The sequence below is a fragment of the Beta vulgaris genome, chromosome 2 (genome assembly GCF_026745355.1).
Source record: "Beta vulgaris subsp. vulgaris cultivar EL10 chromosome 2, EL10.2, whole genome shotgun sequence".
NCBI lineage: Eukaryota > Viridiplantae > Streptophyta > Magnoliopsida > Caryophyllales > Amaranthaceae > Beta > Beta vulgaris.
This window is the reverse complement of record NC_079203.1, coordinates 43,043,981-43,116,069: the sequence shown is the minus strand read 5'-3', so window position 1 is coordinate 43,116,069 and position 72,089 is coordinate 43,043,981. Positions and strand designations below refer to the sequence as shown.

The following is a 72,089-nucleotide window of genomic DNA, read 5'->3' as shown; positions in this document are numbered from 1 at the left end:
TATAATTGTGAAAAAAAAGGGAAAGTACATATATCATATTGATACCAACATAAGCCAAAACCAAAATAAGATAGGAAATATGTATCATTTAAAAATAAACATATACTCCATTCGTTCAGTAAAATTTTACTTATTTAGGGTATGTTCTCTCCGACATAAAACAACTGAACTAAATTGAATTGAATTGAACTGATTGCAATTGAACTGAACTAAACTTAATTGAAATGAATTAAATTACAACTAATAGAAATGATAATTGGAACTGAATTGAACTTAATTGAATTGAAATGAACTGAACTGAAATGAATTAAATTATAACTAATAAAAGTGATAATTGAAGCTAAATTGAATTGAATTGAATTGAACTGAACTGATTGCAACTGAGCTGAATTGAAATGAAATAACTGATTCCAACTAAACTGAATTGAACTGAAAATAAGTTGGAGGAGAACAGACCCTTACTGTAGTACACACTTTAAGGAAAATAGAAGAGAAAGTGTAAAAAGTGGGTCCTTAATTCTTTTTTCTAGTGAGGAGAGAGAGTGTGGATTTATTATATTTTAGGAAAATTGAGAATCTCAAAGAGAGAGAGTATGGACCAAAGAGGCAAAGATGATCATATTATTATGAAGTATTTTTTGCTTTGGCGGAAAATAGAAGAGAAAGTGTAAAAAGGACCGGAAATACTGTAGCCCATTTGGTGGCAAGATGGGATACACATGGTGTCTCTGAACTTATTTGTATGGATCCCCTTCCGCAAAGTATTATTACTTTGGCGGAATATGATTTGCAATAAATTTCCGGTCTAATTTTCCCCTCAAAAAAAAAAAAAAAGTATTTTTTGCTAAATGAGAAATAAATAGAACTTTACAAAATAGAGTTAATATGCTTTTAAAAAAAGTCAGAATTGTATTTTTGCCAACTATAATCCTCCAAATATTACCAATCCAACCACCAATATTCGGACCAATGCGAACATATCGCGGCTATCAATATACAGTAGGATTGTGCTTCAAGGGAAAGATTCTTCAGTGTAATTTCAAACTTAATCTTAAAAGGAGGTAGAAGACTACAAAGCCGAATATGCATGATGCAGCAGAAAGTATAAACAAAAAATTTGAAACTACAAATATTAAGTTTGGTGGTATTTTTCCAAGTTTGATTCATCTATAGCTAATTTCTTATGGAGGTCCTTATATTGGCACCAAAAATTAATATGACTAGAGTTGATCTCTCTTATTTAACTAGTTTTTTATGCACGCTATGCGTGCATCGACATTTTGGAACGAAACAATTATTCAATAGTAAAACAAATCAAAAAACGAAAGTTTGTATCTAAGTTCACCTCCATTTTGTGAATAAGAAAGAATGCAATACTTACAAATAATATTTAAAAACATTGTAATAAATAAGTATAGGTAATGAAATTGCATCTTTAACTAATATTTTGTTGTCAAAGCTCTAAACAATTCATGGACCATGACAAAAAGAGACAAAGATAATGCAGTCCTTTCTCTCTCTCTGATCTCTCTCTAATTCTGAGCTACTCCTTTTCACCCATTTCTCTCAGTTTCACACAATTATTTTTCTCGCTCAATTCAACTGAAACAATGCATTCCTCACTTTCTCTCTCCTTTTCATCATCTTCTTCAATATCCCCCAAATCAAACCACACACACTCGAGTCCTCCGCATTCTTAGCTAAACGTCTCAATCTCTACTTTTGTGGACTTCAAAGAGAAGCATTGAGTTTCTCAGTGAGTTCTCGCGCGAGTTCAACTCTAAATTAAAGTCGTCGAGTTCACTCTCTTGAAACCTTGGATTATGATATCATCATCATTGGAGATGGCTTTGACGGTCATGGCATCGCTTTCCATGTCGTCGATAAGGTATTTTTGAATATCTGATGGGCTGAAATTCGATTATGCGCACAAATTTAATTTTTTTTAATTTATAGGCACCATTTCTGATGTAATTTTAATTTTAATTTTAACTATATATGAATGAAATTTTACATAAATTGTAATTTGATTTTTTTTTATAAAAAATTCTAACACAATATATGTTCGTAAGATTTACTGTAATTTGCGTTTAAATTTACTCGAGTGCAGTACATATTCTTAATATTTACTAAACATAAAGCATTATACATACTTTTATTTTCAATAACGAACTACGTACCTGATTAATAATAAAGTATACGCAAATTTGAGAATGTCGTGAAACTCTAATCTATGAGGAGAACTGATTTTTTTTGGAGTTTGTGTTATGAAAAATTTTATTTGAGTTTGAATTTGAGTTATCTCTGTGTTGAAAATAACATGTACATTTGTTTTTTGTTATTGTTTGTTGTAGTAATGTTTGGTAAATTCTTGATGATTAATCTTTTTTATTGGCAAGTTTATGCGACTGATATTTATTTTATTAGTTGATTGGGTTTAATGGAGATTTGATTGATTTGTTTTGGCAAGTTTATGTATGAAATTGGTTTATAACTATTAAAGGTTGTATTTGTAATGTAATATTTTTGTTCTGGAAGGACAATTAAGTAAATTTATAGAGGGACACCGTTGCTCCCCCCTTGGCTTATATAATAAAGATAAACTACTAATTGACATATGCATCATAATATCACCTGACTAAACACGATTATAAGTCAAAAGGCTTTTCATTTGAATACGACCTAAATCATCTTAATTTTTTTTTGAAGGAGAAATTTCATTAATTGAAGGCCAAACGACATCTAAATAGATTTAAAAAAAAACAAGATACAATAAAACAAGGTTAAATCAAATTCGCCTTCGAATAAACTACAATGAACCAGATCGAGCAATACAGCGCAACCCCCTTGTATTTGCTGAATCATAGTTTGGGAAGAACATTCTTGATCAAGCCATGTTTACCGCATCAGAGATTCCAATACCTTTATGTTGAGTCTCGAACTTCAACCAATGAGAACAATTTCTCATACCTAAAAACAAAAACCATACTCACAACTCCCATATGTGAGAAGGAGATCTTCACAACAGAGAGTAAAAGAATCCTATAAAGAGATACTAATTTATTCAACAAAAATAATAAAAAGAAATAAAAGGAGAAAATGGGCTTACCATGGATGAAAACATCCATGGCTACCCCTAACTGATGAAGAAGCGGTAGGGGAGCTAGGATTTTAAAGAGACAAAAAAAAAAAGAGAGGGGGGCGTCCTTTCTTAACATACGAGTACCTAAATCAACTTAATTAACCTTACTCTGAACGGCTAAACCATCAAATTTCTCCTTATATTATAATTATACTAGTAGAGGGAGTATCAATTAAAGTCAAAATGGAGCATCTATTTTAAAAAAAAGAGAATATATGATACTAAACATGTCCATGAGAACTCGATGTTAATGACTATAAAATTTAAAAGACTTGTCGAAATGTATGCTCCTATGTACGTGATCACAATGATCTTCTTTAATTTGTTAGTATACTTCACATGTCGAGCAAGAGGAGAAGCATAGAATCACCAAATCTCTTTTGTGTAAGAGAAAGTCAAAAAAGAAGATGTATCAACTCAATTTTAAAAGAAAAAAAAAATTCACAAGGTAAGATGAAGATCCTTAATTTACAAGTTAATTGGACAAGGGGAGATCGCACCTGTGTCACTAGATAAATGTTAAAAGTAGTTTGAGTGATTAAGATTGGTTCATTGTCTTATATAGACTTGTTTACAGGATTATTTCGTAAATGGAGTCCTTACTAAAATGTTTGTCTTTCTCTCATTTTATTTCTTTAGAGAATTAGATTGTAAATAAGATTTGCAATACACACTCCCTAATTTACTAGCGGGAAAAAAGAAAAAAGAAAATCACTAATGGTACAATTGAGAATATTCTTTGCCTAAAAATGAAAAATTGTCATAAACTCAAAAGAAAATAGGAAAAATAAAATAAGAATTGATCAAGGGCACAAATTTCTCAACAATGGAAAAGTAAAATGGAAGAAATCCTTATTTTGTTACATTTATATTTAAAATGTTCTTTTTAAAACTATTGGAAAAAGGGGGATAAATCCAAATTGCAATTGTAATTTTAGATATAACTTCAATAGCTTCCCTTGTACAATTTCCCCACTTATTACTAAAGTTGCTAAATTAACCTTGACTTGAAAAAAAAAAAAAAAGTTGCTAAACTAACCAAGTAACCATATGATAAGGTTGTACTAGAAAAAGGAGGTGCATATATAACTGTCATTTCTACATGACTAGGATTAGTGGACAAAAGAGAAGAGAATGAGAGACATATTTGCAAAACAAGAGAGTCTTCATTTCTTTTTTTAATAATTTTTTTTGGGAATTACCAAATGGGAGGAATGAACCATCCAACCATCAAAAATCCATACAAAAGTTCAAAGAAAAAAGGAAAAAAAAAAGAAGACCAATACTAACTACATAATGTTTTTAGGGGTGTTTAAAAATAAGTAGAGATCATTGGCCAGAATAATCAACATACCCATGCCAAATTATATGGATAAACAGAAAAAGGAGGGAAAAAATAAAAACTGTTATCAGACCTATGGTATCCTCCAAATTTTGAGAGCTATACCATATACTTTTGCAAGAAATACAAAATTTGTTGCCATATACTATATATAGAATATAGATCATTCATTTCCGTGCATTGCAAGAACCCCAAGTTTTTGTAGATTAAGCTTGACAACAGTATCAACAAACATCTTAGTATCTTCAGCAGAATTACCTTCAGGAATATCAACAATATAAGACTCCAACACTATTGTATAAACTTGTTCATCGTTGGTGTAGAACTCATTGAGCGATGTGACAGACTTGTAGTTGCGTAGGCGATGTTGTCCACCAACAACACGGAAGCTAATGACGCGGTGTTGATCGTCGAGAAGTTCAAGGCGTTCGGTGCTAGTCGAAGCAGGTAGACCGGACACGACGCTGACCTCGCGGACACTGCCGACAGATGAGCCATTACCCGAGGTCATACGGCAGCTCTTTATGAAGTGTTTGTACCGCTGTGGGTTGTCAAAACTGCGTACATACGGCCAGATGGTATCGGCCGGGGCGTCGATGCGTTGGGTGATAAGGGAGGAGGTTGTGTTGGGTGGATTTGGGTGGAAAGTGTGGTAGGTTTGGATGAGGGGTTGTAGGGTGGTGTACTCCTCTTTGGTTAGGCCTTGAGGTGGTGATGATGGTGGTGATGGTGGTGGGGGTGGTGCTTGGGTGTTCATGAAGCTAGCTATGCAATTGTTGAGAGCTAGCACACGTGTGGGAGGAGGGAAATTGGAGAGGAAGGAAGGAAGATTGGAGAGTTTGGAAAATGAAAGTGAGAAAGGGGAACTTGTGAGCTTTTTAATAAGGGTTTATGTTCTTTGAAATTGAATGAGTCTTAGATGGTGACATGATAGCTCTCTTGGTAGATAATATAGGTACTTATAATATTTAATTATTGAATTGATAGATAGGCACTATCTACTTGAAAATGTTATGTAGGAGACAAATTATTTACTTATATATCTTATATTAGCGCTTTAGTTGTATGGGTGATTATATTACCTCCGTACTTTTTTAGTTGTGCCATTTGATTTTGTGACAGTATTTATCAACCAATTTTGTTAAGGTATCTCGCATTGTTATATAAGAAATTAAAAACATAGTCAAGTGGGGTGTTGTTAGATTCGTCTCAATACGAGGATTCCAAATATCAAATTTTTATGATTTTTAATTACACCCAACAAGAGATATTAACGTTCAAATAATCGTCTCGTCAAATGTGAAAAAGCAAATGGTGCAACTAACAAAATACATAGGTAGTATAAGTTTATGGAGTAGTGGATAAGAGCAACTTCTATAGTGTCATTAGTGTGTAAAAAAAGGACTTGCTTGCTAGCAATTTTGTAAAATACTTACCAAGTTGCTAAACCATTGGAGTACAAAATCGAGTTTCGGTTTGCTAAGCAAATTGGCTTAGCAAAACATTGGGTCCCACAACAAATAACTTTTTAATAAGTACTCTATCCGTCCCATTAATTTATCTCTCTTAAGGCCAAACTTTAAAATATTTGACCAAATATTCTTATTTATATATGTGAAAAAACGTATTCATGTGAGATCTTGTTACATTAGCATCAATGTAGTTTCATAATATCAATTTTTTATATTTTTTATTAATAAAGAATTGAAGATATTGAAAGTCAAATGTTTATCTTGGAGGCCGTGTAAAAAATAAAGAAGTTAAGCATTATATTATAGGACGGATGGAGTAATAATTTATATATGTAGTTTAACTAAACCACTAAAGAGAAGTTGACTGAAGATAGAATTAGCTAAAGAAAATGATGTGACATCTTTAGCCAATCATCATTTTAACTAACCATTGAAGTTGCTCAAAGGGATGTGTCTCTACTTTATTTAATATATTTGAATTTACATTTTATCGAAGATTGTGCTCCGAAAACTTGCATTACTAACATCTGTTTATAAGTAAGTGATACACTTCTCCCCTTTTATGTGAGGCTTTTTGGGAGAAGTGTGTCGCTTATTTAAAAATGGAGGAAGTATGTGGTACAGATTAGGTGAAAATTCCAAAATTCTAAATCACTAGATGTGGAAGATAATCATATACTCTCTCTATATTCTTATATCTTTCTCACTTGGAATCTTGATACTATTCATAAGTAGAGATAATATTCTAGATTCTCCTCGATAAAAAAAAAATCATGTGCACTCGATTCGTCTCATTGAGTATTTTATTAATATTCAATTGCTATGATTTTTTATTTATATGTAATGAAAGAAATTAGGAGTACATCGATAAATGAGCACAGTAAAATAGGAAAGATGAATAAATACAAGGTGAGTATATACAATCTGACTTGTGTAGACCCGATTCATGTTAATATTAGTGCGCACCTAGCCAAAATCATGTACCATCTATGAAGAATCCATTATATCATTCAGAAACTCGCTATATCATACAAAAATCCACTATATCATGCATAAGCCCATTATATATATCGCGTGGAAACTCACTATATCATTCAGAAACATACTATATCATGTATAAACTACGTCATTTCTAAACAATTTGCTATATCATTCATAAACCCACTATATCACAAGGAAACTCACTATATCATTCAAAAACATATATTATATGAAAACAACATCGATGTTAAAGCACGTGTCAAACCCCCAATGCTTACTACACAACTTACATTTTCATGCATGTTAAAAAACTAAAATTAAATTCCCCATTATATTGCATATAATTTTATTATATGTTTTCCGTTAATAAATCCACTATATTGTATATAAGTTCACTATATCTCAGTAAAAACTCATTGTATGAAATTAATATTAATTACCAACCCGATGCACACTAAGTTAGTGTACACCAGGTTCATTTAAGTTTTTTTTGAGTATATAATACTAATGTCGAAATTAATTAGTTAGTTTTAATCTCACTAAATGAATCTTTCCCACTTTACCGTTAAACTCTTAGCTTGTCACGTCGTAATTAGTTTTTTACAGATGTTCCAAATAGGCAAATAGTCCGGGTTAATGATTTGCAAATATTTGTGATTTATGATCGAAGCTCACTAAATTTCTCCAATAATGTTAATAATTTATAAATCTAATTAGAGATGTCTTGGCATGTTAATATGCCTAATGGCCAGTAGGAGACAAGACCATGTTACTATTTTAGGTTTTCTAATTTAGGTATAGATATCTTGATTAGCGAGCTTACAATGGACCACACAAGACCAATGAGGAAAGTGTCAATCTAGCTTGATAATAATGAGGAATTCTCTTCTAAAATATTAGTATGTTAAGTTCTTGGTCTATGCCGCAAGAAAAGGTTTATTATATTGTTTGATTGCTTTTGGGACTTCACTATTTATTTTTTTGAAAGTCACAATCATTAGTACGTGATGCTTACTAGTTACTCCAAGTTGAAACAAACGCTTAGGCATTCTCTTTTATTTTTGATGCTCTCATCTAAAGTATAATATTATGTAGATTCTTACCAATATGAAATAGAATACTGTATTATGTAATCTTTCCATTTTTTAATTGATGGACATAATCATATTATTGGATAATGTGAATTATAATATTAAGAATATAAACTGTCACTATATTACTAGGACATGATTAAAAATATATATTTTCAAGATATGCATTAAAAACTATTAGGAATCAATTAAAGCATCACAATAAAATGGAAGAGTACAAGATAGCAACCCCCAAGGAGAAATAAATACATAGTTACAATGTTACATGATGATGATAAGAAACGCATATACAAACCTTCTTTTTGTTTGAGGTAAAGCATATACCAACCTAGATCCTGCTAGTTGTATTTTTCTTCATTTGGATAGGTTATCAAGTAATATTAATATATATTAGGTATCCTAGGGAAGTAGGGATATAATTGCCTAATAGTAGTAAGATATTGTATATATTAATAGTATATTGTTTTAAACCGTATAATAATGAATAGAATATTAGTCATGTAATTAGATTAAAATGATATATATTTTTTTAATAAGGTAAGAAGAAAAAAAAGTTAGGAGACCCTCTGCACGAGGAGAGCTCCTACCTTATTAGTTACAAGGATATTATGGAGAGCAGAAGAAGTACAATCTACTGTAGAGAAATGATCATCAACTAAATGACCAACATTAGCTATCCAATCCCGCTGCCTTGTTTGCTTCCCGGAAGACATGACGTATATCCCATGACTAAAGAACTGTTAGAAGGTAGTGGGTGATGTCTCAGATGATGTTGGAGATCTGTCGGGGGGTGACCATATGCCTTTGACTGCGTTGATGACCATAAGATTGTCGCCCTCGATGAAGATGTGGTGAAGATGATTTTGGAGGGTAAAATACCCTAATGAAGAGATGTAGCTTTGGCAATGAAGACCAAGGAGGAACCGAGATTAATTGCTAAGGCTGTGAGGAGGTATCCAGCTGAATCCCGGATAATAATGCATGTTGCTGCAGAGTTGCCACAAACCGAACCGTCGAAGTTGAGTTGGAAAGATTATGGAGGTGGAGGCTCCCATGCAAAGAGTATGGTGTTGTCATGTCGTGATGATGGGGGTGGTAGAGTGATTTGGGTGAGGTGCTGAGAACGGAGACCCAGTGGAGAAACAATTGTCAACTGTCTTCCTTAAGGCCCATTCTTTGTGGAGGAATTTGGCCGTGTGGAGATTAAAATGATATATGGTAATATGAATTTAAGCATCATTTTGATATCGATATAAAATAAATTAGATAAGATATTTTAGCACATATTTACAGGGGACGAGATATGTCTTACGAATTATAAGCATGTTATATTTTTCGTTTTTTTACTTGCAACATTGAAGTAGGACACAAGAATATAAGAGAGGATCCTTCAAAAAACAAAAAAGAATATAGGAGAGGAGAGAGACATAGATATAGATATTAAAAGACCCCCATGTGCTAGAATCTATTCTATTTAACTTTACTTATCCGAACTTATTTGACCTTACATGAAATTATCTGAAATTTTAAACTTATATGAAGTCATTTGATTTTATTGGAACTTATTAAATGTCAATTTATAAGGGGTTAAAATTTATCTAAACTTATTAGAAGATATTGAAAGTTATTTTGTAAGGAATTAGAATTCATCTACATATATTTATTCGAACTTATCTTAGCTTATTTGTACTTATTTTAATTTTTTTAATAAGTTATAATAAGTTGAACTAGAAATAGAATCTAATTTAGGAGGTTGAAAAAAATGGTTCCACCTAATTTGAGAGACGTGTTGTAATTTTCCCAATTTAGATATTGATAACTGATAAGTACGGTTCTATCTAGAACAAAAAGGACGGCCAAACAAATAAGTTGCATCACCGAAAGCCATACAAAAGTGTAGCCATATGATATCACATAGAAGTACTTACTACTCCTACGGTAAGAAGAGGAAGAGCCTATGCATAATACATGGAGCAAAAGAGAGGAAAAAGTGTTTGCTAGCTACTTGCTTAGATACGTGCATCTTGTGAGAAGTTTTATTAACAAACTCAACTTTGCTGTTATGCCTCCCATACAGCCATACTCCTCGCCACACTTTGCTGTTATATTTCCCATCTTTTTCTTGGCTATCACTTAGATTTCGTTCACTTTACCATGTGACTAATTGCATGGTTTTGTTATGTTTCCCCCACTGCCCCCCCAAAAAAAACCCTGGCCCTTCAAAAAATTCAAGAGTTATTCTCCCATTTTCTTCTTTTTTTTTCTTTTAAAATTTTTTTTGTAGTGGAGGTCAATGTGTTGAGAGTGTAATCCACATGTGTCCCACATTGGAAGAATTGAAAGTATATGACTAATATATAAGTTAATGGGTTACTCCACCTAATACCATATGGTTTTAGGATGGAACCCCATTGGGCTTGTATGTGGTCATACTCTTCTCTTGTGTGGGCTTGTGCTGAGCCCACCGAGATCTGTCATGGTATCAGAGCGGACGATCCCGGCCCAGGGTATGTGGCCCATTGAATGCAAGATGGAAGGTTTGATCTGTTTGGACATGTTGCCCAACAGAATTGTGTCCCAAGTAGGGGCTTATTGACCTCATGTTGGAAGTCCAAGTAGGGCCAACGAGGTGTATGTGACCTATCCAATTGCAAGTTTAAAGGTGGCACACATGTGAGGGGGAGTGTTGAGAGTGTAATCCACATGTGTCCCACATTGGAAGAATTGAAAGTATATGACTAATATATAAGTTAATGGGTTACTCCACCTAATACCATATGATTTTAGGATGGAACCCCATTGGGCTTGTATGTGGTCATACTCTTCTCTTGTGTGGGCTTGTGCTGAGCCCACCGAGATCTGTCACAATGCATTGGGGGAATGGAGTTATGAAGATTGATCCTGCGATAACAAGAAATGATGGAGTTGAATTTTTTACTTCCTTCGTCTTTTATGTATGTTACTGTAAAACTTTTAGTATATATATCTTTAATTTTGTATTTGTAAAAATTAAAAAAAATTAAGACGAAACTAACAAGATTTTACATGACTATATTTTTATTCACGTATAAATCACAAATGATAGTTAAAGTGAATTTTGTAAATAGTGTAAAATGTCAAAGTGTAACATGTAAAAAGAAAATGAACAAAGTATATAAAAAGAAAATATTTATTAAACCAACCCATTTAAAGACAGTATCAGATGCAGGCCAATTCTCCTTTGAGAGAAGGGTGTCTTAACATTCCTCATGTATCGTACCCAAAAAAATAAAAGATCCAGGCAAAGTGGAAATTAAGTTGTAAATATTTTAGTTGGATCAAATATCAATTATTAAAAGATATACTAGATATTTTCATTTTTTTTTCTTAATGAAGAAATTTGAAAATAAAAATATAAGTGGGGTCAAAATGACAACGAATTTACCCTTGCTTAAAGATGTCCTTATTTAATTTGACCATATCTCCTTTGATTAAGTCAAGATAGTCTCAACTTTAGATTGTCTTCTCAAAGAAGTCATGTGAATAAATATGAGTTCATTTATCTTATACTTAGTTGTATCATGTACCTAGTCAAGCTTGATTTAGTGGTAACGACATAATTCTCCAACCTCAAGATTTGGGGATTCAATCTCCACTAAGGGCATTTGGGAGAGGGTTTCCCCTTACCATCTCCCCCACTCTTAAAGCGTCTACTCGCAAACCCATGTCGAGCTTGATAACCGGTGAGAGGTTCCGGTTTGGCAGGGGCCTTCATCTTACCATGGGATCTCCACTGGAGGCCAAAAAAAAAAAAAAACTCAAGTATACTCTATGCATGCACCTAAGATTAATATTAACTCTTCTTCTTTAGTACGTTTTGCTCATTTGGATATTTTAAGATTAACAATGAATAAAGAAATAGCCTCGGTGATACCATGATCACGGTACACCCCGATGTATAATAACATTTTTAGTTTAAACACGTAGAACAATTTCTTATCTCCTTTTGTAAATCCGATTCTCTCTTTTTACCATCACCACCACCACCACCACATCAGTTTCTTAAACAGGTTATAATGAGTTGTGCACAACCGCAACTGCTTTCAGTAGACATTCTCAAAGTTGGAAATATTTCAACATCCTTTAAGGAGATGGAGATTAGAGATTTGATCTAGACAAGCGCAGTGAAATAAGTTAAGAAATTCATTGTTAAAGTCTTAACCAGTAAACTAAGTAATGTTTTTTTTGGGTAAGTAAGTATATTAATAGCACAAACAACATTACAGCCTAAGGCTTTTGAAAACACCAAAGCTGCACCACAATAAAACAAACAGACTATAGACTCTCAAACCATTGGCCAACAGCTTTTAGCACTAGTAGAATAATTGCTTATTGATGCGGTGATACCCATACGCAGCAATATATCAGGTTAAAAGAAAAGAAAAAATATAAAATAACCATATTGTTGCGGTTTCTCCCGAAAAACTACAGCAATATGGTTTCAGCAGAATTTTTAAAATTTTTTTGACTATTTGACCAAATATATTGTTGCGTTTTCTGGCAGTAACCGCAGCAATATATTAAAATAATATTAAAAAAATATTATTTGAACATATTGTTGCGGTTCTTGAAAGAAACGGCAACAATAGAATTAGGGTTTTTAATGTTTTTTTTTAGGAATAGGGTTTTTTAATTATGCGGTTGTCCCACTATTTCTCTCTCACTCCTTCCCTCTTCCCTCATCCTACGCCGTCTCCCTCATTTCCTTTTCCTCATCTCACCACACATTCTCCTTCTTCATCCTCGTTCTCCTCCCTCATTCTCCTCCCTCATTTTCGTTCTTCGTCGTTCTTCAATCCTCCCTCACCAGTCGAAGTCTTCATCGAGATTTCCCTCATCCTCACCAGTCGAATCCCGCACTCGTCGTTCCTCGCGAAGCTTCGGTCGTCGTTCAGATCGAAGACTTGACCCTTCGAAGCCCGCGCTCGTCGTTCCTCGCGAAGCCTTCGTCGTTCCTGTCGAAGCCTTCGTCGTTCCTGTCGAAGCCTTCGTTGTTCCTCGCGCTTGAAGCCTTCGTCGTTCAGATCTTGTTTTCATTAGGTATTTCTCTGATTTGACATTCAATTTCCTGTTCTTTTTTTCAATATTGTGTCCTTTTTGCTTTGAATTTTACCAGCTGATTTTAATTTTTAAAGTTGTTTACGTTTATTTTGCAAGATTTTGGTCATCCTTGCTGTTCGTCTTCCTTTTCGCTGGTCGCCGACGTTGAATCGCTCGAGTTCTTGGCGATATTACAGTTTCATTTTTCAGTTTCTGATTTTCTTGTTTTAGGGTTTTTTATTTTCAGTTTTTTAATTTTTTTAATATTGTTTTTATTATATTTTTTGTAATTAGTCATTTAGTTGTAACTGTTTTTTTATTTTTGCTTTTTCATTTTACTTTTTGATCTTTTGTATTATTTATGTAAGTATGTAACTAGTTCTTTTTATTTTTATATATTAATCAGATTCATGTCATTTTATCTTCAGTTGGTGGATAGTGGATGGGTTACTTGCTTGGTTTTACTCTTTCAGATTTGATTGCAAAATACCAACAAAAAAAAAAATTCTTACCTGACATTGCTGCGGTTTTGGACAACAACCGCAGCAATATGTTCAAATATTGCTGCGGTTTCTATCCAAAACCGCAGCAATACGTTGTACGTTTTCAATAAAAAATAAACATATTGCTGCGGTTTAAAACCACAACAATATATAATTACCTATTGCTGCCCCTTTAATTGAGTTCACTCATGGTACACCCGGGTGTACCATGAGCATGGTACACCCAGGGGCATTTTCGTAATTAATCAAAACTTCAGTGGCATTTTCGTAATTTCCAAGGCTTATCATCATCTTCCTCATCAGCAACATATGTTAAACTTTCCGACAATAGAGATCAAATTGCCGTCGAAAATGTTGCCGGTGGTACTGGAGGAGACGCTCAACGGTCAATTCCGACGCCATTTTTGACGAAGACTTATCAATTTGTTGAAGATCCTTCCATTGATGACGTCATTTCATGGAATGATGACGAATCTTCCTTCATCTTTTGGAATCCTACTGTATTTGCTCGCTCATTTTGAAGAGGAGAAAAGCATTTGCTTTGCGAAATTCAACGCTGGCGAAGCAGATTTCCATCGGAGATTCGATCTTCTTTCTCGCTCATTTGTTTCTCACTCTTCTTTCTCGCTGGAATCACGAAATCAAAACTTGGAAATTGAAACTTCAATTCCCAGATATGAGTACTTTGCATTTTGCTCATTTGTTTTTGTTTGTTGTTGTTTTGTTCATTTTCTTCAATTTATTTTTGCTGGTTGTTTGGAGTGAAGACTTATGAAGTGGAGGAGAGAGAATCAACCACCATTGTTGAGGTGTTTGTTAATGGCGGTTTATAATTGTTGTGGGAGGAGAAGAGATAAAGTAGTTTGTTCATGGTGGTGGTGGTGTAGAGCAGTGCTCATTTACATAATTTGTGCCCATTCAAGTTTGTTCATTTCTTAAATGAGTAGAAATGTTTACTCATTTGCTCATTTTGCTCTGCTCATTTTGCTCAATTGCTCGTCTGCTCATTTGCTCATTTTGCTCATTTGGAGAAAATAGTCTTGGGTGTACCATGAGCATGGTACACCCAGGTGTACTATGAATATTCTCCCTTTAATTGATGCGCGGCCAAAACTGCCGCAATAGGCCACTTAAAGACCGCAGCAATAAACATTTATTCTACTAGTGTAACTTCTTTGACAACCTATCATGAATTCTTCCCTTTACAGTATATTTTATCCTTTCTACACAATTATTTACACCCTTAATCTGCATATTACATACAACATTATTTCTTTCCCGCCACACAATATAAATTGTTGCAACTAAACTTGAGGCCAAAACCTGCTTTATAAACTTGCTAGCTCTTGCTCTTCTCTGAATCCAACCAACCAAGTATAGTTCATTGTGATAGGATGAATACCCAGCCACCTTTTGTTATGTTGCAGACGTTGCCAATATTATAGAGCTTTTCTCTAGTATGCAATCTGTGAAGCAAACCAACTAATCACACTATGTTTAGGCACATTATGATGATCCCAAATAGCATTATACCAGTCCATTTTAACACCAAAATCATTCAACTGCTTATAAATGCCAATTGTTGAGTAAATAGGTGTAACCAACCAACTCACTCCTAACTTCCTTGACACCTCAGTCTTGGCTTTGCAGATGTATTTCAATGCCCATCTAGCAGAACGTGGAGCTTCAAAGGTACTCCACTAATTAGAGATCTGATCTAGACAAGCGCGGTGAAGTAGGTTAAGAAAGTCATTGTTAAAGTCTTAACCGGTAAACTAAGTAATGTTTGGTGTTATAATATAATTATAAAGTACAATATCAATAAATGAAAATTATAATTAATTAGGGCATAGTCCAGTCCTAAAAACTAGTTAATGGATAGATTAAAAGAGGGCTTGAATAGCTTGCCAATATGAGAGTACTAGTCATGTATGCACGTGAAGCTTGCGTCAACAACCATATGTATGAATGACATAATTTTTTAAATTTAATTATTTTGTTAGTGATGTAAATTATAGAGGTTGTTTGTAGATGTTATTATCTTTTTAAATTGAAAGTAACCGATTTTTAACTGTCCAATGCTATCACTGAAAATTTTGGTCGATGATTTAATAATTTCTTGTCAACGGTTTTATTATAGTTCTTTAATTATTGTAAATGTCGGTAAACCATATTGTTTGAATTTTGTAAATACGAAATATTATGTTGTCAGGATATATCCGTTAACTTTTTCGATTGAAGATTTTAATTAATTTCGTGAATCTATTGTGTTAATCTATTTTGTTAAGTAATTAATGGTGATTACATATTTCATTTTCAACTTATTCCATACAGCAAGTTGCATTAATTTATTAGAGGATATCCTAGTCATTTTGAAGCGTAACATTGCACGTCCTCCATTGGCTTATATAATAGAGATAGTACATGAAGTTTAGTATCAATCAAATACTACCTCTGTTTTTATTTAGTTGCAACATTTTGACTTTCACGCTTGCCAATGTACAATTTCAAATCGTTTTATCTCTAATTGTATGTAAGTAGAAATTATAAAAATTTGATATTATGAAAGCTTACATCGAAACGAATCAAACAAGACCCCACATGACTATATTTTGTTTAACATATAAATCAATAAATGTGGTCAAATAAGAGAACATGAATAGTGCAATTTGTCAAATGTTGCAACTAAAAAAGAACGGAGGTAGTACATAAATAGAAAACAATCCTAAAGCATGAACATGTCAAAGATTTCCTAACAATAATGTATATAGTGGCTCTGTTTGGCATTATTAGCTGAAAATAATATGAAATTGATAAGTTAACTGAAACTGATAAGATAAAGTTGAAACTGATAAGGTGCTGAAACTGATAAGGTAACTGATTAGTTTAACGGTTTGGCAAAATTAGTTGGTTAAGTTGATAAATTATTCTAGCAAAATTAATTATTGTCAAAATTTTGGAAAGATTTTCTAGAATTTCAGTCACCTGATTGTAAAAAGGTAAATTTTTGAACTTATCATTTAAGTCATTTTAGCCACCTGAAATATGTTAACACCTTATCATTTCAAGTAGCTAAAATACTTCCCCAAACAGAGCCAGTGTGTTAAACGTTAGTTGCTCATAGAAACGTTACATACGTAACACGTCAAAATCATCAAGCTAAGATTTGTAAGTATTTCAATTTCATTGTGCAGAACTGCAGCCGATCAATAATCATAAGCCGCCATTATTTATGTTGTTATTCTCCACACTCCAGAAGTCCGTAGATTGAGCAGTTGGATACTCAAACATATAAAAGTTGGCACCAATATTAATTAGTCGATCAAATCATCAAAGTGCATAGGAAAAGGAAAAAAAAAAACAAGGAACGCTGGTACCAGTCATCCTTCCAACATGTTGGGTTCATGGAATGCGAATATTGCAGGTAAAATACCTAACATGGCTTTCCCACTTCATGCGGCGGTTTGTCTCCTTATTTTAGCATAAATATAAAGCACCTGTATAAAAAAATTTCCAAAAGCAGCAATCGCCGATGAACGACTTTCATAAACATGGTCAAGTAAATGAAAATTTGTAATATTTTTAGAAAATATAGAGGGTATTATTCAATAAGATCCCTTATGTTGAGGCAGGTAACCAATATAATTTTTTTGGCACGCGGAAGAAGATCATTAACAGTTTTTTGAATTTTAGAAACATTCATCTGATATCCTCATACTTCTCAAAATTTACCTGATATTATTTAGTTGGAAAATGATATACATAGCCTTTAGGGCTATGTATAAGGTGTTTAAAATGGAAATAAAATATTGAATCAAGCATTTATCACCTCAATTGATGTGAAAATGTATCTTGAATTCTTAAATTGTTTCCATTTAAAGAAATATATTTAATGCTTATATGTATGTAGCCCTTAGGGCTACATATAACATTAGCCTTTCTTTGTTAAACCCTAATTTCTTTAGTCATTAATCCCTAATTTTGTTGTTAAACCCTAATTTATAACCTTAATTAGTCCACACTAAAAAAACTCTAATTAATCCATATAATCTCTCTTCGTCTACCTAGCATCCTTCTACATGACCTCTAACCACCAATACCGCCCAATCATCCACCTAGAACTACCCACTTAGGTGACCAGGGCACAAATTCGATAATTCATAAGCTGGACCATGTGGGGTATAAGTTGAAAGTATGGAGCAAGAGGAAATTTGATAACTTGGGTAAGCAGATTGAAGATGTTGAAAAGCTCTTGAGGGCTGCGCAACAAAGGGGAATATCGAAAGAAAGTTGTGAGGAGTGCGAGAAATATAAAGCTCTGCTTGATGACCTAAACCGCAAGCACGAGGCTTATTGGTATCTCCGCTCTAGAGTTTTGGAGGTCAAAGACGGAGACAGCAATACAAGTTACTTCCACCATAAGGCTTCAGAAAGAAAGAAAAGAAACCGCATCCTTGGTCTTTATGATGAAAACGCGGTGTGGCAATCGGAAGATGACAAATTAGAAGAGTTGATTGAGAAATATTACAAGCAACTTTTTGCTACGGCACACCCCCAGGTTACGCACATGGATGCTGTCCTCGCCACTGTCAAGCGATCCATTTCAATGGAATTTAATGAGATCCTCCTCAAGCCTTACACGAAAGAAGAAATTCATGCTGCGCTTCTTCAGATGCATTCTTGTAAGGCCCCGGGGCCGGATGGTATGCACGCTATCTTTTTATCAACGTTTTTGGCATATTGTTGGGAATGATGTAACTAGTTTTGTTAGTAATGTTTTGCATGGTAGCTTGTCTCCTCACCATGTGAATAAAACTAATATAGCTTTAATTCCCAAAGTAAAAAATCCGACCGCTATGACTGAGTTTAGACCAATTAGTTTGTGTAATGTCTTGTACAAGCTAGTCACTAAAACTTTAGTCATGCGACTGAAAAATATTCTCCCTCATATTGTTACTGAAAATCAAAGTGCTTTTGTTCCGGGGAGGTTGATCACTGACAATGCTATTATTGCTCTTGAGTTGTTTCACACGATGAAAAAGCACAGTAAGGGGAGAAGAGGTACGGTGGCCCTAAAACTTGACATGAGCAAGGCCTATGACAGGGTAGAGTGGGGCTTTCTCAGGAAGCTTCTTTTGACGATGGGTTTTGATGGAAGATGGGTGAATCTGGTGATAGATTGTGTTTGTTCTGTATCATACTCTTTTATCCTAAATGGGAGAGTATGTGGTGAGGTGACACCTCAGAGAGGGCTACGGCAGGGAGATCCTCTCTCTCCTTACCTGTTTATTTTCGTAGCTGATGCCTTCTCTTACATGATTCAGAGTAAGGTGCAGGAGAGGAAAATTCATGGAGCTAAGGCGAGTCGAAATGGCCCAGAAATTTCTCACCTTCTTTTTGCAGATGACAGTCTTCTTTTTGCAAGGGCTAACCGACAGGAATGCATGACTTGTTGATATACTCAACCAGTATGAAAAAGCATCCGGGCAGAAAATTAATTATGAAAAGTCGGAGGTGTCCTTTAGCAGTGGAACAAGAACTACTCAGCAGGAAGAGTTGATGAATATTCTGAACATGAGGCAAGTTGATAGACATGGCAAGTATCTGGGTCTCCCTACTGTTGCAGGAAGATCAAAGAAAGTTATGTTTGAAGCTTTGATGGATAGAATCTGGAAGAAGTTGCAGGGATGGAAAGAAAAACTTTTGTCACGAGCCGTGAAAGAAATACTACTCAAATCGGTTGTACAAGCCATTCCAACTTATCTGATGGGGGTCTATAAACTTCCAAGCTCGATAATTACAACGATCAGTTCGGCGATGGCTCGCTTCTTTTGGGGACAAACTGGACCAACTCGGAAAATTCATTGGAAGAATTGGGATGACATGTGTACTCCAAAATTTTTAGGAGGGATGGGATTCAAAGATTTGAGGGTTTTTAATGATGCATTGCTAGGCAAACAGGCTTGGCGACTCGTCCAACATACTAACTCCTTGATGGGGCGCGTAATGAAGGCTTAATATTATCCGAAAAAGTCATTTCTGGAGGCTTCTTTGGGTGTTGCAGGGAGCTATTCTTGGAGAAGTATCTGGAGTGCGAAGGCGTTAGTCAAAGAGGGTGTTTTATGGAGAATTGGAGATGGGAAATCAGTTAACATTTGGAACGACCCATGGGTAGTAGGGGAGGAGGGCAGATTTATCACCAGCCCACCAGTTGATGAGATTAGTCGAGTTAGTGAGCTGATTGTTTTCCCCAGAACGGAATGGAATCATCATCTTATTTCACTCCATTTCAGTGAGCGAGATCAGCAACGTATTCTTGCTATACCTTTGAGTGAGCGAGCTCCACCAGATTCCCTCACTTGGGCGTACTCAAAAGACGGTGTGTACTCCACAAAAACAGCATACATGCTAGGGAAGGGAAGGAATTTAGAGAATTTACATGAAGTTTGGATGGACATTTGGAGTATGGAGATACCCCCGAAGGCAAAACACTTTTTATGGAGACTTTGCTCCAATACGTTGCCTACACTGGCCTTACTCAAGTACCGTCACATGCTGGAAGATGACGCTTGTCCATGGTGTGCGTCGGCGGCAGAAACGGGCACTCATGCTCTTGTCCAGTGCTCACGGGTTCAGGGACTATGGGTAAGTAGTGATGTTAGCTGTATGGCTCAGAATGTGGGGCTGAACTGGAGCGATACGGTTTTGGGTTGGCGAGGTGTGGAGGCCGCAAAGCGTCAAAGAGCGGCTCTCTTGTTATGGATCGTGTGGACGGAGCGGAATCGCAAAGTTTTTGAAGGTCACACCACCCCCAATGAGGTTCTCTTGATGCGGTTGGGAAGAATGGTGGAGGAGCAGACCTTATACACACAAAGAGTGTACAAACATACAGTCCCTCGTTTCAATGCTAGTGCCGACAGATGGTTACCTCCGCCTTCGGGTATTGTGAAGATTAATTCGGATGCATCACTAGCTGTAGAAGGCTGGATTGGCATGGGAGCTGTGGCAAGGAACGAAGATGGTGAAGTCTTGTTTGCGGCAACTCGAAGAATCCGAGCATGGTGGCCCCCTGAAATAGCGGAATGCAAAGCCCTTCTTCTTGCACTCAAGTTGGCGAAGCGATATGGCTATGACAACATCATTCTTGAGTCGGATAGTCAAATACTAGTTAATCGTCTATCCAAAGCAGCTATTTTCTTGTCTGATTTTGATAGTATTTTAGAGGAAAAATTGTTAGAAACTACCTATTAAAAACACTTTTTTTAAAAAAACTACCTTATATCATGTTTATTTTACAAAACTACCTTATAAGTGGAAAAACTTTAAAAAGCACTACAAATTCATAATTTTCTAACTATGGTTAACTACTCCCTCCAATTATCCCTCTAATATAAGATTATGAAAATACCCCCTAAATTCAGTACGTTACAATTACGATATCATCACTTTCTTGATCACTTGATGCTCTATCTCTCAAATATACATGTGGCAAGCACAAGCACACCTTCTCTCCCCAAAAGTCAATCCAAAAACAAACCAGCAGTAAAAGTGTCTAGTAGAGCAAGCTTTGCACCATCATCAAACCATATTCTTCATCATCATCAACGACATCAATTGATGACCCAAAACCCAATTTCTATCTGCTTTTGTTACTCATAATGAAGAATTAATTGGTGAAGCAAAAGGTTGGGAGAAGAAATTACACAAACGATTTAAGGGGGTATTTAATAGTTTAACGCTCCTGTGAGGGAAATTAGCAAAAGGGGGTTGGGGTAGTTTAGTAATCTTATATTAGAGTGATAATTGGAGGAAATAGTTAACCATGGTTAGTAAATTCTGAATTTGGTAGTGTTTTTAAAGTTTTTCCACTTATAAGGTAGTTTTGTAAAATAAACATGATATAAGGTAGTTTTTTTTAAAAAAGTGTCTTTAATATATAGGTAGTTTCTAACAATTTGATGTTTTGTTTTTGAGTTCTAGTTTTAATTCTGTAGTGTGGTCTCATGTTAAAAGGGGTGGGAATTATGTTGCCCACCACCTTGCTAAGTTAGTGCCTTTTGGTGTGGAACAAGTATGGGAGAATCACTGTCCAGGGAGATTTCCCCCTATGTACTCTCGGACACTTTGTCCATGAATTAAATGCACTACTACGCTTTTCCCCTCAAAAAAAAAAAAAGGTGACCCAACCATCTCGAAATCAACCAGCATCCTAACATAGCCACCCACATACCACTTGAAAACCGCCACTACCATCCACCACACAAACCACCAGGGACGGATCCAGAATTCCGAATCAGGGGAAGCGCAACTTTACGTTGCTAGGAACTCAAAAAAAAGTTCGTAATTACTAAATTCAAAATGTTACAAAATAATCCAAATACAACCTTCAAAACAACAATAAAAGAAAATTACAATTGTTCACATTGGGTTCTCAAATTTTGGAACCGATTTACGATCGTATCAACTTCTGCATCACAAAACAAATCTTTCTCAAGAAAAGTAACTAATCATGATTCTGAAATATAGATTTTCATTCACTAATCATCCATTCCCAAAACTACAATTATAGTAAACTAACAAATTCCCAATTTCAACACCATATGATATATCATATATCACTCCCAAATTTCCACAAATTCAACCCAATTAACAATCATAGTTCACAACAATCAATCAAATTTCCACAAATTCAGCCTAACTAACAATAAAAAACGATAACAATCAATTAAAATTCAACCAAACAATCAAAATTTCAACCCAACTAACAAATAACAATCATACTTCACAACAATGAACAATCAAAACTGCCATTAGAGAGGATGCCTGAACTGCCAACTACTAGTTGCTTAGTGAAGTTTCATTTGTAAGTTCTCCGAATAAGATTCAAACATGTATATATATTTTGTTGATAGTGCCAAGTGCTAATCGAAGCTTGAGATATCACAACAATCAAAACTGCCAACTAATAATCTCTGATGACAGAGAAAGAAAGTTACCTGAACGCCGAAGGTCGAAGTGTCGAACGCCGACCAATCTCAGAGAGTGGAAAGAGAAAGAAAGCTTTCAACAGTCGACCGATTTACAGGCCATAACCCATAGCAATTAGCAAAACTACCATTAGAGAGCCGAGAGGAAAGAGAAAGAAAGTTAAGTAGGAACTAAGAAAATTCAGGACTCACGAAATTTAGGGCTAGCTTTATCTTCTAACAATCAAAGTTAAGAGGAGACTCAAATTTAGGGCTAGATCTAGATTACAATTTGCGGAAAAAGAAACTTACCATTTTGTCCAACGAGACGACTATCGAGACCTGAAGAGTTGAGAAAAGACTCCAGCGAAACTCTGAGAGTCCGACGAGACAACAACCGCCGCCGAAGAGCTGAAAAGCGATCTCCGAGAATTGAGAGTTGAGAGAGAGAGTGATTGAGTTTGAGAGAGTGAAGATGTTCAAATGAAACGACGCTGAAGTATTAGGTCGCCTGATTTTTTGCGATTTTTTGGATTTTATTTTTTTTAAAAAAAAAAAACAGGGGTAGCACGTGCTACCCCTTGTTACCACGTGGCTCCGCCACTGCAAACCACACACTCACCCATGGAAGAATAGAGAGAGCGGGAGATTGCGAGAGGCGACGGCGGAAATTGAAGAGGGGGAGGGGAACTAATGCTGCGGAAACTGAACGGGATGGGGAGGGCAATGATGGGAAGATGTAGAGGACGCAGCGGGAACTGAGCGAGAGACAAAGGATGGTGACGCAGCGGGAAGGGGATGGGGAGAGGCAACAACCCGCGAAAACTAAAGGGGATCGGAAGTGGAGGGGCACTACAAGAACTGAAGGGGAAGGGAAGGGGCAACGGGAAGAAGAGTGGGACGGGGACGACGCAGTGAAAAGGGGATGAAGATGGCGGCAACGGTAATGGGGGGAGGATGGGCGTGCCTAGTACTGGCGAGAGGAGGGGTTGTGTTGATGTGAGGAGAGAGAAAAGTGGAGGGTTGTGAGGTAGTTTTTTGGGTGGGCGTTAAGGTGCATTTTGGGTGGCTAATGGGGTCGTGGAAGGAAATGGAGGCGGCGAAAGTGGTAAATTTGGTGGAAGGAGTTGGGATGGTTGGTGAGATAGTTGTTGAGGGAGGTGAATGAGGGTTACTAGTTAGAGTTATTAGGTGACTTAGTTAAGATTATTGGTATAATTTAGGTTTATAGGTTAAGTAAGGACTAATGACTAAGGACGTATTGATGTATTATCATAAAACTCGGGGTTGCCTGGTAAATTTTGAAAAGTCCAAGGGAACCTGGTGAATTTTCAAAATCTCACGAGTATTTGGTGAAAAAAAGTTATATTAAGCAAGGAAACCACTGTTGAAATCAACAAGGAAGCAAAGTCCGTTTAGGTGATCCTTCATCCAGACAATCACCTTATTTAAAGGTAGAGAAATTTGTGCCATGAAACAGGTCATTCTATTATATTACATATCCTACTAGCATAATCGAAAGAGCAAACAAACAAAACTATTCTTCAAAGCTAAAATGTACAACAATTATTTGAGTGCTCGAACATATTTGAGAAACTTCGGATAGCCGTTCAATCACCCTAAGGCAATCTGATTCCACTTCGATGTTTCTAATTCAAAGGCGTATTGGACGACCCCAAACTAAGTCCCCGATCCCCAAACTTCTCCTTTTATCCATTGTCGATCAAGCCTCAAGTCAACTTGTCGTGGATGTTCTAATTTGAATTGTTATGTGGAAGAATTATTATGGTATTTTATCATTCTAATAACTCTCATAATTTATTTTATTTAGTCCTAATTTTTTATTATTATTTATTTTATTCAATCTATATAATTCATTTAACCCAACTTTTCCTACTTAGTCTTAAACCTAAACCCTTGATACCATTTTATAACACCCTCCAAACTTAAATAATTAATTAATCAAATAAATATAATTTTCGAAATATCTTTTATTCAAACTTAGAAGATATTGGCGTCCATTTACTCTCTAACAGTAAACGAAAGGCTAACATAACTAACCCAAGTACCTTAGAAAAGAGAATTTGAAGTCAAGAATAGGGCTGGCAATACGTTGAGACAACTCGCGAGCTACTCGTACTCGGCTCGATCAAAGCTCGACTCGAGCTCGAACTCGACTCGACAGGTTAACGAGTCGAGTCGAGTAACTCAATACTCGACTCGAGAAACTCGTGAGATACTCGATAATATATATATATATATATATATATATATATATGGGTTGGGTTCTAGTGAGAACTCTTTTATGGTGAGAACCATGAGAACCATTCATTTTTCCTCATTTTACGAAGATTTTGATAATTCCCTAACATTTTTGCTCATTTTTTGTTTCACTTATATTATGGTTTTGCTCATTCAACAATTTTATGCTCATTTATCAACGTTTTTGCTCATTTTACGTTTTGCTGATTTTACTTTTTTCTCATTTAACTTTTTTATGCTCATATTACGTTTTTCTTCTTTTACATTTTTGTTCATTTTACATTTTTGATAACGTCATGTTTTCTATTCATTTTATGTTTATGTATGTATGTATGTATGTATGTATGTATATATATATAGGGGCAATATCACATGAGAATGCTCCTTACATGAAAAATGAGAATGAATCTCAACGACACGATTGGATTAGAGTTACAACACTTGTTCATTAGACTTATACCCCTAAAAAAATTTGAACCCAAAAAAAAAATTGAGTTTTTTTTCTCTAATATTTTTTTTTTTGAGTTACATCACTTTTTCATTAGAGTTACAACACTTATTCATAAGAGTTATAGCGCGTAAAATTCATTCTTATTTCTCATGTAAGTATGATTCTCATATGAACTCACTTATATATATATATATATATATATATATATATATATATATTATATATATTATATATATATATATTATATATTATATATATATATACTTTAAATTTTTTTAAAGAAATTTTAACTTTATTTTTTCTATAAAAATACCTGTACTTTTCTTTTAAAAAAATGGAAAAAAAGTATATAAAATGACCAAAAGGCAAAGTAAAGAATTTCTTTTATAAAAAATAGAACTATATCAAAGGATGAGATTTAAAGAAACCCAAAAGATCTAATCTTAACCGTCCATTGTAAAGATAGAGTAAGAGAGTAAAAATCCTAGCGGTTAGCACGAAGCCACGGGCAGCACAATGCACGACATTCAATCTCGCCTCTTCAATCTTCCTGCTCTCTTTAATCTCCATCGACATTCATCTCCAAAACACCACCATCTCCATCGATATTCATCTCTCCAATCTCCATCGACATTCATCAGCCGTCAGCCCGAACACCACGACAAGTCAACGACGACGAACACCGCTCATTTTAAGGTAACTCGACACTGAAATCCCGATTTTTTTTGTGTTGTTTTATTTTGGATGTTATAAATTGTGGAATTCAATAAGGAATGTTGTGGAATTAGAATGTTAGAAGCTAATTACACTAGTTCAGTTCTTAAATTCAGTTTCTAGGTTCATTTTGCGATTTTAGTTACATTCATCTCCACGATTTTAGTTACTAGTTGAGTTTCTGTGTTATTATTGCTAACGCTGGTTTTGAGTGGCATTCTTTTTGCATAGCTGCCTATTATTATTTGTGATCACCCTTGTAAGTTCAGTTTATAATTTAGTTTGCAAGTTTAGTTTATAAGTTTACTTTGCAAGTTTAGTTTGTTCAATTCGGTTTGTTAAGTTCAGTTTGTAATATAAGTTTGTGTTAACTTTAATATATTTTAAATAGGCTGCTTTTATATTCTAGAGATGTCTAGTGGACATGGATCTTCTACACCGGTTAATGTTTCAAGAGTTGAAGAGTTTTTTGTGAATGTTGAAGATGATTATAATGGAGGAGTAGATGAAGTTAATGTAGGAAATGAGCCTAATGAAGAAGTTTCTGAACCCCTCTTGATACCACAAATAAAGAAGTTGAGGTTTCATTTTATTTCTTGGTAGGTTTTTGTGGAAAAAGTTTGAGCTAGGTGCATGATTTGGTGTTAAGTTTGCGGAACCTAAAATGTGGCCATCATGTGATGTGCAAATTGTATTAGTTATTGTGGATTGTAATGATATGATGATAATGAATTTGTATTAGTTGTTTGGTTGAGATTGATTCGGAAAAACTTGTCATGTTGATGTTTGATGTATGGTTAAGTACTTTGAGTTTGGTATTTCTTGTTCATACAAAATCTACAAAGAATGCATATAGGTAGCGGGAAGTTGGAACTGAATTAGAGTTGGAAGAAGTTCGAGTTCGAGTTTAATCTTTAACCGAGTTCGAACTTGAAACGAGTTCAAGTTTGAGCTTGAAAATTTGAAACTCGCGAGTTTTCGAGTCGAGTCGAGTTTGAATATGAGTTTTCGAGTTCGAGTCGAGTTTAGTCAAACTTGAGCTCGACTCGCATAATTGCCAGCCCTAGTCAAGAATACTATTACAACCAAATTTTAGACAATACTAAAATAAATAACTCCATGATAGAACAACTAAATAAAATCACCCGAGTGAATCAACTAAGTCTTCTCATACGAGATACTGTCACCAAGTCCAACTTGCAAAGTAACAGAAAAAAAGAACAACAAGAGAGACAACTCTCAAAATTAGAAAACTGAGTAATTCGACGACATCCCATAAAAATAATAATTTTAAAAATAAGTTTTGAGTTTAGAATAAAAGAGAACAAATAATAATAATGTTATTAATGTTTAGGTTCTATAACGTCTATTAAAAATAACGTAACTTCAAATCAAATAACATTTAATCACATAATCATCAACAATAATCTCTATTGTATAGTTGAAGAGAGAAGGAGGATGGTGTCCCCCTTACAAAAATCTGATATACCCTTAATGAATTTAAATTGTCATATATATTAAATAATCTTTTCTTCTTCCTACTTGCCATTAAGTACTTTTACCACCAAAATGTAACTTAATCAATATTTGTATGAATAATATAAGTTGCAATGTAAAGTTTTTGGATCATTTAGGACAAATAATGCAAAAAAAAAAAAAAAATTATTATGGTCGCAAGGGATGGGTTTTCGGAAAAGTGCAGCCCTTAATTGATTAAGCGTTGCAGTTATCGATAAAAACATCATCACTTTATCAATTAAGGGTTGCGATTTTTACCAATAATCACAACCCTTGATTGATAAAGGGCTGTAGTTTTGTCAATAACCGCAACCCTTAATTGTTAAGGGTTGCGGTCAATGACCGCAACCCTTCCAAAATTTAAGGGTTGTTATGCCAAAGGCTAAACGCAATTTCTAAGCTGCTTTTGACCGCAACCCTTGGCCTTTTTTCTTCTAGTGCACATTATTTATGATCAATCTACCAGGTACAAACGCACTATGACATTTATTAATCACATCAAGGAGAACTTTTTGGAATCTATTACAGATGGTCTTCAAGACTAATTTGTATAGAATGTTACACAAATTAATGGGACGATAACTTTTAGTAGATTCACACATTTTTTTGGGATTAGAACAATGTGAGTATTATCAATTTGGTTAATCAAGGCATCACGATTGAGGATATCAAGCACATAATTAAGAATAATATCTTCACTTATCACGCCCCAAAATTTCTTGTAGAAGAACGCATGTGTTCCATCCGGCTCAAGTGCTTTCGTTGGGTGCATAATGCTTTAGAGTCGAAACCACCTCCACCCTTGTATAAGTTGTCATGAGTTCAACATTCATCTATGTGGTCACTTTTGATTGAACCGTGTTCAGGACGTAATATATCTCCTCGCTACCACCATTAGAGTTGAATAACGTCCTAAAATACTCCACAAAAAAGACTTTGCTTCTTCCTCTTTCTCTCGCAAATGCCCCCGTCGTATTCTGTTGCCTTCGTTGCTATGCTCTCTGATGGAAGAAAGTTGTTTTTTCTCCATACCTCTAAGCCAATTTTGTCGACTTTGTTGCACCCAATACAATTCTTCTCGGGTTTCTAACTCATCAATTCATCGACAATGCAACACATTTTATTAATTATCTCCCTATTATGCTAAAGAATTGCAAGCTCCATTATCGTTTTGCCTTAACTTCTGCCACAAGATCAATCATGTGTTTCGAACTCCAGCCTTAAGTTTGTGTGCAGAAACTGCCAACTTCCTTTCACATTATTGCTCAGGTAAGAGTGCTACGCCTCCTTCACAAATTCCAAGCATTCTTCATCCTTAAGCCATTCCTTATCGAACTTATAACCCCTTTTTTCCTCTTTTTATCACAACCCACTTGCAATTGTTTCTGAAGATAAATCTTTAACAGGAAGGTGATCCGACCTTCTGTTTGGGAGTTGTTTCGTTTTTAAGCATGTAAAAGACAATGATGAGCATCGATCATAAGGAACATGTCGTCTTTATTGGGTGTTATCCTCATCAAATGTGTTGTTACTGCACGTGAAAGGATGCCCCTCAAAACGGATTGAACGCAAAAGGCAACTATAAATGGCTCCCGAAAACCATCAAGTTCCTTCTAGTTCTTCAGCCCTCCCCCTTACTTTTCATCACGAGGGAGGATGCAATTAAAGTCCCTAAAACATAAATATGGTAGCTAACACCATGGATGTCGGGGAACGGATATTAACCTTGTTGTAGCTTTTGAGGTACTACATGCGATGAACAAGAAGAAAGGAAAAAAAGGTTGGTTTGCCCTAAAAGTGGATCTAGAAAAAGCTTATGACCGACTTGAATGGGATTTCATCAGACATTGCATAACCCTCCAAAACTTAGATACCCAGTCCATCTCTCTTATTATGAACTGTATTAATAAGGCTTCCTCTTCCATCCTTATCAATGGTAGGAAAACTGAAACTTTCCAACACTCTAGGGGCCTTCGACAAGGTGACCCTATGTCCCCTTTCCTGTTCAACATTTGCCTTAAATATCTAACCGGGATGATAAACCATGCCTGTATGGACAAGACCTGGACCCCTTTCTGGGTGGGGAAAGATAAGATCCCAATTTCACATGTTATGTTTGCGGATGACCTTCTCATTTTTGGGCGAGTAGATAAATCTACCTCGACCACTCTAAAACGGATTTTAAATACCTTTTGCGATCTCTCGGGGCAGAAAATTAATGAGGACAAAAGTATACTTATATTCTCTCCTAACACTCCTCGTGATGATAGGACAATTTTCCAAGACACCTTGCAAGTCCGTCAGAGTGAGAATTTAGGGTTATATTTAGGTCTACCTCTCTCCCACAAGAGACCTAGTAGGGGTGAGGTGCAGTTTGTAGTTGACAAGGTCAAAAGGAAATTGGCAATGTGGAAAGTTAAGCTGCTGTCTAGAACTGGGCGTCTCATTCTTATAAAAGCTTCCATGAACACTGTAGCTTCCTATTATATGCAAGTCACGCACTTCCCTAGAAAAATCCTACAGGAGCTTGATAGGATTTGTAATGACTTTTTTTGGGGGGGATTTGGAGGGTAAAAAGAAGTGGCATCTAGTGAGGCAATCACACACTTTCCTTCCTAAGTGTATGGGGGTTTGGGCATTCGGAGTCACGGAGACCTCAACGCTATACTTCTTGTAAAACTAGGATGGAAAATAACCCAAGGGGAGAACAACTTAGCAAAAGATTGTATCACATCGAAATACGTTAGACCCAATCATATCATTGCTTTCCGAAAAGGGTCCCAGGTGTGGAAGAATATTGGGAGGGGAACGTCCATCCTTGATCATAGCACTAGGTGGAAACTAGGGGATGGTAGACTCATAAACGCATGGCAGGATGATTGGTTAGGTATAGGTCCAATTAGAAAGTGGGTCCAGGGACCGTTAGGACGAGGTGAAGAGAACCTTACTGTAGCTGACCTTGTTTCTAACAACGATTGGAACCTCCGTACCCTTTCTATATATTTACCAGATTTCATTAAAGATCGAATCACCAACTCCCCCCCCCCCACCCGTTAATCCCTTGAGTGACAAAAGCTTCTCAACCTTAGTACACAAAGGAAAATTTGCGCTTTCTCTTGCTTATAAACAGGTCGTCACTAATCGTACTGTAAGGGTTGGGGTGAGTGGGTATGACGGTTAAATATATCTCCAAAGCTTAAAATTATCGCATGGCTCGTGTGGTGGGGTCGCCTCCCTACTAGAGGTCTCTTACACCATAGACAAATTATCCAAAATAGCCTTTGCATTTGTTGTCACCTAGGTAATGAGAGTCTGATACATGTCCTAAGGGATTGTGTCAAGGCCTCCCAAGTCTGGGACTTGTTTATGCCTCCGGCATCCTTCTGGACTGCTGCCCCAGATAATTGGTTCAAGGAGTGCGTATGTAACACAAAGTGTTTCGAGGGGGTTAGATAGGAAACCTTAATCCCCTTCGTGTGTTTTGAGATCTGGAAAGGGCGGAATGTTGCTGTCTTCGAAGACAAAAACCACCCTTCCCCCCAAACTATTCTAAAAAAAGCGTTAACCTTGGCCCAAGCTTTCCTAGCGCATCAAGATACCCCCTCGACCTCCCCTTTCACCGCCTCAAACTGTTGGTTAAATGTTTCTCATCCATGGGTCTATGTGAATGTAGATGCTTCTTTTGTGGACATTGAAACCAAAACAAGTCTTACATGCGTGTGTTTGAGATCCGGAAAGGGCGGAATGCTGCTGTCTTCGAAGACAAAAACCACCCTCCCCCCAAACTACTCTAAAAAAAGTGTTAACCTTGGCCCAAGCTTTCCTAGGGCATCAGGATACCCCCTCGACCTCCCCTTTCACCGTCTCAAACTGTTGGTTAAATGTTTCCCATCCATGGGTCCATGTGAATGTAGATGCTTCTTTTGTGGACATTGAAACCAAAACAAGTCTTACATGCGTCATTAGAGATCATCAAGGTTTATGGTGTCGTGGGTTTTATTGTTTATCCTATGCTTCTAACCCGTTACATGCAAAACTATTGGCAGTTAGACAGGGTTTACATATGGCAAGTGAGGCTAATCACTCACTCATTGCTCTTCATTCGGAATGCCAAGAAGCAGTCAATATGATCAATAGTACGTCGGAGTTATATGATGATTTTTACAGTGACATTATTATGGAATGCAGGGCGCTGCGGCATTACTTCCAAGAGATGAGCATCACTTTCGTTAGGAGGAAGGACAATCAAGTAGCGGACGCTATATCCCATAAATGTAAGAATGGGTTGGACTCCCTTAATGTAATTAGGAATCTTCCCTATCCCCCTAATTATTGTCTGGATTTATTATCTATGGATTGTAAGAGGCTTTTTGCCATGAATGCTTAATTTAACATTACCGTTTGTTCACCAAAAAAAAAATACTAAGGTAACTGGTGTGAAGCGGAACCAAGCCGCACTTGTATTCTATCTAATAGAGTAATAGACCAATTGTCTATTATGGATTAAGTAGCCTGTATGTTTCTAGAAAAATGATTGTGTCCGTTTGTTGTCAATTAAATTATAAAAATATTAAAATATAATATTTTCGTAATACCATGTTAAAAAATGATTATTATTACTTTAATTATACTTGGTATATTACTTCATTGTTCACTCAGCATAACTAATTATTTGTTATTTATATTTGTTTGTTAACCTATGATAAACTATTAATGTTTTATGAGGAGCATTTTATTTAAGTTGATAAGATGAAAAAACCCTATTAAAACTGACACCTCACACTAATACTTGCAAGTCAAACTCCTTGAAGGAAGAAGAATGGTAAGGAAAACCTCACCTCACCTCACCTCACCCCAAAGGAGCTACTAATGAGATTTGATCCCATGACCTTGAAGTCATGAGACCAAATATTTACCACTAGGCCAAGCCTTACTTGATAATGGAGAACAAATCAATACCTATTATACTTAGGGTGTATAATGTACACGATCCGATCCAAAACTAAATTTGAATATCAAGACCATGGTTCTGAATTTGCTAAACCAGTTGATATCGATCAATCTCTGATCCATAGATGTACTTGATTTTTTCGTCCTAATCCAAACCCAAAATGTTCCATTCTGGATTAGAAAGATCTGATTACCCATTTCTAAAATGATTATTTTTCTTAACTAAAACTCAAAAAGCGAAGAACTCCCCATTTCAACATTGAAACGGTTAGTAAGTACCATAAATCCCAAAAGATTCCAGCTTGGATTTAAAAGATCTGGTTAACCTTCCAACTTCCAAAATTGAATTTTTTAAGTTAGAAAAACCCAATGGCTTACGACCTTAAAGCTAAAAAAAAAAAAATGATACCTTCCCATTGTACGCAAGACTAACAACTCTGACGGGATCAATAAGAATCATTGTACATGCTCTTAGAGCATACCCAATGAGGTTCATTTATTGACCTGGGGACCACAAAATAATGAAAAGTTGAATGGAGAACTCTTTAAAGGGTTTTATTGTTGTTGGGTGTTTTTAAACATGGCTCTTGAGAGTAGCTAGAAGAGAGAGAATAGGAGAAAGAGTGTGGAGAGCTAGTTGGAGAGACACCAACCATTGTACATGCTCTTAGAGCATACCCAGTGGTTGGACTCTTGGGAGTTCATGAGGAGAGAGAGGGAAAAAGTAATAATAAAAAATAGGAGAGAGAGTACAAAAAGAAGAGAGAAGAAGATGAACTGGGCATTGGGATGGACCGTTTAACCCAAAAACTTGTCAGCCAAAGTTATATAAAGGTGGACATGTGGCAAGAGTATATTAGGTTAGTTAATTTGGTTTTAATTTTTTGGGGTATGGTAAATAGTAGGAGAGAGAGTTTGATGATCCTTTAAATCAGTCTAACCATTGGGAGTAAAAAAAATAAGAGTTTTTGGGTAAGTTGGGCATAAATGAGGTAGAGGAAAGAAAAAGTAATAAAATAATTGGTGACCCCTAAAATTGGTCTAACCATTGGTTATGCTCTTAAAAATTACTCCCTCCGTCCCATATTATAGTGCTTCTTTCCTTATAATGTGTCCCAAAATATAATTCTTGTTTCCATTTTTTATTCCACACATTTCCATGATTTTCCTAAAAAATTGTGCCACTATTTATTTTGCTTCTTGGAAATAGTTTTTTGCTTTGGTTTATCAACTCAAAGGTTGAATGAGTCATGCATTTAATTCTCTTTCACCACTTATGGTCATTTCTCTCTCCTAAAATCAGCTTTTCCCCATAACATTTATTTTCAATACACAAAAACTCTTTACATTTCTCTTAGATTCTATTTACCTTAATAAACGTGAAAAAACAGAATCAGGCACTATAATATGGAACGGAGGGAGTAGTACTTTACGTCAAAACTCTAACTAACCAACATATCCGAAGGCTCTGGACTAAAGGCAAAGATTAGAGTTTGGACTTTTTTTTAGCGGAAGAGTTTGGACTTATATATTAACATGTAAATCATATTCCTACCAATCCAAGTCAATCCGATTTTAAACCTATCCATTCTGCTAAATTGGTAATTACTATTTTACCTCATTAGAAGCATCCGATTTTTTTCAAGAGCCTAGATTTGGATCACAATCATACACCAGGTAGGTAATAAGGTAATCCCCCACTATACAAAATACCGTCCAGAATCAAACCACCGACCCCAGTTTACAATACATCCATGTTGCAACCTCATGAATTACAAGAAAAAGATGAAGTTGCATATATGAGAATGTTTAAAGAAAATTCACATGTAAGTTTGTTCGACCCACTAGGACTCCATGCAAATCAAACATGTTATGTCGAATCGCCATATACTTGTAGACATAAACCCACCAGACATATTATATGTGGTCATACTCTCCCCCGGCAAAGGTTTATGCCAATAATAGATGTATCACTAGTTCATAATACAGATATATTCACAATATTCATTCTTGATAACACATTCTTGGTAATAGAAAACCTTGTGTACAATACAACAATATGGCCTGCCAAGTTACCACTTTACTTACCCAAGGGATTTCTTTAGCCACATCACACTTTCTTTTCCATGTTTTGGGTGCCTTGCATATCTATCAACTGTTTCTTCGAAAGATTGATAATCGAGTCCGCAATCACTCTAGCACTTGACTTCATATAACCACCTGCAGCAAGACACAAAGTGCTATATTATTTCATATTCATGAACTACAAAGTTCTTGTAGTTCTGAAGATGATCCCAATTGGGTTAAGAGAAAAAGACGTCCTCTGGGGGCAAGACCACAGACACAATGTTTAAAGACAGCATATAACCTGATGTAAGCATTAGTATTGGACTGCCCTTATCACGGGCAAATGCAAACACCTTCTCATCTCTCTTGATTATACCATCAGGGCTAATCTGGGCGAAAAACACAGAAGAAGAATAGGATACCAAATGTAAGCCTTAACAATTTTCAAACTCAAACAAATCCATTTGGAACTAATTACCCTGGGGATAAAAAAAATGCAATTGTGCTCAATGCCCCACCAACAAACTCCCAATAAATAAGCACATCAGTTCAGAATTATTCAAAAACCACTATAATTAGTTGATTGATATGCCATGAAAATCAAACATAAACCCAATCACGATCCAAAGCCATAAATTCTTTTTTTTTTTTTTTTTTTTTGAAAAGCAAAGCCATAAATTCTTCATTGCGAGTCATTTGTGACAAATGTGCACTAAACCACTCAAAAAAAGACATCAATCTCTAAATTGTCTCAAATTAAGCCCGGTAAAGAATGAAGAATGATGGTTATTAGTATGACACATGCACATGTATAGCAGTTTATTTCAGGTGTTTGCTATCATAGACTCATAGTGCACTCCCCCTCAAATGATTACTTTTTTCTTAATCCAAGGAAGATATGTTCTTTTGTTCTTTTTGTATAGTACACCTCCTAGGATTGGTAGAAACTGACGTATATATGTAAGTTTATTTGGCTGCCTAGCCATTTATCTTGTACAGGACAGCAATAGTATATACAAGCAAAAGTTCTCTGCCTCTAATTATTAGAGAGAAAGCAAATGCTTGGAGAGTTTTGATCTTTCCATCAAATTCCCAAAGATTATTGTATGCATTGTGCAAAAGATCACTGGCCTACTAGCATTTATAAATCTTAACAGAAGTATAAAGTAAAAAAAACTCAAAAAAGAAGTGAACTCCAAAAGGAATAAAAGACTATCCATATCCAAATCTGATCATTTCCTTCTCTAGTAAAATCTCTCATGAGCAGTATGAGACCTTGCTGATTTGAAATCCCTATCCCATCCCCGCTAGTGGGCAATAACTAACAAAAACCTCCAAGTTCCTAACAAAGCAGGCTTCCAACATCCAGCTAACGCATATTATAATACCCCAAGTCAATAGTTACATATCCACACATATGTATATAATACATACTTCTTCTTCGAGTAATGTAGCAATGGAGTCCCCAAGAAAAAATCCTCCTCCCTCTTCTTCCATTCCCCTGGACAAACTGTCGGCAACAAGAATTTAATTCCTCTTATCCTTAACCTTTGAGTGCAATATCTTTCATGTGCAGGATAAATTATTGTTGCCACGAAAATGGTACTACACCTGATCCCAACTAATCCTACTACCAAGTAAAATCAACCGGAGCTATGATGCATAATTCTTTCCTGGATCTATGGCACAACTTTTCGAGACCTCCTTTTCACTATCTTACAACTAGGTTCTACCGCATGAAAGCTTGTGTTCCGCTCAAATACCTCTTATCCTTACCCTCTATAAGTGCTATATATTTCGTACGCGGTACAAGTTGAAGTTGTCGCACAAATGGTACTACATCTGATCCCAACCAATCTATTCCTACTGCCAAGTAAAATCAACCGGATGAATGATGCATAATTCTAACCTGGATCTACGGCACCACCTCTGTAGACGGGTAGACCTTTTAACTATCTTACAACCTGGTTCCACCGCCTGTGAAGCTTGTGAGACCCCTTCTATGAATGTGAGAACACTGCACTAACCATGAGACTCTGTATTGCCATCAATTGAAATCTCTTGCAGATCAACTTTCTAGAGACGTTTGATTCTTAAGTTGCTCAATACCTTACCCTCATATTTGACACGGTTGGCGAGAATATCAACCAACAATATCCTCTTCCCTCCATCACAGTTCGTCGCTTGCTTCTATTGAAGAGGGACTCAGCAGAACCTCCCCTCCCCACAACAATAATTCAAGCGGATCAGGAATTCAGGACGGAGCCGCAATACAAGGTTGTGTCCACCAACAAGAATCGCTTGCCAGCCAATAGTTGACGCAAAAACCTGTGGCTCGTGACTGGCCCTTCCTGGCCTCATTTCTGGCAGCTCCCTGACTGCTCATCCATGTACGTGCTGACTGCTCATCCATGTACGTGCTGACTGCTTATCCTTGTACGTATTCCTACAACCATAACCCATCACTGCATCTTGGTTCACCACCATATCACTCTCTCCTCAAAGCATACTTGGTGATTGTTGCCTTCACTGAAGGTATGCTATGAACTCAGATATCAAACACCAAATTTACAGCAAAAAAAAAGTATCAATGGGGGTTAAGTTGTATTACTAAGATCAAAGATCATACAATACAATCTCAACTTTCGAGAAGTTGAAAGCTCACCCAAATTTCTTCACTCACTAGTTTCTTGCTACCTTCTTACCTCCTATAGCTGTCTCTTTATTGAACCCCTAACTGCCACTACACAATTAATAGGACAGCTGCCATTATAGGAATACTAAGATAGGACAGATTTACCCCTTCTAGAAGCCTGCTACATATTTCCAGTACCATGCCTTGCTGTCAGCAATCTAGGTAATATTCCCTGTAATATTCTTTGTGACATTCTCCTTCAACATTCTTCTCGGAATTCCACTTTTACCCTTAGCCCTTCTTTTTTACGTGAACAGCAGGGGAGGAGTAGGTTGGGTCATAGCAAGGTATGATCTCCCACCCGCAGATATGACTGATGCATCTAACACTATCTCTCCATAATTCTGAGTACATGGACATCAGGGCCTCCTCCTACATTGTCGTAAATCAATCTTGAAAATTTTCCTATTCTTATTCAAGCAACATTTTGTAGTCCGTATGTCTTAGTTTACAACGGTTATTGCATAGTACTGGTCCCAGCAAAACACCTCCACCCACCCTTTCAAATATCCTTCACACCCATCATATCATCCAAAATTTACTGGTAAAAATGATGATTATGTTGAATCTGACCCATGAGGGTTTTTCCAGTGAGAGATCCTCAAGTAGAGGAGTTGGTCTAGAGGTGCAATAGCTCCAAAAATCATCATCCCACCACTTCTTCTTCAACATCTGCGTCCAAAGTTTCCCCCCAGTTTCATCCGAACCCCACATTTTTCAGTTCTTGAATGTAATAAGGAGACCAACACCACATATATTCCTCTTGTTAACTTGTGAAACATAAATGTTCACCTTCTCAAATCTATTTCTTGTACTTTTTCTGCTTTTAATATAATACACAGCACAAATACAGATGGCCATCATTATTACCTTCCCTTGTATGACTTCACTAGTTATGTTTGGGTTCATCAAAATCTGAAAGATTTTCTAAATTTATTCATAAAACCTTTATCTATATTTATTCATATCTAAACCTTTGTCAAAACACAATTCAGAAAAGGAAAGAGAAAATTCTGAATGGGACATGGTAAATAATATGGTAAGCCAGTAATGCTCGCTTTCATGATATTTGTAGTTCTCCGCAGATGGCGTTCTGCGTAATATATCAAAATGTGAAGGCGGAACATATTACTTGCACACTCAATGACATATCATTTGCACGCCCAATGACAAGAACACCCTCTCCTCACTTGAGCTTCTCTCCCCCACCCTTTCCTTCTGGGATGAGTCATTCATTTGTTCGTGTACCACACAATATACTACCTTTACATAGAAGTACACAGTCTCACGGCATGTTGAATTCGATGAGATTGTGTTCCCTTACTTTAGATTGAGATCTTTATCTCCCTCATATGAGTTCCCATGATCTTCCATTCTATCCCCTCTCATAATGTACTACCTTTCCATCTCACGGCATGTTGAACACGACGAGATTTTCCCTTACTTCCTGTTAGGCTCTTTCTCACCCTCATATGAGTTCACATGATCTTCCATTCTATCCTCTCTCATGCTTGATCATCTCATGACCCCCGAAATTTGCAGCCTGATCTCCTACCCCTCCCCCTAGCCATCCCACTGCCCCTCCCCCAGCCATTTTTGCCGTTACACTCGTCGTGCTAAACCTCGTAAAATCTCCTCACCTCGAGCTCATGCACAAACAGATCACCCGTGCACCTCTACCCTACATTTGATGCTTCTACCTCACTGAGATCCTTTACACATATTTGTTCCTCATCGGACACGTAAGTGTACCCCCCCCCCCCAAATAAAAAGAACTAACCAACCCAAGCCCAAGCCCCCCTCTCCTGTCGTGCACCACATGACTACAAAAGGAAAGCCCAACATCCACATGCCTAACCCCAGCCTCACACACTACCCATCTCTCCTCTTCCCAAGTCACACTTGCTCAAGGACCCACATAGGTGCACTACCGTGCATGAGTATACTGCTTTGATTAGAAAGGTATACATGGAAGATCGTCTTGTTCAAGTTTGTTTCCATGTGATCTATGTTATGTATATGTAGTTATTCAAGCGCAAATTGACAGTATTCATGGACTCATGATTCCTATGAGCAGTAAGAACTTCGACTCGTGTTCACAGCAGGTTCAATTGCTTTGTCTAATAATTTGCCTAATAATCAGTTTGGACATTAAAAGTTCATCCTCAATGGTCATGAAACTGTCTGCATGCCAACAAAATTAGTCTTCATGCAAAACCTCCCGACTTTTCTAATTCTACTATATTAATATGTGTGCTACTTCTGTCTATATCTCTATGGTTTCGACAAGCCCCTATTTTTCACTTGGGCATTCTTTTGTAGCACTTGTAAGTTGTAACCCCTCCCTGTTCATATACCATCAGGGGTGATACTTCTATCTTCTTTGTTGACGATATTGTCCGCACCCCTTCTATAGATGCTTTTTTCCATCATATTATCACCCTTTTCAGTTGGCAATTCTCCATGCCTGTCAGGAGTCCTCTTAGCTTCTACTTAAGTATTTTAGTTTCTATCACAAGCCTAATTTTACATATATTCTTGACCATACCAACATGACAAACTGTAAACTACTTTGTACTCAAGTTGATACTAAAGCCAAGCTCAACGCTTACCTTCAGGACCCTGTTCGCACGTCCTGACTCATGACATCAGTTATTCATATCAACAAGTATGTCGCTTTATGCATATCTTATCCCATAATCCATTTAAGCAACAATACACGTTGCCCCATCCGAGCGCTTTATGCATATCTTATCTCATAATCCTTTTAAGCAACAATACACGTTGCCCCATCCGAGCGCCGATGCTCAATATCGGGACTGGCTACTGCAGTTGCAGAGATCTGTCGGGTTCACAACCTCCTCCATGAGCTACATTGCGCTCTTTGGCGGGCCACTATCATATAGTGCCATCTACCATTCTTGCAATCCGGTACAAGAACATCAACACACTAGGCACAGTGAATGTCCACTTCATACGTGAAATTGTGAAAATATTGCTTCTGATTTTATTTGGGTTCTTCACGTTCCATCTTCCTATCAAAATACAGCCACTTTCACCAATGGCTTACACCCACCATCGTTTTTAGTCTCTCATCCCAGTCTCCTCCTGCTTCGACCGTGGGTGTGATAATAAATACATTATTTGTCAAGAATATATATATCTTGTAAGATAGTTTCATTATCAGGGTTTACCTATGTTTCATGAACTTACCTTACTTATATTTGCTAGTAGGGTTAGCGTTCTTCTTGCAGAAAATGTACGATTTAGTTACATCCACTCTAAACCGTCTTAAAATAATATTCAAAATTTGTTCTCTAGCTATCCAACTTAGCACTGTCTGATATACACTATAAGATGGCTAGCGCCAAGAACTATAACAAAAATGAAAGGAACAACATTATCTGACATGAAATTTTTCTGGGTACAAGCCCAAAAATGATCGACAGACATAAATGACCACGTACAGATGAAGCCAAGGCACTAGATGGAGTGTCAATCATGAAACATAAAAGTACAAGTCGAGACCAGGAATGTTTTTAAGTAGGGAATATATCATCTTACCCTCACACAGCCTAATGGATCTTCATCCAGGATGTCAGTTCCAGCATTGTACACCACCAACTCAGGATTGAACTTTTGTCTTGCAACCTGCCAATAATGTATGAAGTAATGAAGTTTGTTTTATAGCAAATCCTTAATATATCAATAACATGGACAAGACTATAACCAGCTCAGGAAATAACAAGAACTGTATTATCATGTTAATATATGGCAGATTTTCGTGCAAAATGTGCACCCCTTCAAATCGAAAAACTTAAGAAGGCAAAAGGACAAGAAAAGTAGTTCCTGAAGTAGATAACTGTGTTCGTACCTCAAGCGCGTCATCCAACTTCTTCAAGTATACATCTGTTGTGGTCCCACTCTGTAGAACATATGAAATAATTGATTATTTAATTATGGCATACACAACTTATAACAATAAGCTTTCTGCCTTCTTAATTGATGGCTTACTGCAATTTCAACTTTCTGATCGATGTACCTCCTGGCATTAAAATCCTGAAGCAGACACCAAAAATGAATTTTAACAAATTAAGCAAATTGAGGGAAAATATAATACTAGTAAGAAACACAAAGCAAGCTCAAATTGCTCTGTACTCAGATGCATTGATTGCAATAACCAAAAAATAAAATCAAATGGGCAGGAGATATAGAATGCTCATTTGATATAGAATGCTCATTTGATATAGAAGGAACAAATCAAACCTTCTCTTATGTGACTCGGAGAATTACTAAAATTTTGATTTAGCAGGTAGCCACAAATGCATCTGTAATCCTACCCCATCCATAGTTCGAAAATACGGTTTCGATCACGGTTGCGGTAACGGTCACGGTGATGCGGGAACGGGGATGATGCGGTTGTCGTAACGCTGAATATCGGCTTAAACAATGAAATATCCCTAAAACCCCCCTAAAATGCGGTTATACCTTTACAAAGCGGGTAATATTGGTTTGGTAGATTTGAAAACCTTAACAATACAATGCGGCCTTGTTTTGACACCATGACCCCATCATTACAAAGAAGTCAAAAGACGTGATGAATCTACCCAAGAATCTCGATAGCAAAGTCTCCCAGCAAGCTCATCAATTTAAAGCTATTATACGTCACAAAGCAAATCTTACTCATTATCCCAAATCCTATCAAATCCCTTACCATTTTGATAGCAAATCTTACTCATGACCCCATCGTTACAAAGAAGTCAAAAGACGTGATGAATCTACCCAAGAATCTCGATAGCAAAGTCTCCCAGCAAGCTCATCAATTTAAAGCTATTATACGTCACAAAGCAAATCTTACTCATTATCCCAAATCCTATCAAATCCCTTACAATTTTGTTCATATTTTTTCACTCATGAAACCCCTACACTGAGTTTATTAGATCCTATTAGACCTTATTTTTTATTGTCAATTGAACTTCTTAAACCTTATATTGTACTGATTAGACATGAAACTTACTCCCTCGAATTCTTTTTAATCTACACACTTTCCTTTTTGGTCCTTTTCTTTTTAATTTACACATTGTTGCTTTTTCTATTCTCAGTAACATGTTTCACCTACTTTCTCCTCTTTTTCCACCCATGTCCTCCCCTATTATATTTTAACCCAGATTTTATTTTCTCTCTTATTTTTCTGCATAAATATCCAGCTGATCTCTCTCGTACTTTAAGCCTTCCTCCTTGGTTTTCCCTCAAAGTGAGGTGAGTAAACTAAAAAGAAAAGGAGGAAGCACTTTTAAGGTTTAAATAACATGGCTTTAATGTGCATCAACTACATTGCTTACATATGGTCCTACAAATGCATCTCGAAATAGAACATACTTCAGCTACACCAGACTCACCATCAATCTAAAGACTAGCAGAACATGCAAGTAAACAACAAATCCTATACCAGGCATGCCCTTCATGTGCAGTGGAATAATATCACGTTATAGAGCTGTTAGATGGTGCCACTAAATATTCACAATGTTAATGGCTATGCATGCATATGCAGCAAGTTCCAGTTCCACAAAACTATAGAATAGGTTGTCTTACACACTTGTGTCAGATGATTAAGCAAACATCAAAATCGAATATAGGCTGACCGAAAGTTTGAACATTACACAACGTTTTATGGATTACATGCGATACACACTAACTGTGATGCCCAATCCCCCAGATATACCTAACAATCAAAAAAAAATCTGTGTATTTACCGCCCAAATAACATGTGTTGCTCATAGTCGAATACTTGTGTTGTACACAGATAATATATGTCCATGTGTCAGACTTATGTACTTAATGAACATTTTTCTTTACTTCGGTTTAAATTGATCGTATGAAATGTATAACCATGTTGGAGTCCGCATGTTTTGGAGGTGAGATGAAGTATCAGTAAGAAGCAACTTTCAGTATACTCCACAGAAATTTAGTAAGAAGCAACTTTCAGTATACTCCACAGAAATTTAGAAGTATTTTGCAATCCTAAAGCTAAGGTTGATTGGGAACTCAAAGAACTTCTGGTTATGTGCAACAACTACATCACTGTAGCCGTTGCAGATTTCCACCTTAGGGGGCAAAGAGAGAGAGAGACCTGCTCACATGTTCAATCCATGATTATATCTCGTCTTCTGAAAAGGCAAGTAAAACTATCCACCAGTTTTTAATTGCTTAACTCAGTAAGAACAAGTCAGTAATTCACTTAAATTTCCTTGGTATTCCTGTGTTTGAATGGGATTTTGCACAGTAGTGACTGTGATTTTTTTTTTCAAGCACAGAACACAAATGGGGTCTAATGGTGATGTATTAGTCGTTCAGTGCATAACTCCACTTCACTATCTACAATTTTAATAGAGATGAGCAGAAGATTAGTTCGCAGGCTGAGTCTTCAAAGATAATACACATACAAAATATTGCCATAGTTCATTTATCTTTTCTTATAATGTTAGAAACTGAGGTTTTAACCCTCACAGGCTCATATAGAAAACATCACCAAGTATAAAGATCAAGGCTTGAATTATAGAAAAATAAAAAAAAATATGATTAATGAAGAAATCCAAAAGATCTTGTACAAGTAGGATGTCTTACTAATGGATATACTTCACAATTGTACATATCAAGAATGTATACTCTTCCTGCAGCGAAACAGAGAATGAAATATTATTACACATCAAAAACACCATAAGAGACATGTATGCTTATGCAGAGTCAAATAAGGAAAGGAAGAGCCAGCTATGTTGGTTTATCCACGTGCGAAGTCGACTTAGTAAGTACGTCGATAAGAAAACCAGAGTTTGGAATTGTGGGGATCTACAAAGCAGCCAGGGGAGACAAAAGATGTCTTGGATGGATAGGGTTTAATGGATTTGCACAACAGCACAAGCATATAGCATTAGATAGAAACAAGTGGACGAAGAGGACCTTTGTGGGCGAGCCACAGGATATTCAGCCAAAACCTATCTATAGGGATTAAGGCTTTGGCATTTAATGGGCATAAGCATTAACACAACCAGAGAAGACAAGAATCATACTGTCCCATGAAAGACAAGAATCATACTATCCCATGAAAGACAAGAATCATACTGTCTTCAGCAAAATCTATCTCATGACCATTTCCTTGATGTGCATCAAGATCAATAATCATAACCCTGCCAATTTCAAACAATCAGGGGTTATTACATGAAAAGCATGACAAAGATGAAAAATTAATCACGATTTTGGGAGTTCCTAATGAAGGAATTACTCGTGTCTAAACAGCACCTGGAAATGTTTAGCTGGACAAAAGCAAAGTGAATGCAGAGGGAGATGTCGGCATAAACACAAAATCCACCTCCCTTATCTGCAGAACAATGATGAAAACCTCCACCAACATTAATGGCCCACCCTCGCTCTTTTGCAAGCTTTGCTGCAAGAATAGACCCCCCTACCTACACGAATGATTACGTGAACAACTACAATAATGAGCTAGAAAGGGAAAAGTGGTAGTATTTATAATTGTGATGCCTGTTTCCGAAATGGATCAAGAATTTTCCGCTGCACGATGCAGTTCGGCAACATTGCAACTGGTGGAACCTGTAAAATAGAATGTGAAAAGAAAGATAAATCATATATAACCATCGTCATCTACATAAAATTGATAAGACATTCAGGCACTAAATAATACTCAACACAAGGTATTTTATTCAGCAATCGTTTTCACAATGAACATAAATGATTATCATCTGACCTTTGTCTACCTCCCTAGTTTCCTCTTAAAAATATGTATACCAAATAGATATCCTGTGTCTTTGAGATAATGCAATGTAAATCAAAAGCAACCAATTTGTGCGGCTACTTTAACACTTTAACTTGGTTAGAGAAAAAAGTAGTAAAATCAACAAGTCACTAACAAACACACAGGAAGTCCACCCTTCCAGAACATGGTCTTCGTTTACATACCAGGCAATTATTTTACATTCTCCACCATTTACCATGATGTACGAGGGGAGCATGGGCAACAATTTTGTCAAAGAGACGACATGCTCAAGTAAGGATGGAAAATGTTGAAAACCAATGATAAACAAAAGACCCGCCTTTGGAGAAATTATCTTAATTCATATAACTCTTGATAATAAGACCCATGTATAAGGTTCTGGATACCTGCACAATTTTAGCAACAGTCAAGCTGCTTTTGAGACTAATGAGGTACTCCTCTGGGTGAACCTGTAAACACATATAGTCCCCAATCAAATATTATACGAGGCACTGGACCAGCAACTTCTTGCTGGATCAGGATCGAAGACAATTGAAATGGAGATATGGAGAACTTGTCGGATACAAATTTTTTTAAAAAAAACTCTTTGCGAGAAACTATCTTTGTTATAAAAATCTTGTAACATACTACCTTTCACGACCTTTTGTTGTATAAACGGGTACCACTCAGATGGATTCCAATGGGCTGACCAACTTTTCCGTGGACTTTTTTTTTTATCCTACTTATTCTGGTCCTTTTCACTCCCATTTTCTTGCATATCTTCCTCTTCCTTGGTTCTCCACCTTCCTCTCTAGTTTATCAGTAGCGTCTCCCGTCAGAACTTGCATTTGTTAGCTGGGGAAACGTCACCTACAAGCTAGAGAGGAAGGAAGATAAATGAGGACAGGGAATATACACAGCAAAATGAAAGATCTGAATGAGGAAAAAGTCTCAACACTGAAGAATTGGTCAACCCACCGGAATTTGTCGAATGGTACCTTTTCGCAACAAAATTCATAAAAGGTAGTTTGTCTTGACATTTAGGAATACTTGACAAGATAAATCCCAAGTTTTGAGTGTCTTCCCATATCCCCAAGTTTGAATTATTTTTTGAATAATCCCAAGTTTAAGTGTAGCCTTCCCAAATTGGTCCTGGACTCTTGGGTGACCTATGGCTTGCTTAACCGGTAAAATGATTTTTTCTCACCCAAAGTTTTCATTTGTCTCCCTCCTCTCATTCCCATCCTCCTTTCCTAGTATACCCTTGTCCCTGCCACCTGCAGTCTTCTCCTTTTCCAAGCCTCTGTTTATTGCAATTTAGGGAGGTAATTTCAAACCCATAGCATTCAGCAATTCAACCACAAAGTTCCCCTGATCTTCAATAAATTCAAGAAGCTGCAAAGCTCTCCATCCACTTGAATTTTCTTCATTACTACCCTCTCAGTATCTCTTCCAACTCTGTCGAAATTCGGTGAACAAAAAATCCGAGTTTCCCCCTCAACTCCTTGTTATTATTCCCCTCTCCTCTTCACCTTCAATCCAAAGCGTGAAGGTGAGTAAAAATGAGAATAACTGACTGATATTTTCTAGAATATGAGAAGTAGCAGAAAGGGTGTTAAAATGGAGGTGGAGGGTGGTATGGTGATGAAGATGAAGAGGATAATTAAGATGTAGGAATCAAGGTTAAAAAATTACATGCTTTGCCAAATAAAAAACGTGCCAAGTGACCTATTTTACTTGCTTGCTTAACAGGTTAACTTTAATTGGACCAATTTGGGGAGACTACCCCTGAATTTGGGATTATTATTAATAAATAAACCAAAGTTGGAAAATGTAGGGGACTTAGGATTTAATTTGACAATTTCTCCTAATAGTTTTTTGTACAAGGTAATTTTTCTCAAAAAGTGTTTTATAAGGTTGAGTCATACAAATTTCCCAAACAAATCAAGCAATTGGGAAAAAGTGACAGACTACCACTAAGAGGTCCTCGTTTGAAGCTTCTTCAGGCTCAATTATACAGCTTTTCTCCAGTATACCTGCTGAAGCGAGGAATTGGCATATGCGACCCCATTTTGAAGAATCAAATGGATGCCTATTGTTTTTCAAATGAAAAGTAATTATTAAGATGGTCAGCAAACTAATATTGCTTTGACATTGACAACTATTATGAAACGAGTCAGAAGCAAATTCAGCACGGATCAACGATTAATAAAAGCTTTAGAAAGGTTCAAGAAAATCAGCCTTACAATTTCTTTGTATAGTGATCATGGAGGAAAACGTAGAGGAGCTAAGGGAAGTAAGAGAGGGGAGCATGAGCTTAGATTTTCACTCCAAATCATGTCAGCATGGGAGGATTCTCTTTCGTCCTTCTCCCATGTTGTATCCAAACACTGCAAAATGAATCCTCCATTTCCCTTCTCTCGCTTTCCCTCCAAGCTCCCCTTAGCCAAACAAACTAAAAGGGTTTTGATGCACATATGTATGCCAAAGTGCATAGAAGCAAATCCAAAAATGAAATGATGTGATAAAAACCATATTAGGGGTAGATGTACTACATACATCAAGCAGTTCCAAGAACACTTTTGAGGGAAAATAGACATTAAAGGAGACCTACCTATTGTGTAGCAGGTAATGAAGGGAATAAAAATATTTCAGGTTTACAACTGGATAAACTTTAGCAAGTATCTTTAATGAACATATCATGCACCTTTACAATATTTGAGAGCACCAAGATTCCAAAAGCGTATGCTAAATTTAGAAACGCATAAATTGCCCAGGTTTTCACCTGGGAGGAATTCAAACACCTCTAATATGCTATGCATACTCCACAAAAAAAAAAAAAAAAAAAAAAAAAAAAAACCATATAGAACTAGATAAATTTAAAGACTCGGGCAGACTATAAGCCTGAAACTCAGATTAGACAAAGCATCTGAAACCCCATGTGTAGTTAAATTTATCATCAGACATGTGAAACCCCTTTTTTCACCTAATAGCAACTTACACCAAGACCAAAGATAAAGTTCTAGGATCAACAAACTAAACCAAACTTTTGATGTCTCCACCATTTTCCAGATCATAATCCTCCAAAGCGTCCATGCACCCCTCCCCCATTAAAATATGTAATGCAAATTTGCACGTCACATGGGTGTGAGTAGAACCTTAGCACAGTGAACAGCATGTAAGACAGTGAACAGCATGTAAGTCTTGTATATTTCCTGTTTGCAATATAGCAATCTAAAGACGTGATAATGTTCTCTCAATCCCTCCTAAACCTTTCTCCTCTAGATGATGGGGAACTTTTAAGAGGTGAGCTTATGGTGAAAAACATCTAAAGAAATATGGAGCACACAGTAGCCAAGGTGCATCCGAGAAATGATAAACATCTAATTGCTAGATGTTTATAAACATCTAGCAGGGGTAAAATTGTCAATATACATGAAAAAAAGTTATCAGTCAAACAAAAAAGTAATCTCGAAAATTGGGCACTGTCAGAAAATTTCGATGCTAATATATGATGTTCATGCTACTACAACTTGTGTTCGTGTAACTATAACTAGTGTTTATGCAACTAAAAATAGTGTTTATGTATAAACAGATAGTGTTCGTATTTTTTTAATTGGACACTGTCAGAAGATTCCGATGCTAATATACAGTGTTCATGCTACTAGAACTAGTGTTCGTGTAACTATAACTAGTGTTTATGCAACTCACACTAGTGTTTGTGTATAAACAGATAGTGTTGTATATTTTTTTTTACATATCTAAATAAGAGATAGAGAAGAGTAAAATAAAAATATGATGAAATTATGTCAAGTGGATGTCTATTTGTAGAGAATAAATATTATGAATATTGGTATATTTTTTATTTTTTTCTAAAATATATTTTTTGAGATATACAAGTTTAAAAAATTGGAAAAAGTAATTTGTTTGGATAAACAATATAGTGACATGTGTACCACTCACATGTTGCCACATTAATGTTAGATGTTTGGCAAATATCTAGCAATTAGATGTTTATCATTTCTCAGGTGCATCCTACCTTATTGAAATTCCACCTTAATCAACCTTTGATCATGTGAAATAACAGCTCATCATTCCAGCTGTTATTTACGCTTTTGTCAGCTAGTGTACATGTGTATAGCTGCAGGCCAGGGTTTTTACCTTTCTAGTATAGGAGCATGCATATGTACAAGAGAGCCGTTTTTTGGCTGTGAGAAAAAAACACACACAAAGAAAGACAACAGCTTTGAATGCTGGGATAATACAACAGAAAATCTGGGCTAAAAAACCCACCAAAAGTTTCTGTTTTCTTATTTCTTTGACTATCTGAAAGTATAAACTTTCTTCATGGTATCACAGCAGCAACTAGCAAGGTCGATACTTTACCCTTACACACATTTTTTTAAAGTGAGGAGTACACATGAACACAAAGCATTTGCATTAGAAATTTGAGAAGAATGCCACATGACACATAGACTTTCTTTCGCATGCTTCTAATATATTTGTATAGATATACTTCCTCTGTTTCAAAATACTTGCAATCAATCTCCTCGGCATGCAATTAGGAAAAGGATAAGCAAATTAAACAGACAAAATGATTTATACAATTTGTACACTTAACAACTCAATCACTCCTCTTAGCGGTGTCTAAAATCTTATCTAACATCCTCTTAAAATTGTGTGCCGAGAAGCTTGGTTGCCACTCGCCAATACTTTGAAACAGATGAAGTGATTGCTATACTCAATGTCTCAGCCAGATAGGTTTCTCACAAAAAAAAAAGATAACACATCCCAAAATCAAGCAGAATACTCAAATAGAAACAAATACAACAAAAATTATCAAAATCCTAGTAACATGAAATAATAACACTTACAATTTTTCCATTCCGAGGAAGGATATATTGTAAGTAGATGAATAAATTAACGGAACCTGAAATCGAAGATAATCATCTATATTATAATTCAAGTAACACAATTCATAGTGATAAAATTCAATTAAACTTCAAATTAGAAAGAAATTGAGCATGAAAAATTCAATTAGACAGAGAAAAAAAAACCTTGGAAGGAGGAACATCGAAATAGAGTTTGCTGGAGAGAATTCGATTCCTGCGAAGAATTTCAGGAGAGGCAGGTGATGAAGAGGTTGACATTTTTTGGAAAAGAGAGAGAGTTTTGGAGAGAGAAATTGAAATTTGCAATGACTGAGCCAGTCTGTGATAGTGTTGTTAGCAAGTTTTTTTTCTTCTAAGTCGGTGTATAACGGGCAAAACCAAGATATTTCTTTCTTTCTTCATGTTTTAGACGGTTGATTCTACACGCGTCCGCCAATTCAACTAACTTATGTGGCGGTAGAAATTTTTGGAAAGGTACAAGAAATATTGCTCCTTTCTTTCTGGGCTCTTTTCGAAAACAAAAGGGAACTTTCACGAGGTATATACTAAATCAGCTTTTGAGTGTTCTCCGAATGTCTCTGTTTTTTCCAAAGTTAATTTTGCTTTTTTGTTGGGTATGGCTGAAGCAAACAACTTAGGGGAATATCTAGGTTGTCAAATTATATATTTTCGAGTTACAAAGAAAATTTTGGAAAAGTTTGCAGCAAGGTAACTAATCAATTGCCTAAGTGGAAAACTAATTCTCTTTTTCATATTGACAGAACGGTTCTTATCCAAGCTAATTTGGCTACTAAAGTCAATTATCATATGCAAAGTTTTTTATCTTCCTAAGTCAATTCTCTCTAGTTTGAATAAGTCTTATAGGAATTTCTTTTGGAATAAAGATAATCTTAATAAAATTGCAATTTTGATTGGTTGGGACAAAATTTGTCTCCCTAAATAGTAAGGGATTTTGGGTATTAGAAAAGTTAAAGTCAATAATATGGCTCTGCAGATGAAGCTTCTTTGAAAATTATCAAACTAAAAGATAATATATGGGTTAATTTGATTAAATAAGTATTTAGAATAGAAATGTAGTGATGGTAACATGGAATTTCTAATATTTTGGTGTCCTACCCCTCTTTCCATATAGAATAAAGATATTAGTCCTTTCTTTTTGGGATCTTTTGAACTTTCACGAGGTATATATAAATCATAAATCAGCTTTTTCAGTGTTCTTCGAATGTCCCTGTTTTTTCCAAAGTTAATTTTGCTTTTTTGTTGGGTATGGCTGAAGCAAACAACTTAGGGGAATATCTAGGTTGTCAAATTATATATTCTCGAGTTACAAAGAAATTTTTTGGGAAAGATTGCAGCAAGGTAACTAATCAGTTGTCTAAGTGGAAAACTAATTCTCTTTTTCAAACTGGTAGAACGGTTCTTATCCAAGCTAATTTGGTTACTAAAATCAATTATCAGATGCAAAGTTTTTATCTTCCTAAACCAATTCTCTCTAGTTTGAATAAGTTTTATAAGAATTTCTTTTGGAATAAAGATAATCTTAATAAAACTGCAATTTTGATTGGTTGGGACAGCATTTGTCTCCCTAAACAATATGGGGTTTTGGGTATTAGAAAAGTTGAAGTCAATAATGTGGCTCTGCATATGAAGCTTCTTTGAAAGTTATCAAACTAAAAGATAATTTATGGGTTAATTTGGTTAAAAAGAAGTATAGTAAATCTCAAGATATCCTTACTCATAAAGTTTCTCTAGTTGCGTCTTGGTAGTGGAGAAAGTTTATGTCTCTTAGGCCTCTGTGTAAAAAGGGTTTAAGATGGCAAGTTGAGAATGGTAGAGATATCAGGGTCTGGGATGATAATTGGGTGTTTCAATATCCCATTAGAATGGTGGTTAGTCCTCTCCCAGGTTCACAAGATCTTAGAGTCATCGAGTTTACTTATGAGTTTGGGGGTGGGATCGTAGCAACTTGGTTCTGTATTGCCCCTATTGTGTCTAGGATTTGTTCTACTTATGTACCTTTGTCTTCTCAATCCGACTCCCTTGTTTGGGTGTTGACAGAGGATGGTGAGAACTCTATTAAGACGGGGTCGCTTTTAGCCCATGGTACTTTTAATCCAAATTTTGAGAAGGGTGAGTTTGCTTGGTTGTGGAAGCTTCATGCTCCTCCTAAATTTAAGATGTTCTTATGGAAAGCATGTCATGATGGTCTCCCCCTCTAAGGATAGGCTTGAAAAATGTAAAGTTTTTGTTCTCCAACAATGTGTGTTATGTTGTACTGCTTCATAATCTATGTCTCATCTTTGCTTTGAGTGTTCTTTACTTTACATGTTTTCTCTTGCCTTCATGATTCTGATGCTTGGCCTATCCTCCATGGTAATATTAATTTCTCTGGCAACTTCTCTTTTCGATATTGGATTGAGGTTTGTCATTCAGCGCTTATTTCTGATGATATTTCTAAGTGTGCTTTTGTTTGGTGGTTTATTTGGTTTATTAGACATAAATTTATTTTATTGATGAGGGGTTTTTAGCTCACCGAGTTAGTTTGTTGATTAGCAATTTTTTTTGCTCAGTGGATTAAGATTGATTGAGAAGATGGGAACAGTATTGTTGTTTCCACCTTCACTATCAAAAAGCACATGTCTAAGGTTCCTAGATTAGGTCACAATCTTGTGTGGTCTCCCTTCTCCCGAATTATTGCAAGCTTAATTTTGATGGCTCTAAAGTGAGCAATGGTGGTGCCAAGTCTTTGGGGCCTCATATTTCCATTGTGCAAGTTGAGCCTTGGGCCCTTAGAAAAAGTGTTAAAGGAGCAATTTCTCTTGATATCTCGCATATTATTATTGAAGGAGATAACTTAGTTGTCATTAATTCTATGAAGAATTTCTGACATTCTGTGGGAGATTTTTAACAGTGTGAAAGATGCAGTTGTGGATTTCCTCAGTTCTAGGATTGTCAATTTCGTCAATTTTTTCGCGAAGCTAACAAGGCTATGGCTAAGAAGGCGCACGCCCACCCCTCTTTATTGTACTGGTTCCCCCCGTATTGTATGGATTTTTCCCTTATCATCCGAACGGATGTTTTAGGCTGGCCCCATACTAGGGTGTTAGTCCAAGTTTGTTTTCCTTATAAAAAAAATCATCAAAGAACTCGTTGTTGCCCAAATAAATCGTTGTTGGATTTGGATATGCTCTTAAATTATGTGATTAGGTAAAAGGATATATGTTTGCAATAGAAATTTTTTTAAAAAAAGCGTCTTGGGTGTAACATGTTACACCATAACTTATTATGTAATAACATCTCACACATGTCATTATTTTTTTGAGGGTACTATTTCATGTCATTATAACTGGCTTATAGGGCATTTTTTTAGCAAACTCAATTATGTGTCATTATTACTCATTTTTATGTAATTATTACTCAGTTTTATGTCATTTTTACTCAGATTTATGTCCCTTTTCAGTAAAATTATATCATTTTATCTTATTTCATTATTATTTGTAAACTCTTTACATACCATATAATTATGTCTCGTTTTTATGTCATTATTGGCGTATTATTTCATGTTATTATTGAGATGTCTCGTGTCATTTTGTTTATAAATTTGTTTCATTTAATTTACAAAAATCTTTCACGTCATTATAACTGACTTCATGACGTTTTTTAGTGAACTCGATTTTATGTCATTATTACTAACCTCTATGTCCTTATTACTTAGTTCTAGGTCATTTTTACTCAATTATGTGTCATTATAACTCATTTATATATTATTATTGAGCAAATTTGTATCATTTAAACATATTTTAATATTATTTGTCGATTCCTTATTAGTGTGTCACTATTACTCATTTATGTGTAATTATACCTAGGGATGGAAATCAAATCCGAATCCGATCCTAGTCCGCTCCGATCCGAAGGAAAAAATCTGAGTCGACTCCGACAAAAAAGTAATCTGACTCCGAGTCGGAGGAGAGTCGGAGTTGGATCTCATAAAATAATCCGAAATCCGAATCCGACTTTGAGTCAATCAATATCTTTTTCTTACTTATGTTAATATATTATTTATATATAATCTGACTTCGACTTTCAGCCAATTGTATTATATAGGATTTTCCCATTGAAGAAATGATGGTTAAAAATATTAGTAATATTTAGATTATTTGTACTATATAAGATTTTCATATGATGATTAGAATAAATTGTAATTATTAAATAATTGTATTATAGAAGACTATTTTATTTTAAAAAATTGGCAGAAAAATAAGTTGGATCGGGTTCCGAGTCGGATGTTCAGATTTTAAGTCAGATGTTCGGATTTTAAGTCGGATCGGAGTCAGAGTCGGAGGTTCGGATTTTAAGTCGGATTCGAGTTCGGATTTTTGGAGCCGGATATCGGACTCAGATTCAAAATTCGACTTCTTGTAGGGTCGGAGTTGGATTATGCATAATTCGGTCCAAGTCCGACCCGTTGTCATTCCTAATTATACCTCATTTTTATATCATTACTGAGCAAACTTGTATCATTTTAATTATTTTGATATTATTTGTCGGTTTCTTATTTATGTGTCATTGTTACTCATTTCAGTGTCATTATAACTTATTTCTATGTCATTATTGAGCAAACTAGTATCATTTAAACCTATTTCAATATTATTTGTCGATTCCTTAATTTTGTGTCATTATAACTCATTTTTATGTCATTATTGAGTAAACTTGTATCATTTAAACCTATTTTGATATATTTGTCAATTCCTTATTTTTGTGTCATTATTACTCATTTCTATGTCATTAGTACTTAGATTTATGTCATTTTTCACCAAACTTGTATCATTTTTTCCTATTTTGTTAATACATCCAACTTCCTAAATGATATATCATCATTACTCATTTTAGTGTTTTTATTACTCATTTTTATGCCATTATTTAATTTACATAATTCATATCATTTGGGGTTGTCTCATGTCATTTTGTATAAATTTATTTAATGTGATTTATAGAATTCTTTTATGTCATTATTTCTAACTTTTATGACGTTTTTCAGCAAACTTATATCATTTTTGAGTTAAGATATTGATTATGTAGAAAAATATGAAAAGGAGGAGAGAGAAAATTGTAACCAAAACTCAAAACTTTGATATCAATAAAACCTTTGAAATTGTTCCTATAATCTCTCTCTCCTAAATCTCGTTCATTGCATGACAATCTCAACTCAATCAGTGATAACAATCCATAACTTCAGTTGATAGTTTCTCTCTCCTTCTCCTTCACTCTGCCTCCTCTTCACACCACCACAACACCACGCCACCAGAGAGCACCGACGACTAGCGAACATGAGCCACCAGCGAGCACCAGCGCATGACGCCTTTGGCTTGGTTATGAGATCCGCCGAGCGAGCGCCGACCATGGAAGGAGGACATCAATTAATGTCGAAATCAATCATCGAAATCGATTTCCATAACTAATTTTGAAAATTATTTTCAAAATCAATTTCAGGAGCATTCTATTTGCTATTTGCAATGATTTACAACGATCTCGAAATTAACAGCTACTTGTGGTTCTATTTGCATTCCATTTGCAACGATTTCGAAATTCAGGTTCGATTGCAGTTGATTTTGTTTAATTTTACGAACAAATCTCGAAAAATGTGGTTCTACTCCATTTGATTTGTGGTCAGTTCGTTCAATTTCTAACCCTAAAAAATGGAAAGAACCTAGGTTGTCGGATTTACATGCTCATAGTCGGCGCTTGATTTCGCCATTGATGGTGTTTGTTAGTGAGTTTCATCTTGGGACTTTTATGGAGAAATGGAATTGAAGAAGGTGGAGAGAAACGAAGAGAGATCTCTAATTTAGTATTAAAGTTGATTTCACACGTGTGAGGTAACTGTTATACAGGTTATGGTGCAACAGTTACACCCATGACTTTGTAATTTACAGAAATTGTAGGTATAAGTTGCTACTTAGATGACGATTTGAGATAATAAGTAGCTACCTCAATCAGCGCCTTTGCCCATGTAAATCACTAACTAAGATAGGCACGCAACAATCTCTCTTCCCAAACGCTATTTTAGTTTGTGATGTCATGATGTGCATTCAATCAAGAAAACAAATGCAAAGTCTTTATTGTACAAGGTACACAAGTTTCCATCCAAATTTCTATGCACGTGGGATTATTCATTTATTTTTGGGAAATTTCCTCAGAGAACTCTGAGGTTTGACGTAATTGTCAAATTACTCATCATATTTGAGAATTTCTCAGACACCCCCTGACGTTTGTGTTTGGGTTCACCCTTACATGAGGGAAACCCTAATGCTGTTTTTTTTCTCCCCTCTCCATCTCCATCTTCTTCATCTCTTCTCCCACCATCCTCCATTAATGACATTGTAAACTTTCATTTTTTTTTCTCCTCCCCATCTTCATCTTCCTAAATTCTAATTTAGATAAAATATATCTTCATTGTCCAGCAACAGTGCACGCGACGACAACATTAATGTTGCGGCAACACCACCAACCTACGAACACCCGCAGAAGTGAGGCGAAGCTCAGGTGAGTTAGGGGAAAACGCGGCTAGCTTTTATCTTTAATTTTCGAGGAGAGAGAAAAGCTTAACCCACAAACCACAAATTATGTATTGCGGAGACGAAAATTGCATTCCATTGGGCTCATTTTCTCTAAATCAAATTTTAGTTGGGCTCGCTGGGTTCTTGCTTCAATTAATTGATGTTTAATGGTTCTAATTTTGTAGTTAGTTTTTTTTCCCTTTTCGTTGTTTTTCTTTTCTTCTCGTTTGGGGTTTAGCCCCTTCACCAAAAAAAAAAAACTGCGGATGAGAGAGAAAAACTGGAAAGAATTGGCGGAAGAAGTTGAAGATGATTTTAATTTTTCGAATTTAGGAAGATGAAGATGGAGAGGAGAATGAGAAAATTGAAGGTTTAGAATGTCATTAATGGAGGTTGGTGGGAGAAGAGATGAAGAAGATGAAGATGGAGAGGGGAGAGAAAAAAAACTCTAACAACGTTAGGGTTCCGTCGTTAGTAAGAGCATCTACAATGGGGTGGGTTGGTCTTAGTTGGTCTTTAAGTTTTTTTTTCTCTCTCCTTTCCTCCTTTACACCTCACATCCCACTAAAACTCTCACCAACTCATTTTTTTTGTCACAATGGCTTGGTTGGTCTTACTTGGTTTTTCTATTTCTCTTTCCTACTTTTATCAAACCCCACAATATTCTCTCTTCTTCTACTTGTATTTTTATATGAAATAGATGATTTCAATTAATAAAAGCTAATTAGTTTACGTTAAATTAAATTACGTTAACTTGATATTATAAATTAAAAAAAAGAACACGTTACATAAGATGGATAATTTGAAAAACAAACATACATGAATTTTGTGGGTGGTTTGGATTAATCTGGGAGTAATTAGGATTATTTGAATCCATAATATTAGCTTAGTATAAGTAATATTAGGTATGAGAGAGTAATTAGAAAAAAATAGGTTGGGAAGAAATTTGGTAAAATATATGAAATTTGGACTCAATTTGTAGATAAAAATATTTTATAACCATTATTGTAATTTTTTTTAAAAAAAATAATAAGCTGATTTTTTTTATTAACATTATAAAAGTTAACATTGTAAAGATAACAGTTGAAAATCAGATGGGAGGAAAGAGTTTTGCAGCTCCTCAACACGTGGCACGTTGCAACTTGCTGCTCAGTGGGCCTCTGACGCGTGCCAGGGCCATTGACAGCAAGCCTGGCGCATTGGGCCCAACAGTGAGTAATGTGAAGCGTTTTGTGCGCTTGCTTCACTCTTTCTTCCTCCTTTCCCTTCCCAGTGATGCGTTTCACAGTGGGCCAACATTTTTCTTTTGGGAGCTGTTTTCCCACGCGTCAGTCCACTATGTCTCTTGTGCACTCCATCCGATGCTCATTTGGTCTGGAAATCAAGACCAACCAGCCCAAAGGGCCAAGTGCCCCAATGACAAAACCAACCAAAGCTAGTTTTACTATTTCCTAGACCAAGCCAAGACCCACCCATTGCTCATGCTCTAAGGGTATCTTGAACCCAAACGCAAACTTTAGGGGTATGTGAGGAATTTCCCAAATGTGAGAGGTAATTTAAAATTTACGTCAAACCTCAAAGATACATGAGGAAAATTTCTTTTATTTATTTATATGGATCCTACTATTTTTTTTATTTATTTAGTAAAAATCCACTAGCACTTTCCAATCTATTTCTCCCCACCTCTCATTTAAACTCTATCAGTCTATCCTTCATTATAGCAAAGTTCATCTACTTCCATGGCCCATTGGTTACTACCACTCCTCATTAATAGCAAAAAAAAATAAAAATCACTCCTCATTAGTCTTTATGTAAGTCATAAGAAATTAAATGTTGTATGTCATGTGTCATTTTTCCCTTTTCCGCATCATATTCATGTCATTCTCATATATTAAAAGACAAATACAAATAATGTCAATGTAAAATTTGACCCACAACCTAAGTATGGAAGATTGAGATTTATTCACCACCCACTACACTCTTATTGCTTATTTTATCAATTTTACTGATGATTATAAATTTTAAATTGTAACCAAATTAAGAGTTAAGTTCCAAAGCTTTTAAATTCATATTATGAATAAAAATGATGACTTATTTACTTTTTAACTTGACATATTTTGGTATAAATGATAGTAATTTTCTTGAACTATTAAATCGTAACATAATATATTGTCTGTGGATCTCCTGATTTAAAAACAAGTTACCTTATCAAATAAAGTGATATGAACTTTTCATACTGATATTTTGATTGGAAATTTTCATCTTGACCTTTTAAGTTATCTTATAAAAGATAAACTAATTCTTGTCCCGAGCGACACGTCCCGGATTATCTACCAACGTGCATTTGAAATATTCAAAAATAGAAATAGTATCTTGTTTTTAAATGACTTTTTCCCTCACAAAGACCAACATGAGTAGGGGTGTGCACCGGTCCAGGACCGATGGATTGGAATCTGCCTTTTTCTCGAACCGGAATTGGACCGGAAATATCGGCCTTGCACCGGTTGGACCGAAATCTATATATATTTTTTTAAAAAAATCTTTTTGTGTTTTATTTAAATATATTTATAAATTAGATATATTAAAAATTAATATTTTAATTACAATAATCCTAAAGTAATAAGTAGTAGGTTTTAAATTTCTAACTTTCTACCTTTTTAAACTTTTTTTAACATATAAACTTTTTTTACGAAAATAATAGAAATTTCGGTCTAACCGGTTTGAACCAAAATTTCCAGGTTTGGATCGGACCGGGCTGGAAACCTAGAATCAGGAATTTTTGTTGACCGAGGACCATTCCAGTCCGGTACGGTCCAAATTTCGGTCCGATCTAGTCCAAATTCCGGTCCTAACCGGTTTCTGCACACCCCTAAACATGAGTATTGTAACGTAGTTGGTTAGTGCATTAGCATATCAAATTAGAGGTCATGGGTTGAGTCTTGAAACACACATTTTGATTGCTTAATGTCTCCTTTGATTGTATGGGGGAGGGGAAAGTACACGTGACAGTATGAAATTTGTTTGTTTTGAATTTCAGATATTTATATCGATGTTGTTGTAAATATTGAATTAATGATATTTTTCATATCCCTTTACAAGAAGTAAAAAAGATAAAAGAAACTCTTATATAAAGGTGTCAAACATTGACACAACTCGTCAACTCGACCCAAACCTAACAATAAATTGAAGAATTTCAGTTATTGTCTTCATTAAATTTAGGATGTAAGTTGACCAGAACGATAAGAACTACTTCCTCCATTTCTTAATAAGTGCAACATAGAGAAATCGGGGGAATACCAAGGAATGTAGAGAGAGAAAGTTGGGACAACAATAAAGTATAATTCAAGTGATGAAACAAAAAAGTTGTGGTCCACTCTTGCTTTTAGGTGGCATATTTGTAATAATATTGAACTTTTTTTTTACCATTTTGAGCTTGGTTGCACTTATTGTGACTATTCCAAATAAGGGAAATGTTGCACTTATTAAGAAACGGAGGTAGTATTATATTTCAGATTGAGTTAGGATTGAACTTCAAAAAACAAATCGGATTCAATGAACCATTTAACAATATGACTATTATTATGAGTGTTTCTATTAACTAATTTTATTTATTCTTTCATTATATTTGTCCCATCTAGGCATATTATTCGTCTATAAAAGACGACCAAAAAAATTACGAATTAATATTATTTCATTATTTGCATGAAACTGATAAACAAGTAAATAAACATATTAAATAGCTAGTCAAATACGATATGAGCATCTCTAAATCGTGTCGAGATTCTCTAAAATTTCAAAATAACTCTATACGATTCTTCCGATTCAAAGAGAATATGAAATCGATTCTCTCACCCAATTTGTCAAATTAAAAAAAAAAAACTCATGTACTAATAGGTAAGCAAATCAAATCAATCACATGACACATGGTCCTCATAGTTCCGGGACCCTCAAGTTATCAAGCTCTTCTCCAACTACTTATCTTAATTTCACATTTCTCATAATAATGCATTCAAATAACAACCTCGCCATTTTTGATGTTAACTCTTCTGCAACACAAAATCATTCTCTAAATACTCTATTCCTCATGAATTTCTTCATATCACAATGTCTTTCTCCAACAGTAGTAGTAGCAGTTCATCTTCAGTAAATTCCTCTTTCTTTCTCTCTCTCTCTCTTCCATTATTTCCGAAAAATCATTATTATTCTATGAATTCATTCTGACTACATACATATGAACAAATTTCTCGCAGATTTTGAGTTTTTTAACTGTCGGTGAGAGATTTTGTTCGGTGCTAGTACCGTTTATCGCAGTCATTGAAACACTCGTGTTTGCTGTTGCGCATTGTTTTGAATTAGATCCTCAGAATAAGAAGAAGAAGAAAAGTCAGTTTTCTTACGACGATTTCGCTCGATTCGCTGATGAATCTCCTCCATGTAAACGCAATGATAATTTCTTCAATTTTGAGTATTTAGGAGTTTTGTTTTGAATTTTTTTGAATTTTTTTTGGTGTTTTTGTTTGATTTATTTGCAGTTACAGTTAATGAAGTGGAGGCATTGTATGAATTGTTCAAAAAATTGAGTTGCTCTATTGTTGATGATGGCTTAATTCACAAGGTAAATTTCTTCATTAGATTCTTCTTTCTTTCTTTTTATTTTCCTGTATTGTCAATTTTGTCAGCATATCTGGTATTAGCTGTTATTGCGTGTTTGAATGAGGTTCTGTACAAAGATTTAGCTCAGCTTGAAAATTATTGGATGAATAAAATGACCAAACTACAGAATAAAATAATAAAAAGAAGGTAGAAAAGTAAAAATATAGTTTGTCATTATGATAATGTATGGAACTGAAATTGAGCGTAGGAAGGGATACTTGTAGATTGAATTGTTAATATACTCATAAGGAAAGCATGGGATAAGACTGAGTGGGTGACTTTATTTTTTAATTGCATAGTTTATTATACTGTTTATTATACAAATTACAAGATAGTTTATTACAAGTAGTTTGTATAAGTTTGATTTATATGAATCTACAAGTTAGCTAATAGTAATAAGGATTAGTATGATTCAACTGTTTCAATTCCTTTTCGGCGGCCTGTATGTGGATTATATTATACAATTATCATACGAACAAGGTGTAGTTCTAGTAAGATTCCCCTTGATGGTGTAGTTACATCATATTGTGAGCCATTAAAATGTTTTATGACTAGATAGGGAGCTGTCAGTCACACCTTGATGATAAGATTATCCAATGGGTAGGATATCAAAATCTTTCCATGGTTTTCTCAGGAAATGATGACTCTTGACTCCACTCGGTTATAGGCCTTACCAAACTATAATCTCCCTTAATTCCTCACGTCATAGTAATTGTCAACGTCTATAATTGTATAATAGTAGATGAATATTCCTGGGACAAATTCATTTTCATTTTCATATTTTGTCTTGGGCAAAATAGTTGTAACTTTTAAGGCAGTTTGATACAGCCTTAGATATCATAATTCATAGTGGGTTGTATGTTATTTGTTTGTCCCTCTTTAAACTGAGAACGAGGTGTGCATGGTTAACTTGTGCACAACCGCGAAAAAGCTTATTCAAACATAAAAGTTCTGTCACCTTGTAGTTTGATCAGTATTATTACTATTCTAATGATTACATTACGTTTTGTAGATATTGTAACATTTTCAAAAAAGTTACAAGATGAGATTCAACTTTCCATTTTTTGTGAAAGTTTTCGGAGAGTCATAAACGATAGTTGTTTGATGCTTTATTGTAATTTTCATATGCTACAGGGGCTTGCTTCTCTTGTTTGCCTACTATTCTTGTGGTACTTGATGCATCTCATCAGAGTTTCTTGATGTTTCAAAAATTTGGGAACTCAGAATCTTGAGACATGGGAAACCTTTTCCATAATTGACTTGCAAGTTCATCCACATTATTGGACTTGTTAAAAATCGAGTGGCCCAGGAACCCGACCTGATTTTATGGGCCCGAATAAGCTTTGTCAGCTCGAACAGACATAATCCCGTTTGACCCGAATATGAAAAATACGTAAAATAGTGGGTTTTGAACAGGTTTGGTCACAGGCCAAAAGTGGTTCTTCTATAAAATATTTACTACATAATATAACAGGTAAAAGTGGGTGAATGTAAATGGTAGAAACAGAAGAAAAAAACTTTTATCTTCTTGAATCATATAGCAAAAGCACCACTCCTTTCTCTCTCATCTTTCTCTACCTCTAGTTTACCCTTCATGCAACCAGAATTTTTCGGTTAATTGAAATATTTCTAGTATGTGGAGTTGATCAGGTTTGCTGTTACCCTACCCCAACTTACTTTGGTCAGGTTTGGTGGCCTCTTTTCTACGATTTGGGGATGTGGTTCATTTCTTTGCTCTCTTTTTGGACTGTAAGTTTCTCTAGCCCAGTTTTAGGGGCTTGGGCACCTTTTTTGGCCTCAATTAGGGATGCTTATCGGTCGAGCCATGCTCGAACTCTGGTCTGCTCGGCTTGTGTCCGTTTAAATTTATTCGAGCTTGAGCTGAGCTTGAAGCTTAACGAGCTGAGATTTGACCAAATTTAAACTAGCCGAGCTCGAATTGTTCACGAACAGGATTGACTCTTTATCACCCCTAGTTTTTACATGTTTTCTTTGTTTTTCCTTTTTTAATATTTGAGATTTATAGGTTTTATTTTAGACAATGAAACTATTAACTTTATATTGTATGAAATCTAGGATAATATATTTACGTATATATATAAATATATTTTTTTCCATATAAAAGTATAATCGAGCCTGTTCACGAGCTTTCGAGCTGAGCTCAGCTCGTTCAAGTCTCGAGCCGATTCCGAATCCAAGCCGAGCCACCATTGGCGGGAATGTAAATTGTAACGATGTAATGTATATGTGTGGTTTTTGTCGATCAATATCTGAAAAAGAAGAGGACAAAAGAAGGTTGCACACTCAAATTTTAACGTTCTCCAACCAAAGTTTTGGGTTAAGATTGGGGGTGACTATTTTAGGGTTAGGGTTGGGCTTTTTTGACTTGTAACTAATCATAAAGTGACTCGACCTGACTTTACTGATTTTATTGACCGGTTTTCTCAAAATGAATCTTTGTTGAAACCCATTGAAAGCCCACTTGTGAGTGTCCCACATTGGAGAAAGAGGAGAATTGTTACACTTTATAAGGTAGAGGGATTACTCCTACTATCACCAATTTGTTTTAGTATGGAACCTCCTTTGGGCTTATAGAGTGGACCAAATCTCTTCTCCTCCTTGTTCGGGTCACCCAGGCTCGTTTCGTATTGTTTCTAAATTTAACATGGTATCAGAGCCTGGGTTGCGGGTCTCGTCTCAACTGGGTATTTGACCGCTATTGGATAAGGATTTACCTCGATAGGATGTCGACCCCCTAAGAGGATTATTGCTTTGACCTTTCCAGTTAGCTCTGAATTTCGAAGGACACTCACAAGTAAGGGGTGTGTTGAAAACCATTGAAAGTCCGCTTGTGAGTGTCCCACATTGGAGAAAGATGAGAGATTGTTACACTTTATGAGGTAGAGGAGTTACTCCTACTATCACCAATTGGTTTTAGTATGGAACCTCCTTTGAGCTTATAGAGTGGACCAAATCTCTCCTCCTCCTTGTTCGGGTCACTCAGACCCGTTTCATATTGTTTCTAAATTTAATAATCTTTGAAGTGTCAAAAGTCTCGTTTTTCTATCTAACGGTCTCTAAGTCTCTATAAATGAACACAAATGACCTCCAATGCCTTCCTAATTTGTAAATTATTGCTAATTACAGGCAAACAAATTTTGATTTTTACGCAAAATGATTTGATTTTTTAGTTTAGAATTTACTTTTTCACGTTTCCTCGTCATTTTAGAATTGCGTTATCAGATCCCTTTCTACTTCTATTGTTTCTCCATGCAATATATCTGATGGATTGTTTTGATTGTTTGGTTGTAAATGATATGCAGGAGGAACTGCAGTTGGGACTTTTCACAAGTCCCTTGAGTGGAAATCTTTTCTTGGATCGGGTAAAATATCCTTTTAATTGCCTGTTCACCTTAAAAGTGGATGCAACAACTTCGTATTGTTTGTAACTTATGTCAATTAATGGTGTGGCAAAAGGAGAGTAGGCCTGTAAAGAAGTGTTATTTTTCGATAATATTCATGTAATAGTCCACATATAGATGAGGAATTGCTTTTTGAGTGATTATTCATGTGTTTTGGATTAGTTGAACCAGAATCAATTTTTTTTTTTTTTTTTTTTGTTTGTTTAGGAAAAAGTTGCAGAAACAATTAAACCATATTGGGTAGATCCCAAGTCTGGGATTTGGCCTTTACCACTGGATTTGGCCTTTATCACTGGATTTGGCTGTCTTTTGAAATATCATTTATCTAATACTTCTTAATTAGAGTAGAAGTTGATTATTGATGTAGAAACCAGCCAACACTCAGTTTTGGCTTTCCTGTTTCCAGATATGCTTTTTCTGGATTTGCTGTCTGGATGTGTCTCGATAAAATTAGATTAAGCCTTGTGATGTCACTGCAACAAAGGGAGTAAGCTGGTTCTGGAAGAATTTAATGCAAGTAGTGAAGGCTGTTGGGTGTCTCTCGCTGGGTGGGGTCTTTATAGAAAACATAGAAAGGGAGAGAGGTAAAGCTAAGTTGCAAGATGGTGGTGGGCGTGTCCCTCTGAGTGTATCTCTTCTCTTATTTTGGGTTCAAGTGGGGGGGGGGGGTAAGAGGGGGGAGGGGGAGATGGTGGCCTGATGGGTAGCCAGTTGTCGGCTCCTACCGGCTAAAATTATCTATTGAGCTGAATGATGACTCAAGCTGTGGTCAACTGCTACATTGGTTTTGCAGGTCTTTGATCTATTTGATGAAAAAAAGAATGGTGTCATTGAGTTCGAGGAATTTATTCATGCTCTACGCGTGTTTCACCCCTATGCACCTGTTGATGATAAAATTAATTGTAACTTTCTTCCCCATCCTGTTCCAGTTTCAGTAGATATGCCCTTTTTATTTTAACCAGTTCCTCATCTAATCTATTATTCTAATCTACTTGTTCCAGTTGCGTTTAAGTTGTATGATTTGGGACAAACTGGTTTTATTGAGCGTGAGGAAGTAAGTCTTACTCTGTATTTCGGTATTTGCTGCTCGTATTTAGCATCGGTGAATGCAAATTATGACAGATGTCTGCTTCAGGTTAAGCAAATGGTAATAGCCATTTTATCAGAATCAAGGTTGGATTTACCAGACGAACTCCTGGAGTCTGTCATTGACAAGGTAAGTTTGCTTAGCAATAGATCTTAAATGCGCTGCTTTTTTCATCTGAAACTTAAAAATTCTAGATAGACAAATTTTGATCTTGCATAGATGTGTGTTCTACTAACTTGCATGCATCCCGAAGTTACATGCCTCACAAATACTCCATAGTTTTTGAGCTACATGCTTTTGACTCGAAACTGATATGTTTAAAAAAATATCATTCATCAGACGTTTGCTGATGCTGATGCTGATAGAGATGGTAAAATCTGCATTGAAGAGTGGAAGGCTTTTGCTCTTCTTAATCCTAGCCTCTTGAAGATGATGAGTATTCCTTATCTGAAGTATGTCATTTTGCCTGTGACCCCTCCTGAATCGCCTTCATTTCTGTTGTACTTTTTTCTGCTGAGCAACTATATTTTCCTTTGGGTTTATGTATGATCTTGAGGATAACATACCTTTTGATAACTGATTTTTGGCTCTCATTATTTTGGTGATATCATACCTTGTTTTGTTTAGCAATGCCTTGAGTAATATTAATATCAAAATCATTCTTCTTTCTAGACAATCTTTGCCACCTAGAATGCTATATCGTACTGGTACTACACAATGGGATATTCTCTTTTTCATGGTCTGGGATACAGACTGCAAATACTAATCTGTCAAAATGAACTCCAATTGTCCCAATAGAAATGATCTGTGTAATGATGGGTCAAACAAATGTCTTAAATCATGTTAGATAGTATCAAATACGTCTCTCCTGCCTGTCATTTATTGGTATAAGAAGGTTTTTAAAATTTTTAGATTTTAGAGTAATTATAATTCAGTCAGTATGTTGAAAGTCTTGTTTTTTGTTTATATATTCTAGGGATATAACTACATGTTTCCCGAGTTTTATTTTCAACACCGAGGTTGAAGAATGACCAAATGAGCAATGTTTTTACGGGGAAAGATGGAGAGCATAAGCGTTCCTGGTAAACATGCATGGTTCTGGTAGTCACTGTGGCAAAGATTTCTGCTCTTGGAGGAGCCTGCAGATTGTAAGGCTCTTAAGTGCAATGAGGAGCAACCACACTTCATCAACTTTCCATGCAAACCTATAATATTTATTTTTATAGGGCTTGAGATGTCTTCTGATCTACGGCAAGGACTTCTGGCTCATTTGGGAGAAGGTAATCAACAATGTCAATGATTTTATTTGTAAACTTGCAAGAAAAGTCTCATGTCAATGTCATGAATGGAGTATGGAACTCCAACTTCTAACACGTATTTTTCTTGACACATTTCCATTATTACTCAATGCTACATCTAAGGTGTTCATGAATAATAATGGAAAGTTAAAAGAAAAACAAGATATTTGAGCGAAAACAAGCATTATCAATTTATCATGGACATCATCTTATATTTTCTCTAACAAAGGTACATATATATTCAAATCATTGTTCACACAATTTATTACCAGTACTAGCTTGTACCATGGTCCATGCAAAATAGGCATGAGGCCCTAGTTTATGACATTACTTGTAATATCCGTAGTTTCTGCTCATCCAATAGATGGGTCATGGATATGTATTGTCAATTTTTTTCATTGATTCAGTTATAACAAATGTATTATCTTCATTTTTTACAAACTAACTAGTATTTGGGGCTAGGCTTTGCCCCAGATTGCTATTGTTTTCTGAACTTGATATGTATTTTTTCAATTCCCATTAAAATATATTAAACAAAACTTAACATTTAAACTATACAAATATAATAATGTGGATACTGAAAGCACGATTGAAAGTTGGTTGAGATGGTAATTGTATCATGTATAATAGCGAGAGGTCACAGCCTCACAGGTTCAAACCATGCCTGCCTTTTAATATATTTGTATAGATTCTCAAGGCAAGTGGACACTCTAATGTAAGAAGCATGCGAAGATTGCAAACATTTATGTACCTCTAATTGTTGTTATCTCTGTTTCGTTCTCGTCTACCATCATTTAACTTGATGTGGTGTTTTGATCAGCATATCAATACCATTGCGAATTACATAAATATTGTCGTGGCATGTATATAATGTTTGTCATTTGTCATATCTACCTGTGATTAAGTTTACAATGGGCTTGAATTTGTAAACTTCTGATAAATTATTCTTTTGGTGCTACACTTTAATACTCCTGTACTCGAATTGCCGAATGCGGGTGGGAAGCGGCGCAAATGGTTTCATATTCATTGGCCGATGTTGACGGCTATTTGTGAAGTATTAAACTCCTACTTGATCGGTTTCAACTTTAAAGTAATGTCGGTATCATCATCATCATCATCATCATCATATCACTATGAAGTATGAAGCATGTGACTGCTATTAGTGATAAGTTTACTTTCTTTGTGTCAACAAACATAACTACAATACTGCATTAGTGTTAAAAAAACTCAAAATAGCCAGTTGAGCTGTTTCAGAGCTGGACAAATGGGACCCTTCTTCGTAAGAGTATATTAATAATTTGAACCCTAGTATGAGTAGTATCGTTCTCCGTCTCTACTCTCTCGTCTCTCTCCACCACAAGTCCACAAGTCTTCTTATTTTCAATTTGTACACTGCTACTTCCTCTTTTCTATTTTTGCAACAATTATTATTTTGAATAGTTTTATATTTATTATAACAATTTTACTTTTGATATAAAAATAATTCTAATAGATATCCTTACTTTATCTTATTAAAATTCTCATTAATTATTCACCAAACGGCCAATCCACCTTTTCTTGTTAGGGATACTTTTACTTTATTAAGTGATCATTTCTCTTTCATACTGTAGTAAATTAAAGGATACCTTTATGCTTAGTTATCCACCTTTTTCATTTTCTTAAAACCATGTCCTAACCCATTGTTGCAATAGAAAAAGAACGGTGATAGTATTTATTTTAAAAATTAGAATCGATGGCTACAGATAGATCAGGTCATAGGTGAACAATTTGGGTTGATAGAAACACCAAATGTGGATCTTAATTTATTTTTAGAGGAAAAAGAGAGATACTATCAAAATCATCAAGATCTATATGTCACATAGATATATTCATTACTATTTTTTGCTCATTTAAAACTTTCTTCGTTCTACTGTTTTGCTCATTTGATTTCTTCTAAATTAGAATGAGTAAGGAATGGTCTGAATATCATGCTTTCTGAATTACTGCACACACAAAAGTTGTCATTTAGAAAGGAATGGTCTTATTATCATGCTTACTGAATTACTGTACACACAAAAGTTGTAGATATATCTAGGCTATGGGATAACCTAGCTCTCCTTGGCCTATTTGCTTGAAAACGATACTTCTTAGCTTGTAGTGCAGTAGGAGCCTTTCACTTATTTTTGATTTTGGAAGCAACTGACATCCGAGTGCTGGAAATAGTTTGGACGAGGCAAACAAAACACCGCCGCTTGGAGTATAGTTCTTCCCATTGCTGACACAACTGTTGTTCCAACTTGCAACATAAACATTTCATATCCGCATAACTTTGACCATTAATACTTTCAATTATCTATAAGTAATAATTATATAAAATATTATATTTTAAAAGTGTACATCAAGATATATCTAACAAGATTTCAAAAGACTATGTCTAGCCTTTTATATTAATCAATAATCATAGTAAATGATTAAAGAGAGATCGTACATGAATGATGTAAAAGTCTATATTGGTACAAGGAAGTAGCTTCTAGCTAGTTCTCAAGGACAAAATTGTTACCGGAGGATAAAGAAAGACTTGTGCTTTGCGATAAATTCTTTCATCTTTTATTCTTGTTCTGCTTAATTTTTGTACCTGGATGAAGACTGCTATTCGAATTAGCAGTTCACTTAGACCAGAATTGATCTAATTAGAATAAAATCACTAGTTTAGTTGGTGGTTTGTCTTTTGAAATAACTAATTGTTGTTAGCGTCCTTGTGACTTTTGTCGGGTTTTTTCTTTTTAAAAAATGTTCAAAATTTTGTGAAGGTTGGGGCATTTGTGGTAGAGTGTGCATAAATATCCAATCAGGTTGATTTGATCTGTGAAGTGGCCGATCTGATCCAATCCGGTAAATCGGATATTCACTCATATTATTTTAGTTTTCGGATGATTAGAATCGTGCATCTAGGATACGTATCAGGATTTTTCATTTTCATGTATCCGAATATATCCGAACTATGAGTTTTTTGGATATCCGATCCAACAAATATGAAAATATTCGTTTTCAAGACCGAATATCCGAAGTATTGATGCTACGATCCTAAACTTATGTTACGAAAATTTCCCTTTGAAAATTCCATTTTTCCAGTAATCGGATGTCGGATCCGTTCTGATCCAAAATTTTTGATATCCAATTTTTTCAGATCGGATTCGGACCATATTTTTTCGATTCAGAATTACGGATCGGATTATCCTAAATGAACACACCTAGTTTGCATATTAGAAGTAAAACACTAATTTAGTTTTCTCTCCCTAAACCTAGTTTTCTCTCTAGTCGCCCCCTCTTCTCCCCTACTCCTTCATTTATTAGCGGCTGCTATGGATGATTTAATCTATGGTAATCCTCTTTTTCTTTCTTATTTTCAGTTTTTAGTTTATAATTTTCTTGTTTTATTGAATAAATTAGTCTCACTTTATGATAGTTTCTCAAGCCCCACTATGTGGATTTTAAACTATTGTAAAGATCTCCTTCTCCCCTATAGGAGTTGTGAGTCTGGTTTGTTTATCTTTAGGTTTGGGAAGTTGTTCTCATTTGTTGAAGTTCAATACTATCAAAATGAAGGTATTAGAAACTCGAATGCGGTCAACATGGCTCAATCAAGAAGGCTATTCCCCAAACTATGTCAGGATGATAGACTTACATATAAATAGCTGCTTGATTCAACAAATACAAAGGGAATGCGTTATATTGCTCGATCTAATTCATTGTCGTTTTTCTGAAGACAAAATTGATTGTATCTTATTTTTCCTTAATACCTATCGTAGATAGGAGTATTGTTTAACCTTTAATTAATGAAATTTCTAAAACACTAATTTAAGACCCATTCAGGATCACTGGCCATTTTCAATGTTTTGGTTTTATGACTGTAAAAGTAGTCATGTCAAATATAAAAGGTGACAATAGAAAATCGGTAACTACATTTTCTCGTTTGAATTTTAGTTTTTAGATTTATTTAATATGGAAATTTGAAACAAAAAATTATAACAAATATGCCCTTAGTTAACGTTTTAAAAAAATGTGAACTCAACCATCAATTTACTAGTGATTTTGTTTAGAATTTTTTTCCAAAAAAGTTGCACAATACTGATGGAGGCTATAACAAGACTAAAGATATACAATACGTTCATTTCACTTAAACTTCTTTAACTTATTAAATTTAATTAGTCTTTATTGGACTTGAGCAAACCTAATTAGATCTTATATTTATTTTTTGAGGTAAAGAGATTGCAATTGTTAATTGTATGTAATATGAGGTTTTTTTGTTTTTCTCAATATCAAGAAATATGATTTTATAAATACAGTAGTTGACTGAAAATCATTTAAATATTCTGTTGGTTATGTGTTCCTTTTCCTGTAGATTTCATGAATCTTTATAAAAGAAAATTTTTAGTCGATCTCAAGCAGAAATGCAGAGTCACTTAATAGAAAACAAAAAAGAATGAAGTTTCAAAATCCCTTGTCATAAGTATAGGAACTATGTCAAGGAAGTTATCAACGCATAAAAATCTCTTCGCCCGACTTAAAGGGCTAATTGTGGCTGCGAAAGCTAGGAATGCATAACTAGTAAGCTTCTTTGCAACACTTAAAGAGGTAGTAATGGCGAAGTTTTTTTTGAATTCATCAACTTAATGGTAGTTTTGTGGACATCTTCAAACTTTTACTATTAATCAAATTTTCTATTTTTTCTTCTTGTGATTGTTTCTATTACCTTTTCCTCACCATACACCATCTATACTAATATATTAAAATTAAAAGCGTTTCTAAACAAGGAACGATGCCACGTGATGTTCTCTCTAAGAGCATTTTGATCCATGTACAGTAAAAAAAATAGAAATTTTATAGTATAGGATTGATCTCGCGACTTCAAGTTTATGTATTAAAGTTTTAGCCACTAGACCAAGTGATATTTAGTGTTATTATCTTTAAGTATAATATTAATAAATGAAGATTTTTTCTTACCCGGGACATAACCCGGACCTAATAACTAGTTGATATATTATTAAGCGTCTTAGACATATGAAAACCCTACCTTTGCTCTCTCAAAAAATACCGAAACCTAAGAACCCAGCACCCAAAGGCAACCCTAGGGGATCGGCCGCCATGTGAGCCACCCTGGGCTTACGACAACAGTGGGGGCCCTCCCCCTCTTTTTCAT

General features: G+C 35.5%; 3 protein-coding genes and 1 long non-coding RNA gene across 11 annotated transcripts; 2 read left to right on the top strand and 2 right to left on the bottom strand.

The window, feature by feature from the left end:
- Nucleotides 1-4,286: 4,286 nt before the first annotated feature.
- Nucleotides 4,287-5,413, bottom strand: LOC104884219 (abscisic acid receptor PYL2). The gene has a single exon (XM_010668831.3). The coding sequence runs from the start codon at nt 5,239-5,241 to the stop codon at nt 4,648-4,650; it is 594 nt and encodes a 197-aa protein (XP_010667133.1). The 5' UTR covers nt 5,242-5,413; the 3' UTR covers nt 4,287-4,647.
- Nucleotides 5,414-25,588: 20,175 nt separating this feature from the next.
- Nucleotides 25,589-26,821, top strand: LOC104884220 (uncharacterized). Its single transcript, XR_788695.4, has 2 exons — nt 25,589-25,985; nt 26,395-26,821. It is a non-coding gene; the product is annotated as an uncharacterized LOC104884220 (long non-coding RNA).
- Nucleotides 26,822-34,243: 7,422 nt separating this feature from the next.
- LOC104884221 (histone deacetylase 2) lies at nt 34,244-50,430 on the bottom strand. Of its 8 annotated transcripts, none has more exons than XR_007271449.2 (15): nt 50,059-50,430; nt 49,876-49,931; nt 46,973-47,093; nt 45,409-45,471; nt 44,773-44,841; nt 44,530-44,696; nt 44,353-44,417; nt 43,858-43,904; nt 41,248-41,292; nt 41,108-41,158; nt 40,798-40,884; nt 36,648-37,067; nt 36,448-36,555; nt 34,840-34,927; nt 34,657-34,691 (listed from the first exon to the last, which is right to left on the bottom strand). XR_007271449.2 is itself a non-coding variant. In XM_019247546.3 (13 exons), exons 1-13 carry the CDS (start codon nt 50,149-50,151, stop codon nt 34,582-34,584), a joined length of 1,062 nt encoding a protein of 353 aa, XP_019103091.2. In that variant the 5' UTR covers nt 50,152-50,421; the 3' UTR covers nt 34,244-34,581. The 8 variants fall into 8 exon arrangements, 3 of the variants coding, with proteins under 3 accessions (XP_019103091.2, XP_010667134.2, XP_019103092.2); XR_008968159.1 differs by having other exon boundaries at nt 36,448-36,574; nt 36,653-37,067; XR_007271450.2 differs by having other exon boundaries at nt 36,653-37,067.
- A 9,901-nt stretch (nt 50,431-60,331) lies between these two features.
- LOC104884222 (calcineurin B-like protein 10) lies at nt 60,332-67,340 on the top strand. The gene is made up of 9 exons (XM_010668835.4): nt 60,332-60,593; nt 60,701-60,884; nt 60,983-61,065; nt 64,427-64,486; nt 65,319-65,427; nt 65,527-65,579; nt 65,661-65,741; nt 65,952-66,064; nt 66,589-67,340. The coding sequence occupies exons 1-9, from the start codon at nt 60,555-60,557 to the stop codon at nt 66,641-66,643; spliced, it is 777 nt and encodes a 258-aa protein (XP_010667137.1). The 5' UTR covers nt 60,332-60,554; the 3' UTR covers nt 66,644-67,340.
- The last annotated feature ends 4,749 nt before the right edge of the window (nt 67,341-72,089 follow it).

Bases quoted from the DNA above. Each gene is read 5' to 3' on its own strand.
- LOC104884219 (XM_010668831.3), bottom strand. From the start codon at position 5,241: ATGAACACCCAAGCACCACCCCCACCACCATCACCACCATCATCACCA.
- LOC104884221 (XM_019247546.3), bottom strand. From the start codon at position 50,151: ATGTCAACCTCTTCATCACCTGCCTCTCCTGAAATTCTTCGCAGGAAT. The intron at 49,932-50,058 runs GTTTTTTTTTCT...CTTCGATTTCAG, and splicing joins TCGATGTTCCTCCTTCCAAG to GTTCCGTTAATTTATTCATC. The intron at 44,697-44,772 runs GCATCACAATTA...TCATTCGTGTAG, and splicing joins TTGATCCATTTCGGAAACAG to GTAGGGGGGTCTATTCTTGC.
- LOC104884222 (XM_010668835.4), top strand. From the start codon at position 60,555: ATGTCTTTCTCCAACAGTAGTAGTAGCAGTTCATCTTCA. The intron at 60,885-60,982 runs GTAAACGCAATG...ATTTATTTGCAG, and splicing joins CGCTGATGAATCTCCTCCAT to TTACAGTTAATGAAGTGGAG. The intron at 65,428-65,526 runs GTAACTTTCTTC...TACTTGTTCCAG, and splicing joins TGTTGATGATAAAATTAATT to TTGCGTTTAAGTTGTATGAT.